A 55,032-nucleotide genomic window follows, 5' to 3' on the forward strand; every position below is an offset into this window, starting at 1 on the left:
CAAAAAGACATTTTAACAAAACTTTCATTGTTATTTTTAAGTCTTTATTTAAAGTGTCTAGAGTGACTCGGGTTGAAACCCACAAATCCCTCGACGCTCAGCCTGATTTGGTTTTGTTTAATCCTTGTTTATCACAAGAAAGTATTTTATCTTCTGGTTCTTCTGGAAATGATTTCATAAGGACTTTATTTTTGACTTTATATCATAGAAATAATATGTATATTGAATATACAATAAGTCCCCTACATATGAACATTCAAGTTACGAACTTTCAAAGATATGAACCTGCATTTGCACATGTTTAATCACAGAAGTTGGACCACATGTCCGCTGTACACGTGACATGTTATTTAGCTTTTGCAATTGAACTGCATCTTCGAAAGTGCATCCTCTGTACTTTAAGTACAGTAGAAGCCCAGAATGTCTGGAAGCAAGCGCAGAAGCAGTGGCGATGATGCTGGTACTGCTACAAAACGCCAAGCGATAACGATAGACAAAAAGGTGAAAATAAGGCAGACATCGCTCGTTATTTTATCATTCATGAATCATCCAACCATCCTAAGAACATTGTATGTTAGAAAACATGTTGCGAATTAACCACTTATATAAAATATTTAATATATTTAATTTTTACTTTGTGATTTATGTCACAGTGCTTTGGGTTTTCAAATATTGATTTGTTTAGATAAAACAGCTAAATTTGCATGCCTTAAATTATAATAATCATAATTTAATAATGCAATATTTTAAACATCTTTTAATGCAATGTTCAAAAGTTTTGTGAAAAAAGGGCTAATACACTTTCTAACTCCCTGATCGTTGCTGATTTTTATTTCTCTCTACACTGTAAAGGAATGCTGAAGGCGTGCAAAATACACAATAATCTCCTTTGAACAGTTGATATTGAGATATGTCTGCTACTTATAAACTGTAAAGCCTTTCTAAAGCCTTTGATCTGAGGTGCTGTTTGTTATTTAGTGATTTCTAGAATAGAATCTAGTGACCATAATTCAATCTGAATGCCAAAAAGTGCCTTCACTTAATGTACAGAGGTTGGTGTTGTAATTCCAACTTCCCACCTTCAAAATATTGTCCTAATCTTTTTTTTTTTTTTTCAAAATAAATTTCAAGTTTATACTCAAATTAGCGTATAAAAATCAGATCCCACAGCATTTGGAGATGGAGCCACTTGGAATACAGTCAGAGTAATGTATGTTATTTACACACAGGCTGTGAAAGAAAAAAAATTCTAAGAACATTTAAACCTCTCACTCTCTCATAAACCCGGCTGCCATGGAAACAAACATAAAAAAACACGTGTAATTAACATCATCTGCACCGATAAATGAATAGGAGATGAAGTCAGAAGTGTTCACAGAGGCGTACACACATTCACATATATATCATTTAGATTCTCTCGAATCCTTTTGACAGAAATGAAACGACTGCAAACAATATAATTCCATGTTTTATTTTTCAGCGATGGGAAAATATGGAAATCAGGCACTACTCATTGAGATATAACATCCATCATCATCATCATCATTATGTGGATTACTCTAACTGTACTGATTGATATGTTAGGGCTTTCTTTCCTATAATATAGGGTGTATGTGTATATATATATATATATATATATATACATTGGTCTGACATGTTAATAATATCAATAGCAATATAATTAATATTCACATTCTTTGGAATTTTTAATGTCTTAAAAATTTAAGTTCATTTACAGGTTTAACTGTGATATGAACAACAGGAAGGGCAAAGTAAATCAGTTTCTGATTTGTTGTAAAAATTTAAGTGTTCCTTGCTTTTAACATCTTTATATATATATGCAAAAATATTCGAGAACGTACATTCATCAGTGCTTTTAATTAAGATGCTGTGTTTTAGCAGTTGACTGGTTACCTACTAGGTAAATATATTTAAATGGGTAGCAATAGACAGACATTTGACTTGGGCATCATAACAACTGCACAGTTGTAGAAAAACTCAACAAGGAAAAAAACAACAACATTAGACTTTGCACAAACACGAAAGAATTTAAAATCAGCTGGAGTGAAAGCTGCAACTCGGTTGGACGATTTTGGAAACATATTTTGTGTCCTGCAAAACCAAACATTTTAGGAATTCTGATCGGTGGCAAGATGAAGAGCAAAATGACTTTGCAGCGGCTTTTAAATGCAAAGTTTCAGATTTTGTAATAAAATTTCATAAACCTCTTGTCTCAGCAGTCAAAGCTAAAAAGGACAGAGTGAGTACAGAGTCACTAAAGTGATATAATAAACAGTGGACTTCACTGGAATTTAATTACAACTTAATTCTTACACTTTAACATGTGACGGTGTATTTTTGTCAAATGAAATAAAACATTAATAATATATTGTTTTAAAAAACCTTTTTTTTTTTATCAAGTTTCCCACTTTTTCAATTTTAACATTATGGGTTAATTTGTGTATTAGTCCATTAGTCCAAATTGTATTCCAGGTTATAACATTACAAAAAAAAAAAAAAAAAGTGTTTAAGTGGGGTGGTAATATTTCTATAAGGTTTTAGAGTGTTAGACACATACAGTAAGACACATCTCTCTCTTGAAGTGACAACATAAAGAATAGCTTTAAGCTCGAGGTTTTGATACTGGAGACTCCTTCCATAAACAAGCATTAAACATTTCTGTACAGAAAACTTCACTGTAGCAAATATTATGCATTTCATAAATAAATAAATAAATAAATAAATAAATTTAGCCTTGAAGTATGCGAGCGTTTAAATTTTCTTAGAGGTATAGCACGTTGTGACTATAGAAGTTTTTCAAACGAGCGCTTTTTGATGTGATTTGCGCTACATCTGGCAACCAGAATGAAAAACTCAACAGTGCTGCGTTAATGTAGAAATAAAGAGTTAAACTGATTTAAAGCACAAAAACAGATTTTTTTTTTGTTGTATAAAAATATTTAAATGAAAATACAGAAACCTTATGGGGCTTTATTACAATAAAAATATTGCTTATATATATTAATGTCATTTCTTTTAAACTTTCGAGAAATCTAAATAATTTTTTTATTTTTTGTCTAATTTTTTATTAATATCACTCAAACACCAATCAAACATATGAATGGCATCATAATAATTATAATAAGTAAATAAATAAATCATTTTTATATCTAGGATATTTATAATTTGTCCGTGTGTACTGTTCACGGTTGTTTTGCCCAACAGGACAGACCACATAATGGATTAAAAGATGCTAATCGAAGGGGATACAGAAATTTGTGCATGTCAGTATTCAGAATATCTCTGAATTGATGCGTCTGAGTAATTTGGCCCTGGAGCTTAAGTTAAAATTTCTCATGCTATCTCTGCATAAACATCTCCCTCTCCTGCCTGACTGCTTGATGTGATCATAATCCAGTGTAATATTTTACCCCGGGGAATATAAATAGACAGAAAGGCTACAGAATGGTATATTAAGGGGCGATATTAAAAACATGAAATTAATATTCATATGACTCATCACTCACTGCAGGAGATTACATCCTATCAAGTGAAAATATTTGTAATATAGTTGTGTTTATAGTCTAATTATTATTATATTTATTATATCACATTTTATAATCTAACATGAGCATTTCGAAACATACCTATATTTAAAATATTTTAACTTAATACAAAGCTGAACCAGGGTCCTTTTTTGGGCCTGTGTGGTGCAGGGTCTGAAATCACATCCTTACTCACTCATTCACTGTTCACTACCAACACTGTTTTATACACCAACCCACCTATAGTATCTAATACTGTGTAGATCCCACTTGTGCCACCAAAACAGCACTAAATCAATATAGCATGGACTCTCCAAGTCCTGTGGAATCTGGCACCAAGACAGATCGTTTAAGTTCTGTAAGCTGTGAGGTGGGGCCTTCATGCAACAGATGCTCAATTGGATTGAGGCTCGAACGTGGTACTGTGTTCCTCAAACAGTTCTTGAACAGTTCTGCAGTGTGGCAGGACGCATTACCCTGGGGAAAGAGGCAACTGCCATTACAGAAACACAGTTTCCATGAAGGGGTGTACTTGGTCAGCAGTAATGTTTAGGTAGGTAGTACGTGTCAAAGTAACATCCAGATGAATGGCAGGACTGAAGGTTTTCCAGCAGAACATTGCCCAGTGCATCACACTGCCTCCACCTCCAGCCATCCACATGACGTAAATGAAAACTAATTCCTCACACCAGGTCACCTTCAGTACTTCTAATAATCATGGTCCAGTTTTGATGGTTATGTTCCCATTGTAGGCACTTTTGGTGATGGACACGGGTCAACATGGGCAGTCTGACTGGTCTGCAGCTGCGCAGCCCCATATTTAACAAATGCGATGCACGGTGTCTTCTGACTCCTTTCCATCAGAACCAGCATTAACATTTTCATCAATTTGAGCTGCGGTAACTCTCCATGACAGCCAGCTCACACATTAATGAGCCTTGGCTGCCCATTACCCTGTAACCAGTTCACTGGTTCTCTTTCCTTCGACCACATCTCAACAAAACCAGATGAAATACCCAAGTTGTCTAGATTAACAGAGTGTGTCCAGGACATAAAAGATTGGATGACCAATAACTTTCTTTTACTAAATTCAGATAAGACAGAGATATTGCTCATCGGCCCAAAAACCAGCACACAACAGCTTTCACAATTCAGCCTGCGTTTAGAAGGATGTACTGTTACTACTAGCTCAACAGTAAAAGACCTGGGCGTAATATTAGACAGTAACTTGTCTTTTGAAAATCATATTTCCAATATCACAAAAACAGCCTTTTTCCATCTTAGAAATATTGCCAAACTTAGGAGTATCCTATCCGTATCTGATGCAGAAAAGCTAGTTCATGCATTCATGACCTCCAGACTGGACTATTGTAATGCACTACTAGGTGGTTGTCCTGCATCCTCAATAAACAAGCTACAGTTAGTCCAAAATGCAGCCGCCAGGGTTCTCACTAGATCCAGAAAATATGATCATATAACACCTATATTATCATCCCTGCACTGGCTACCTGTTCAATTTAGAATTAATTACAAAATAGTACTACTTACATACAAGGCTTTAAATGGTTTAGCTCCCACATACCTAACCAGTCTTCTGATACGCTATAATCCACCACGTCCCTTAAGATCACAAAACTCCGGACTTCTGGTAATTCCCAGAATTTTAAAATCTACAAAAGGGGGCAGGGCATTTTCATATTTGGCTCCAAAGCTTTGGAATAGCCTTCCAGACACTGTTCGGGGAGCAGACACGGTTTCCCAATTCAAAAGTAGACTCAAGACGCATCTCTTTAATCTGGCATACGCGTAACTCATCCCATAACCTCATACTCCAGTACACCTATCCTGAATGGCAACTACGCTAATTCTCTCCATCTTTTCTGTATTTTTCTACCCATCCTGAGACATCTGGAGATTGTGCCAGCTTCAGTAGACAAAGGCCAACCCTGCGAGGTTTCTAAAGCATCTTGAGAAGGACCTGCTCCAGCTAGATTCTGCTTTATGATGGCTGGAGCTACACATCCTGCTCCTGTGCTTCCAGTGATCTGACCCCATCTGCCCTCTGCACCTACTGCTGAACTGAATCTACACAACTTCTGATATATTGAACTTTCACCTCCACAACACACTTGATGTTATTTCTATCTGTTATCACCCAGATGAGGATGGGTTCCCTGTTGAGTCTGGTTCCTCTCAAGGTTTCTTCCTATTGCCATCTCAGGGAGTTTTTCCTTGCCACTGTCGCCGTCACCCTTGGCTTGCTCATCAGAGACATTTCATTCATCATTCATTCATTTAATTATTATCTAGACACATTTTTCTCACACATACACACTTCCAAATATTTTCTTTTCTTAAAAAAAAAAAAAATCTTTAATTTTTTTTTGTGAAGCTGCTTTGGGACAATGACCATTGTTAAAAGCGCTATATAAATAAAATTGAATTGAATTGAATTGAACTTACAGTATGCTAGGTCCTGACCACTGCAGACAGGGACCATCATACAAGAGCGGCTGTTTTGCAAAGGCTCTGACCCAGTCATTTGGCCCGTGTCAGAGTTACTCAGATCCTTACACTTGACTTTTTTTCCTGCTTCAAACACATCACCTTTAAAAACTGACAGTTCACTTGCTGCCTAATGTATAGCACCAATGGACAGGTGCCCCCGTAATGAAATGATCAATGCTTTTCATGTCACCTTTCAGCGGGTTTAATGTTATGGCTGATTGTGTGGCTACAAACAAAGTTAATAGTGTCCCCCTTACTTTTGCTAGATACACCAATTATTTTGTGGACAAATGTTCCCTCATGAGAAATTAAAAAGAGTGTAGGTCTAGACTTGAGTCCAAGTTGTTGAATTCGCAGCTGGGAAAACAGGGGGACCTTGCAAAACAAATAGATGGCATTCGTTAAATATTTTTAATATAATCAAACTAAAATCTGATAGTCTACACATTGTTTTGACATGTACCACCTACAGTACAACTGTTACAGACCAAATCCACCCCTTCATGGAAACTGTAGCCCCTGATGGCTGTGGCCTCTTTCAGCAGGATGATGCGCCCTGACAGACTGCAAGAAAATACTTTAAGAATGGTTTGAGGAACACAACTATGAATTCGAGGGTCAATTTAATTCAGCCCTCTAATTCCCCAGATCTCAAGCCATTTGAGTTTGAGAGGGATGTGCTGGGAAAACAGGTTCATTCCATGAAGATCCCACCTTGTAACTTACAGAACTTGAAGGATACACCATATACTCACTCACTTATCTTCCATACCGCTTTATCCTGTATTCAGGGTCGCGGGGGTCATGGAGTGTATCCCAGGAGGCTTAGGGCACGAGGCAGGGTACACTCTGGACAGGGTGCCAATCCATTGCAGGGCACACACATACACAGTACACACACTACGGGCAATTTGAGAACGCTAATTAGCCTAATCTGCATGTCTTAGGACTGTGGGAGGAAATAGGAGTACCCGGAGGAAAGCCACCAAGCATAGGGAGAACATGCAAACTCCATGCACACAGAGACGGGAATCGAGCCTGGCCAGGTATCAAACCCGGATTTTGGAGGTGCAAGACGATAGTGCTGCCAAGGATACACCAATTAGTCATAACTAACACCTCACACTATCAGGTGAAGTGGACAACATTGATTATCTCTGTACAGTGACACCTGTCAAAAAACAGATTGTTTTAAGCAGCGATGGAACAGTCAGTTTTTGAAGAAGATGAACAAATGGTGACGTTTAAGTATATGCGCAAGTCTGACAAGGGCCAAATTGTGATGGATTTTGTGGAATCTTGTGGGATGCTCCTGGTATGCAGTAGTCAGGACCTACCAAAAATGACCCAAGGAAGGGCAACCGGTGAACTGGTAACCAGTGTTGGGGGACGTTACTTTTTAAACTAGTTACATTACAAAATTATTGTCTTTAAAAAGTAATCAGTTACATTACAGCGTTACTTTCTGATAAAAGTAACTAGTTTGAGTACTTTTCTACTGCAGAAAATAAAAACTCCTTTGTGATTCCTCATGCATGTTTTGTTCTAGTCAAGACCTTTATAATTATTCTACCATCATCACTTAGAGAAATTTGGCCCATAATCTGTTAACTACTAATACCCCTATCGCACCTACGCGGTTTCGCACAGTAGCCTTGAGTACGGTTCATCATGATTCACCGCGGGTTTTGGTGCTGTGATTAGGTTTCCAAATTTCTGCGCATCGGCCCTCGCATAGTTAAACCGCATAGGTGAGATAGGGGTATAACAGCAGGAATAACAGAGGGAGGCGGGTTATCGGGGGCGGGGCTTGTAGGACGATTTTCACTTAAATGGCGGACCTAACGAGTTAGATTACTCGATAGGTTTTGCCAAAAAAGTCAATCAAAAAAGTAATCCAAGTACTCTAACAAAGCCAAGTATACCTACTGACCAAGTATACCTCTTCATGAAAGCAGGGTTCCCTGATGGCTGTGGCCTTTTTCAGCAGTATAATGTGCCCTGATACACTGCAAAATCAGTAAGGAATTGTTTGCGGAACATGGCAAAGAGTTTAAGGTGTAGACGTGGCCTTCAAATCCCCCAGATCTCAATCCGATCGGGCATCCGAAGGATTGCTGGACTAACATATTTCATCCAGGGAGACCCCATCTTTCAATTTTTAGGACTTAAGCTTCTGCTGTTAATATCGTTGTGTGAGATACAACAGCACACCTTGAGAGGTCTTGTAGAATCTTGTACAGCTGTAGATCTGTTCATTAATTTGTGTATTATCCACTTTCATACAAGCATTCATTATTTTCACTGGATAAATTAATGCAAAATGTAGAAACAAATGATCTTTATTGATGCAAAAGATGTTATATAGACCTTTAATTAAAGTAAAATGTGCATGTAAAACAGCGGGACAGGAAACTTTCTGAACTGGTGGCTACTATAAAATCCACACTTTGTGGTTTTGGGGTCAAAACATATACTGCAAATATATATAGCCTTATAAAAATGACATATTGTTATTTTCACTAAGCTGGGATCTCAGTAGCAGCACTGTATACTGTATACTATTTATACTAATAAGTAGGTTTTGCGCTGAAAGAAATTGGCTGTACACTTGAATTTACAATGCACCATGGGTAATAATATTGCGAACTAGCGAGGGAATGCAACTGAGGCTATGCATATCTTTTGGACTAAAGTTACCAGCGATAATCTCAGGCTCGGAGTATGACGTAAGTATTTTAAACGACTCGTAAACAATTCATGTTTTAGACACTGATGTTTTAAACGACATTAATAAATAAGAAATTTGAGTTACAATACCTCATGTGTGGTGGGCACAAGGCAGAATTCAATAAACAACCAACAACATACAGTACAGTATGTAGCATCACCACATGTCAAAGTGTATCATGAGTTAAAGCGGTGAGTCTTACACTTGCATGAGTTGCTAACGCTAAGTTATGCGACATGAAAAAAAGTTTAAATTAAGGAATGTTTAATGGCGTATTTGCCAGTGAAGGAGACGGACATAGAAGAGGTAGTAAAAGGTGCCCAAATACATAGCTACTTAATAGACAATGTTTCATTTCTTGCTACATTAGCAAATGCTACTTAAAGCATCATTACCATGCTACTCATAGCTTACTGATAGTCTTGTAGAAACTTAAACAGGCACAGATCACACAGATGGACGTAGTACGGCGAGACAAGCACAGAAGTGGAATGAACACAGATCACTGTTACACCAGAGCAACTGAGGAAGAACAACACAGTTGCTTTGTGTAGCCTACGTCTTGTCTATATGGCTTAAATAGACATAACCACAAATACCACTTAAGAACAGCATTTTAGTTTCATCGGATCAGTCCCACACACCTACGACAAACAAAAGCCAACAAGCTTTGCGTGGGGGGGAGTTGGGGGGGGGGGGGACTTCTACTCCTATGAAAATAGTCGATTGTCCTCAGCTAGGCCTAAGGAATCTGGACTTACTGTACCAGAGCACTGACACCGGAACGGCCCAAACTTTCCCGGGCTTTTAGCCCCACACAGAACATACCGGGGGTTTAGCTATCGATGCTCCACAGCTTAGCAAGCGGTGTGCAGGCGCACCTCAGAAGCCAAATAAATGTCTTTCAGTCCACAGTGGTTCTTAGGAGAACTTCCGCTTTTGAATGGCCTCGGCTCGTACGGCCAAACTGCGAGCGCAGACCGTAAGGAGCACGATGAGCGTCCCGACCAGCAGACTCAGCATCGGCCACAGCACGCAGTGCAAAAACACGCTGGCATCATGGGAACGTTGCCAAAGCACGTCGTCTGGCCTGCAGGGGGAGATAGAGAGCGGAGTGCGAAATTATTTGGCATACGTAAACGCTTTCAATAAAAATGCTTGCAGAATATTTCACTCTTGTCATTTATATGTAGCAAATTAAGGTCAGTCAAGTTACCATCCCAATTCCGAATGGTCCTTACTAATTCCATGCTGAAAGCGCCTAAAATATACAATAATCTCCTTTTGAACATAATCTCCTTTGATATTGAGATGCACCTGACTTATGCTCTGTAAATCCTTTATAATAGCTCTAATTTGAGCTGCTGTTTGTCAATTGGTGTTTTTTGAGGCTGGTAACTCTAACTGAACTCAGTTTTGGTCTCGCTTTCATGTGAAGGTCTTCATGAGAGCCAGTTTCATTATGGTGCTTTATGGGTTTCGCAAATGCACTTGACAATAATACTGTTCTTTGCAAGAATTATTCCAGAACAGCTGACCTTCATGTCTTAAATAAATTGACTGACTTTGTTGTTAAAACCGAATTCCATATGTGTTATTTCATAGTTTTTAAAAAATCCAGTATTTTTAGAATACTGAGAATGTAGAAAATAAATCACAAGACAAAAAACAGTGAATTAAAAGTTGTGTCAAAACTTTTTACTCGTTCCCAAATGGTAACATTGTTGCTAGTCTGTCTAGGTTAATAATTTTTTAAAAGTTAATTAACTTAAAGGCACATATTTATTTTAACATACAAATGTGCAAAATGCAAAAATCCAGATGTTGTTCTTCTCCCGATTAAAGGTTAAAAAATTATTTAAATGAATGTTTTTTTAATTATTTTAAAAAAGCATATATAATTGAATAAAAAGTAAGTACTGCTAGTAAACATAAAAAAAAAAAAAAGTAAAATAGCAATACATTGTGGTACAGTTTTATGTGAAATTCAGCTTGTACAGGGATCTCCAGTTCCCCCCATAGCCTTGATATTTCTGTTGTTGTTGTTGTTGTTGTTGTTGTTGTTTTTTGCATTAAAACCTAAAAAGTGGTCTACATGAGTGGTCTTATTTAACTTACAAACAACTTTTTCAGAAACTTATGACATATGATTTTTTTTTTTACATTAATAATTGGGGTGCGTGAGACTTCACAGCACTGAACATACAGTAAACGATAAGAAGTAACAGCTACCAGAACATTTAAAGGCAAATCTCAGCATCTTTCAAAGATACTAATCTGTTCTGTTCTGCCTTGTTGAATAGAGCTGATTACTCTGGGACACAGCAGGACAAAAAAAAAAATCTATACACCACACATGAAAGAAGGAGTTTGCTGCATGAGTGTAAACAATACAACCTGATGAAGGATCATTCAGCCACAGCACGTAGGCTCTGGATTTAAACCCAACAGCCCGGTCTGAACAAAAGTGTTTAATGCACAGACGCCATAACGGTGCTGTTCACTCGTGTTTACTTTTTATTGGCTGAAGCCAATCAAAAAGTTAAGGAGTTAAGTTTACTTTCTGTCTGTTAGGATCCGGGTTCGAGCCACAGCCCATCCTACGCAGCTACTGCATGCACTGCTGGTGCCGGATAGAAAATGGGAGAGTTGTGTCAGGAAGGGCATCGGGAATAAAACCCGTGCCAAAGTGTGTGCGGATTGGATGGTCCGCTGTGCCGACTCCTTGATGGGAGTAGCCAAAAAAAAAAGTTTTGTTTGATTGACATCAGAACAGAAAGAATCATGGCTGATAGTGTACAGTAGATCTGACTGCGATGCAAGAAGGGAAGTTAGAAATTTAAACCCATATCATCATGGGGACTATGGAAGTCACATGCTTGCATCATCAATTAAAGATAAAAAAAAATTAAACATCTCATGTTTTACAATTTCTTTAACACACACACACATATATATATATATATATATATTCCGCGACTCAACTTTGGATGACTATATCTATATCTATTTATCTATATCTATATATATATATATATATATATATATATATATATATATACATACACACTGTGGCCAGTGGTAGCTCATTGGTTAAGGCTTAACCCTTAATAAGATGAGATAAAAATGTAAGTCGCTTTGGATAAGAGCGTCTGCCAAATGCTTCAATGTACATAAAATCTATACAGAAGATTTGTATCACCAGCTGAGCATCGATATACAGTACCCCAGTTTCCTCCCACAGTCTAAAGACATGCACATTAGTCTAACTGGTGTTCCCATATCGCCATTTGATGGTCCTCTGGCGTAGGAAATGGCAACCCACTCCAGTATCCTTGATAAGAAAACCCTCTGGACAGCATCTAGGAAGACCTGGAGTGCTTTGGTCCATAAGGTCACAAAGAGTCGGCCATGACTGAATAATTAACCAGAACAAAATCACCATCTGCCTCCACGGTCCCTAGTTGGACTACAGAGGTTCCTAAAGGGATTTTATTTATATGCACAAAAGTGTAACTGTGTGTGTGTGTGTGTATGTGTGTGTGGGTGAGAAAGACCGAGAAAGAGAGAAGAGACAGTATATGCAAGACTGCAGTGACAAACAAAGCAAAAAATTTAATGCTATGGATTAGTAGGTAACGTTGCACCAGAAAACGTGAAAAAACAAATATCGCATGCTTACTGTATGCATACTCACCGTAAAAAACAGGGAAGCATGCACATTTTCCCAGATCTATAGAACGTGTTTAATGTTTTTTTGTGTTTATGTTAGAAATGCAAATATGCACGGATTTGGCACATGAGCATGTTGGATGTTTGCTCTCAGTGAGGACGTCTATGATTTTGTATCCAAAAACACTTATTGTGGTATGTTTTTTGGTTATGATTTTAGAGATACTGTATGTAAATGGGGTCGCCGGTGCTCCTGCAGGTTTTAAGGGGTTAATAGGCACAGAATTGAAAATAAATAAATCAATGAATAAATACAATGAAATAAAGAGATTCCCTCATAAGACTTTAGATTCACAATTATGCACATGAGCATGACGCCGCAGGCAGAGTGCTCCTGGTCGAAAATGAGATGTGACTGAATGTGAAACTTCTGAAAGCTATAGAAGTCCATCTGCATGCTGAGATTTTCCTTTTTCATATGAGGCTCTAAGTGTACTCGTATTAAATGCAGGCACACATGCCTTAGTAAGAATATTAAACAGAAAGTAGGACAAAGCTACTATGCTGAAAAGTTTCGCAGCAGCTCTGAAAAATGAGGGACGACTCTCTAATCTAGGACATCACTCGGAAAATAGTTTCGGAAATAAAGACTGTGCAAATTTGTATTCTCGGCTTCCTGTCACACAACGTCTGATCGAATAAATCTAATGAAAAGCTCGAGCGCTTTAAGATGTTTCTTTATTAGTCATTATGGCTGATTAATCTGTTTCATTTAAAGATATTGCCAACAATATGAAGCGGCGAGAAACCCTTCCCACGGGTCAAACGGACAACACGACCGGATAATCCGAGAGGCGTGACCACGAAAAGCGAATGGTATTTAAGCAAAGGTCTACAGATATTGCTGGAGCAACTATGAGATTGCTTTTTGTTTGCCAGTGAATACGGAACGAGCAAATCGAAGCAAATATAAAACTCGAAGCTCAGGTTCCACAAGCTGCTCCGCCCAGGGGGTCTGCGGTGTTGATAAGTGGCGTTTATGATGCTGCTGCGCAGACCGCTCTGCACAGGGAAGCCCAGTGGGCAGATAGGAGCCGTAAAGGTGCCAGACACAGTAATAAAACACACCTGATGCCTCAGTACAGGACAAGTCTATATCAGTCCTTCTACAAAAATCTACTGAATTTTTTTTTTTTTTGTGGAAATATTTATTGAGCAATATAGAAATAGGCAATTTATGAAATCAATACATCAAACTGTGATTTCCAATTCAATCAAATCCTCCTCTTCTATATAATATACTGTACTTATACCTATATGTAATATAGGGCAGCAGAGTGACATTTAAATACTGAATAATATTTGACTTACATGTTACATTGATTTTTAGTGGCAGGCGTAATCAGCTAATGTTATATATATATATATATATATATATATATATATATATATATAATAGGGCTGGAAGTCAGTCACCTCTTGATACAAGATTATCACAATAGCGATTCAATTAAAACTTTAGTCCTATAAGTATCACGTTTTATTAATATCCCGATCCGATATTTTATTTCCCCCGAATTTTTTACAATTTTGTTTGTTACAAAAATCAATGAGTATTAAAATGTAGCCCGATCCTCATAACATAAGTTTTCTCACTTAAAAACAAGGTGCAGCATTTAAACAATACAAACTAACTGCAAATACAAGAGTTTAACATTTAACTTCAAATTAAATAAAACAAACAAAAAAACATTTTAAGTTTACTGAGAAGCACGTATCCGCTTCTGTCATCCGCTATAATTATTATTGTATTTTTAAGCAAACTGCGCAAATAATTCACTCTTACCACACGGGACGTAGATGGGTAAATAGTTCAGAGTGTATCGCCTGATTATTATAAAACGATGACGTTTTATCACCTCAAATGCTCCAAAGTCTCAAAAAACAACCTGACAGTGGGTTAAGTGGCTGCAAGCTTGGGTGCGTGAGGCTTCTAACGTGAGCATGCGGGGCTTCTAACACACTGGACTTTAAATTAGTTTGTGCTCGTGGTGTTTTGAGACTGGTGTAAGCATGCGTAATGAGTGGGTTTGTTACTAACAAAGTTTGGAGAAAAAGGCAGATCGAATGCAATTTTTGATAATGCAATGCCATAAAAATGTGTTTCTGGGGTTAACCCAAGTACTGAAGAACAGATATATCCTAAGTAACTGTAGGTGCCAGAACATAAAAAAGGCCGCAGCTGGAATTTCCACAAACGCCAGAACTTAAACAGGGGATAACTCACTCACTGTCTATACCGCTTTATCCTGTGTTCAGGGTTGCGGGGCGCCTGGAGACTATCCTATCAGACTTAGGGCACAAGGTGCAAATCTATCACAGGGCACACACAACCACACTCACATAGAGATGGGAATCGAGCCTGGCCGGGAATCGAACCTGGACCCTGGAGGTGCAAGGCGACAGTGCTAAAGCCCAAAACTGGTCGGATAACTCAAAACACTAAAATATCAACATTGGCATTGGCACACAATGTCTGGCCCCATATAGTGTACATTCAGGGTCCCTTCAATTTCTAACAAATTTTAATAGTTAAGACTTACAGTAATTATTTGTCGAATAAATTGTAAATTGTCTAGCATTCTTTGAGTTGTGGATTTATTCTTGGGGGATCTTGCTTTTATGTCGGACCCAGATATGCAGTACCACAGTAAAGTCCTACAGTAGAATGGATTGAACACTTTAGAGGTCATACGAGCCCAACTGGCCCAAATAAACATTACTCACTCTGTGTAGGGTGTTGATTCAACACTGGACTTTTTGCTGGGTATATGTGCATTAACTTGCCTTAGAAGCAGGATCCATGGTTAACCAGCGGTAAAGCACTTACAGTAGCACTCTCGGCATGGAGACGTTTCTAAAAGGTCTGAAAGAGTGACTGACTCTTGGAAAGGCGGCGATCCACTCCTGCTGTGGCTCCAGCCACTCAATCCTTAAAAATCTTTCTGGTTCTGATTTATTTTTTATAGATTGCAAATGTGGCTTTTAACCGTGTGAATTTTAAATGGAAAGAAGCTGACAAAAACTTCTCAAACTTAGTGGTTTAACTGCGGTGGTGGGAGGAGACATTTTCCACGTATCTGAACTTTACTTAAAAGTAACTTTATTAAATACTACTTTTTATTTTTACTTCACTCAAAAGTACAGCGAATGTCTACATTTCGGCATGTCACTGCATTAACAGTAACAATTGTGGCATTTGGTATTTGATGTGAAAATTTTGCCCAGCTGACTATTAAGGGGTAACTGCATGACTTAAAAGTAAAAGTTATTTTAAATCAGAAGCGGAGCTGGTTGCAGCCAGCGGTGAAAACAATTCTTTCACATTTAGGAACCAGAAAGGGAGGATACTGTGGGTTAATACAGGTACAAGCTCTGTACTTTTGATGTGATTGGACATTTGGCTGCTTCTATTGAGGGGTCACTACAGTGGACCATCCTGTCCACACACAACTTGGCACAGGTTTTACGCAGAATGCCCTTCCTGACGCAACCCTCTAATTTTTTCCAGGCTTGGGACCGGCACTGCATCTCGTGGCTGGAGTTTTGGGAGTATTGGGTTTGGGTAGGACTTGAACCTAAGCCTTCCACATGGCAGGCAAGAAACCTACTGTACCAATGAGCCACCAGTGCCCAAGAAACTGCTGTACCTTTACTTAGATAAAGTAAATGGGGGACCTCTCCTTTTACTTAAGTAATATTTTCCCTAGGGATCTACCCAAATATATCAGATAAGTTGTTGAGCACAAGGGGAAATCTGATCATCACATGGGACGGGGTATACTGGTCAAAAAATATATTGGAATTTAGAACTATTGTGGCTCTGCCACAAGCAGCTGGTGGAGATCTCCTACAAAAAGCACCTCAGGTCTTTTAAGTGGTTGAAGACAAAGAAAGACAGTAGTGGGCATTAGTAGGTATGGGACTCCACCAGTATTTGTTTCTCAAGGTTCGTACAGGATGACCTGAGGCATGAGTGGGATGATGGATCTCGTTTTTAAAGCAGTTTTGATAAGCTTAACCAATCATCAGTCTTCTAGTCGATAGCATGGGTTTGCATTTGGCTTGGTGGATTCTGGTTATAAGTTCTAAATTATCCCTGTAGTACATGGTGGCCTTTACACATGCCTAGTGCCCTAAGAGATCTTTCGTTTCAAAATCAGGTTGTCCAGACAAATGGCCAGCTTCATAAGGAAGTTAAGATCGGTGAACTCATAAACACAAGCAGATGCAGTGATTATGTCTGAAAGAAGCCCGCCTCTAAACGCAAAATGAATGCAGCCGTTGCCTTTATTCCAACTCCTGCTAGCAGTATAAGTGTAGAAGTCTAGTGAATGTAAGAAAAATGTATTTAAAGCTCTACTCCAGCAGTCATTTGGTTTGATGAGTGAGGTCTTCTATAGCGGCTGTGAGAGTAGAGAGTTGCTGAGTAGTCTCGCCTGAAGCACCTCAACCTCAGTGAGTAATTCAGAACCTGCTGTTTCCATGTGTTAACCAAGGGACAAATGCAGATGAAGGGAAACTTAGAAGTAAAACAGGCTGAAGAAAACTGCTACGTATACTGTAGGCAAAATCCAGGAAAACCCCGAAAAATACACGTTCCTTATGTAGGACCAGCAAGAGCATAAAAAAAAACAGCAACATATACCATTTGAGTTCATTCATCTGGTAGTCTATAATCTGACAAAAGCCACCAAGTTTCTACTGAAAGAGAAAGCATTCTGAGTAGAACCCTTTGTTCTATTACACCCGTGCCTAAAGGGAACTCATGAGTCACAGTGACAAACCTGAAAGGGCTTAATATTGATGGATCCCAGTTTGGGGAACTGACATTTTTACCCCTGACACACTGTCATCTGAACTTACTGCATCTGGACTGCAGGAATGTATTCATTGCAGAACAGGCAATGTTTTTGGCTGTAATGCAACATGTTTAAATTCATGAACGCCTAGAAAACGCCTAAGGGAATGATTTTCTATTTTGCTGGAGAATGGACGTTCCATCTGGCCATGCTCTTTTCTGGTCTCTAGCCCCGAAAGGCGCATAAGGCACATCATTTAAACATGTCTGGAGATGCAGATGATGCCAATCATACATACATGCATAAGCCAGGAAGCAGCATCATGTTAAGTGCTTTGTACACGACGCCATCAAAAAGTCGCGTAATCGCTTCTATGGGCTTCATGTTAGCATCTAGTCCAATTGAGGCGTGGCCAGATGCAAGAATTTTGGGAGTTAGGTTTTATGTCAAGGGCAGGAGCCCAGGTTAAAAAGTGCTCTCACCTCTGGTTTGATACATTATGTATCAGAAATTGTAAAAAAAAAAAAAAATGGAGTTAGCAAAGGATGGCGTCAGCTATCAGCTACGAAGGTTAGAAGGAGTCTGAGAGAAGAAGCAGGTAATAAGTGATTGTTTACACCACTGCATTGTTAATGTTAATGGCAGGCTTCCTAATTTCAATGGCTTTTCTCAGCAGGCTGCCCATAACCAGAGAAAGAGGGTGAGATGAGCAAGGGGGGAAAAAAAAGCTTTTTTGTTCTTTTTTAATGAGTGGCACTGAAATGACAGTTACATTTAAGCGAATGTCTGCTTTTCATACCAGCCAGAGTGCGACATCTTTTAAAAAATGCTATTTTGGACCTGGGTTTTATAATGGGTTTGGATAGAGTTTAATCTGAAAATCTGAAAAGAAATTTAATTGGTGGTGTGTTTGAATGTGTCTTACAGAGTTGGAGTGGAATCAAATTCAGGACACAAGCTTATTGCAAATAACAGATGCTACATGAAAGCTTTCCCATTTAGTAGCCAGAGACGAGTTTTGTTTTTATTTGTTACAGATAAAATGTGTAAGTCTTTGTATTTAGTTTAAGTACAGGTACAGCCACAAAACTGGGCTTTCAACAATGGTGCAGGTTTAGAGCACTAGTATTCAGTGCACTTGAAGTGTCTGGTGTGGGTGGTAAGACGCTGGACGAAAAAACAAAAAACAAGTGGCAACCTCAGGTTTTAAAAACGAGTCCAACTTGGAAGTGCCGAAACTTGCATTACCTTGAATGACCACTAGGCCCAAAATCTGGCTCCAGTACTGAGTCACACCCCATATACCTCATTTCCACTACACTGGTGCTGGTGCCAGGTGCCGCATTTACACTAGACAGGATAGTAGCACCAAACTAGTATGAAAATGTATTTCAGTATCCAAAAGCAGCTTATTTGACGTGTTATAACCGCTGAAAGTCTTTCTTCAGTTTTTTTTAGCTTAGACACTATTTGGTCGGTTGTTGGTGTGAAGCCTGTGACTATTAGTTCCTCTCTTATTTCCTTATACACTTTTTTTTTCTTAAAGCACTTTCCAATTTCTGCTGAATCTCGGCGAATGTCCAAAATGCCGAAAAAATGCTTTTGTTTCGTCCGCGCTCCACATTAACGGACTTTGGGTCTCTGCCATTTTTTTTTTACGCTCCCTATAACTCCGCCCACAGCTCGTGACGTCACAGGTTCTCGTAACTAGACCAGCAGAGTTTAGGGGCCGGTTCGGTGCTTATTTTAGGGCACCGGCACCAATTTTTTTCTTTGGAAAAGCGCGGCACTGGTTCCTAAATTGGGAACCGGCACGGGAACCAGAGCAGTGAAAAAGGGGAAAGGGAAAAAACAGACTGCCATGTTAACGTGCCCTACTTTAGCATGGTATTAAAAGCAGTTTTAATTATAAATTAAGTTGGGTTCTGCTATGAAGGCAAAGACCAGAGCTCCCACAACCGAAGGCAATACCTATGGGTGACGCCATGGAGAATTTCTCCAGTTATATACGGCGCATGACCGAAATACAAATATAAGGCCATGAAAATAGCGACAAAAGCAGATAGAAATGAAAGCAACACATCAGTTCTAACCAGCGCTTGTTTCAGCACAATCCGATGGCATCCCGCATAGAGATTCGGATTCCCCTGAAGAGCAATTACTCTCCTGTTTTTTCTTGCATATCTCACTAATACACGCGCAACAGTCATCAAACACGGACTTTCAACCTCAGTTTCAAATCCTATTTGCTGATTTTTCCTGTGAATTGAAATGCAGGGATCTGTCACAATGAATCCGAACACGGTGAACACGAATACTCGCTACTGCAGTGACTGCTTTTGGCATTTATATAAATAAAAGAAAGGTTTTTTTCCGTACGTTGTTTAGAACTCACGCTGTCAATTATATCTTTACATTTCATACTGTACATTGAAGGGCCTGAAAACATTTCTGTCTGATTGTCTGCCCAGACAGATTTAGTTAGTCATTAGTATGTGGGCTTCAACCTGAAATAATAATATCACCTGATCATCTTTAACTTTTTAACTATTTCTATAAACTCTTTTCCCGTCAATGACGGCTATTTACACTAGTAATGAATATTCTGTTAAATGACAGAACGAACAATTAATCAATCAGTCAGTTAGTGCACAACCTGATGGAATGTTACAGTACAAATGGATGACAGCTTTATTTAATGCTGCTTTACACAAACACAGTAAATTGAAGCCAAGAACTCAGATTTTGTCCTCAAAATTGCTGAATAGAACAAGGTTTTAAACAGATATCTGAACTATTACTAACACTAGTGTAGAACACCTGGTATACAGTAAATCCTTCGAGCTTCAGTTTAATTCCTCGTCTCTGCCAGCACTGGAAGGATTTTTATTACACTATTTACACTGAGCTGTTTCACTGTGTGCGGAGTCAGAGAACGAGAAGTGTGTGAAGAGAATGTGGTACCTCCTCTGAGGATTGAAGAAGCAGGTGAAGGACTGGTTGCTACCCTCTTCACTCCAGTAGTGCTGTAACCTTAGGATGTCTTCTCGCATCTTCTGGTTATCTCGCTCACATTTGGGAACATAAGAACACTAGAGAGAGAAAAAAAAGCATGATGAAGAATGAATCTTTACTGTACTGTCCTTGAAGGTTTTATTAATACATGCAGGTGGCGTTCCCAAATTGCCCATAGTGTGTGCCCTGCTATGGATTGGAACCCTGTACAGTGTGTACCCCACCTCATGTCCTAAGTCTCATGGGAAAGGCTCCAAGCCCCGCTGTGACCCCCAGGATAAAGCAGTATAAAATATGAGAGTGAGAGAGCGGGTAGATACAGACAGGGAAATATTACAGTCTAACTTGCAACAGGAAAACAACGCCAAACACTCACGATCCACTTTTTCAATAAGGACAAATCAAAGGTTTATGTGTCTAGACATTAGAACCTTAATGTGTCCTATTCTTTGGTGTCAGGTTGTGAAGTGTCTGCTTAGGGTTTAAAAAAAAAAAAAGATGCACATATCAATTTTCACATATGCACATATGTTGCACATGCATGCATTATTATCTTAATTAGTTTTTTTTTCCATTAGTATGCATACACGAAGATAAATGTGTGAAAATATAGAATTAGAAAAAAAGAGATACAGTTACTATGCTGGAATACTGGTCTACTATCTCACTCTGCATTTTAAAGATCAGGGCCCTTGGGCTGGGGAAAAAAAAAAAAGCATACAGATATCTGATTGAATTTGCTTCACCAGGGCAACCAGGTTACCATGGAAATGTGAAGATAGGGGCAGTGTGTGAGAACGTAATGGGTGCAAGGTGCGGCCTGGGATCACCGAGACTTTTTCAGCTCTTGAAAAGTCATAACAGACACGACTGTACGATTAGACATGGTGGATTAAACAGTGTTTTTATTAATTATACCTGTTCAGGTGAGATTTATCTGGCACATGTCCCAATAATATTGCCATGATACTGTGTGATTGTATTCGTTCTACTCTTCTATCCAGGATAATGGAAAGAAAAGTGTTCATACAGTACATCTTCTCATTGTGTATAAATGTGAGTATGTGCTCATTGACGTGTTTATCGATCGACCACCTGGCTCTATTTGAAATGTCTGCACTTCATAGCAGCGGGGATTTTTAAGCTTTGAACACTGTGGTGCGTCTACAAAGAGATTATGCACATAACAATATACTGAAATAATGATATTATGTTAGCTCCTAAGCGACTTGGTTGTCAACTCACACCTCCAGGGTTGGTAGGTTTGAATCTTGCCTCTGCTTTGTGCGTGTGGAGTTTTCATGTTCTCCCAGTGATTGGTGGGTTTCCTCCAGTTTCTTCCTAAAGACATGCAGTGTAGGACGATTAGAGTTTCCAAATTGCCCACATTGTATAAATGAGCATGATGGACTCAATCCCTACTGATTCCCATCCCTAAAAAGTACCCATACATCTTTTTTCTTTCTTTTTTCTGAACATCCATTAATTGTTATATTTATATATGTTCTGCAGTGGCTCTGATCTTCTTTCCCTAATTTCTTCTTCTTTGTCTTTCGGCTGTTCCCTTTCAGGGGTCGTCACAGCAAATCATCTGCCTCCATCTAACCCTATCCTCTGCATCCTCTTCTCTCACACCAACTAACTTCATGTCCTCTCTCACTGCATCCATAAATCTCCTCTTTGGTCTTCCTCTAGACCTCCTGCCTGGCAGTTCCAACCTCAGCATCCTTCTACCGATATATTCACAATCTCTCCTCTGAACATGTCCAAACCACCTCAATCTGGCCTCTCTGACTTTATCTCCAAAACATCTAATGTGGGTTGTCCCTCTAATGAACTCATTCTTGATCCTATCCATCCTAGTCACTTCCAAAGAGAACCTCAACATCTTCAGCTCTGCTACCTCCAACTCTGCCTCCTGTCTTTTCTTCAGCGTCGCTGTCTCTAAACCGTAGAGCATCGCTGGTCTCACCACTGTCCTTTTACTCTCGATGATACTCCTTAGTCAGATAACACATCTGACACTTTTCTTCATCCATTCCAACCTGCCTGTACCCGCCTCTTCATCTCCTTTCGACAATCTACTTTCACTCATTTCAAAGCTTCAAAATGGGTTGCTTCTGTCTCATAGACATCTCTCTGGTCTTCATGTTAGTTTATCTTTTTTTTTTCAAATTTAAAAACAGATATCTAAAACTATGAACTATTTAAACAGGGCAGACCTGGGCAGCAAGGAGCTCCAGTCACGCACATGTTCCAATATTTTTGAGCACTCATAAACAGGTAGTTTCAAACAAGAGTGTCCTGGGAATGGAATTCAACTCAACCCTGTACTTACATGTTGTTAGTCTTTTGGCTGCCTTCCTGATGCAACCCTCCCATCTTATCCAGGCTGGGTAGTATGGGGTGTGGTAACCCACCAACAGCAGGGCTTAAGCCAACAACCTAGAGCTGGCTGAGCTACCACTTACAGTACATACAGTACCAGACCAAAAAGGCTTTTGTTCGCTAAAAGTGGTGGCTAACTGGTAGGTCTCTTGCCTACCATGTGGAAGGCATGAGTTCAAGTCCCAAACCCCAGCCACTGCATCATCAAGCCTGAATAAAATGAGCGGGCTGCATCAGGAAAGATATCCGGCATGAAGCCTACAGTATGTAAAGTTGTGTCCGGATTGGGGACCCCTTGATGGGAGCAGCAGACAACAACTTATATACAGTACCAGACCCGCTCATGGTGGGGTGTGGGTGATCTCCTCAAAAACATTGTCGGCCACTTGAGGATGTTGAGGCACAATTTTAATGGATTTTTTTTTTTTTTTTTACATTTGGAGGATTTTTTCTCAAATGCCTGCTTCCTTTTCTCTCAGATTTTTAGCCTGTGATTAGCCAGTGAGCCCGGTCCCGAAACACACACTCGGCACACTCTCATGTGCACCCCATATAACAACCACACACAATCGGGCCTTTAGAGAGACTCTTCAATCATTCTGGATTTGCTTTATTCGATTTGTCCCAGTGTTCCCGACGTCTAGAACACCCCTGGTTTTAATGAAAACGGAGCATGTCCAAAATAGTTGCTTTTTTGTACCATTAAGTGTAAAATTGTGTGTGTCTACAGGTGTTCCTAAAAAAAGTCTAGATAAGAATAAAGTACAATTGGAAACTCTGAGCGCTAGCGAAAAACTCAAGTTACAGGCTAGCAAAACTGTCCAGGTTGCTTTGCTATAAAAGACCGGATTTTATTCAGTCTCTCTGTTTTTTTCCTCCCCAGGGGCTTTCTCAGTAGATTAGCAGTGACCATCAATCCCGCTGCAGCTGCTGACACTCTGATGACGGCTGTTTCTTTTTGAATCGTGAAGATGAGCTACATCACTCAACACCGATTGTCATCTGGTAGCCGTCGCGAGAGGCCACTAAAGCAATACATATGAAGATGAAGATAGATGGCCGCGAGTGAACCACGGGACTAAAGGTCCTTCTGAGTGAAACCGATAGAAAACAATACAATATGTACAGATGAGTGTGTGCAGGACAAGCCTTGTATCTATCCGACAGGACTTTAATCTGGATCTATACTTCGTGGTACCTTTGTGTTGTCTGATAAACGCTGATTGCTCAGTAGGCAGTAGAAAAACGCCTGACATAATGGGGTTATTTTATATGATGTTAGTAAAGTATCAGCATGAATCCAGCAGACGTGCGAAAAGCTTTCAGCAACGGTCGATATAGAACAGTAACAATGACGAGTAAATCAATATTACTTGATTTTTTTTGGCAAGCTAAGTTTGCGGGTACAAACAGAAACCACATGCAAACCTTTTCTGCACAATTTCCTACACGGTGTATAGTATACCACTGAGGAATGAGCATTTGGTCTTTAGCACCATTTTATAACTGACTATATTTTAAGTAGTGCGGTCAATTGATTGGAAAATTTAATCTAGTTAATCACAGTTCCACCTCTGGATTTAGGAGGTTTGGAGCAGTATGTTAAACCTACAGCGTCGAATCTAGGGGTTATTTTTTTTAAAATATATATATTTTTTTTTCTCCAATTTTCTCCCTAATTTAGTCAAGGCCAATTCCTCCCCGTCACTAGGGGGCTCCCACATTAAGGCTACTACTACCATTCAGCCGGGAGGGCCAAAGACTATCACGTGTTTCCTCCAAACCGCGTGACGTCAGCCGACCGCATCTTTTCGAACTGCTTGCTCACGCACCGTTAGGGGCGGAGTAACACACTCAGAGGAAAGCGCTAGCCACTCCTTCCGTGTGCGCGAGCTCACAGACGCCCCTGATTGGCTGTAGAGTCGTAATTAATGTGGGAGCGCAAGTACCTCTCATCCCTCCCCCCTGAGAGAGCTCGGCCAATCAGCTCTCTCTGTGCCTCCGGCTGTGAGAGGAAAACAGCATTACCCGGGGTTCGAACCAGCGATCTCCAGATGATAGGGCGAGCACTTTCCTACTGCGCCACTCGGAGGCCTTAGGGGTTGTTTTTGATCATGGCCTTAAATTTGAGAACCAGATTAGTGCTGTGGTTCGGTCCAGTTTCTTTCAGTTCAGGCAACTGGCAAAACTTGAACCTGTTTTGTCCTTTAGGCTGTTCGAAATAGCCATCCACGCCTTCATCACCACTCACATTGATTATTGTAATGCTCTGTATCTTGGGGTTTCTCAGACAGCATTACATCGGCTACAGCTGATCCAAAACTCTGCCATGGTACCCAAGACCAAATGCAAGCTCAGGGGTGATCGGGCGTTCTCTGTGGAATGATTTACCATTGACCATTTGTGAGGCCACATCATTGGGGGTGTTTAAGTCCCTTCTTAAAACTCACATGTTTTCCCTGGCATTTAAACCAACATGACATGTTGATTTTACATATTGTTTTACAATTTATTACAAAAAATCTTTTATTTTTGTATTATTTTATTTTATTTTTATTCATTTTATTATTATTATTATTATTATTATTATTATTTTATTAGATTACAATGTTATTTTATTATTTATGTGAAGCACTTTGGGGCATTGATGTTGTTAAAGTGCTATACAAATAAAGATGAGTTGATTTGAAAGTTGAGTCACAGTTATTAACTATACAATTTTAACATACTCGGATTTACTTGTATTATAAACGAGTAATGTTGGAAAAAAAGAAATGCATGACAAACTGGTTAGAGGAAACAGATTATGCGTTTCCTCTATATTTTAATTTAACGTAATTTATACGTTAAATTAAAACCTCTCAAGTGGGACTGGCACGGCATGCAGTGGCTGGGTAGCGTGGGGGACAAACCCACAGATAGTGGGGGTCTAATCCACATCGTACAATTTACACCATAGCCACTTGAGCCACCGCTCCCACATCTTCCATGTAATGTATTCTTGTAAAAATAGTTTGCCTTAAAAGATTTTTTCCAAACTTCCATGTAGAAATTTTTTATATTGAAACTTGTGGTTCAGCACACCTGGTGCTATTATCACACACAGCCGGGTACCCGCACTGCGTTTATGGGAAGCCATTAGGGTCAAACTTGGTCATATGATTAATTTATGTAAAAAAAAATAATAATGCGTTAAAATTTCTAGCTTAATCACATGTGGTAACGTGTTAATATTGACCGCTGACTGGTGTACAGTTTATGCACAAACATATACAGTAATAATATACACAAAAAGGATTGAGCTTAATGAGCTAAGCTATTTATTATTTTTTTAATTAGGTAATAAAAAATGTGAAAAGGAATAAAGGAATAAAACCCTAAACATGAACGAGTGACAATCAAAGTACTGCGGAAAAAAAAGACTTAAACCTGGATCCTTAAAATCTCCTTCTCTGTTTTCCCCCCCTCTCTTACCACTAATGCCTACTTACCACTTGTTAGCGTTGTTTTTTTTTTTAACACAAAGCCTGGCTTCTATGGAAACTGAGCCAAGACTTATTCGTTTAATTCCACAGACACTAGCTTTCATGTTTCACTGATGCCACTAAATTGAATGTAAAATATAAATGGCCTTATTCCCGAGAATTTCGCTCTTCCCCGCTCCAGTGCATACAGTACATGTGCTGAGAATTAAAAATCATCCCATTAATGTTGCTCACAAGCAAACACAGGCACAGGAAGCACCTTCACAGAAACCGAAAGAGCAACTAATATTAATGTCTTCAACATGCAAACTCTATTCGTCACGGATGTCATAATAATCAGAAGGAACCGTAAGGCAAAATATTAGGATCGATGAATAGAAGCAGCACAAAGGCTTCGTCTGTAGGTGGAAATGTGGCCGAGATAAGATCACAGTTCAGCATTTTAATGTGCAAATGTGACTGAGGATCCATTGTGATCATGTCTAAGGAGGGGAAATGGGGAATATAGGCATTGGGTTATAAATGAAGGTCTTTTTTTAAGAAAAAACATTTCAGGGCTAATGTAAGCAATAGTAATAGCACATAGCGTATTTATAAAATGATATCTGCTGATGAGGTCATCATCATCTGAGGCATTATCTTCTACTTTTAAAGAGAGAGAGAGTTTGATAAACAAGTTCGTCCTACATTAATGCAGCCTCAGTCAGGAGAAAATTCCCGCATAGTCAGCGATACAGCAGCACGAAACCATGATCTGATTCTTTCATTCATTCAACTGTGCAAGCTTGCAGTAAAACAGCCTTTAAGTATTTCTGTCTCGGCGGTGATCATATGAAGGAGCTTAATCACACCCCCTCCAAGTGACACTTCTATCGTCCTCTCATTATCATTTGTAATATATCAGTTAATATTTCCTCGACTGAGATGGCCCAGTAGGAATGTCTGATTGTCTAAAATGTTGTTTACGACGTTAATTTGCCAACGTGACGGAAGTTGGGACAATGTTGGTATTAGATCACTTAGCATTACTTTGATGAAACGACATCGGAACAACGTTGACTACATGACTATAGGATGCCTTTGAACAAATGTCCTAACATAATGTTGCACAAACATCAAAACAATATTTGAATATTTTATTATTAACCCCACATGCAGCATGGTGGTGTAGTGGTTAACACGGGCTCCTTTCCTCTCAAGGTAATGGGTTCGATTCTTGTCTGTGGGGCTGTGCACATGGAGTTTGCATGTTCTCCCTGTGCTTGGTGGATTTCCTCTGGTTACTCCCACAGTCTAAAGACAGATTAAGCTAATTGACGTTACCAAACTTCCCATAGTGTGTGAATAAGTATGTGTGTACAGTATATGAGTGCCCTGTGCGTCGGGAACAACATCATATATAGATAAAGAACTGGATGTTACTTAAGTTCATATGCATGTAGGGGAGTGAATACTTTTGGCAGTATAGTGTATATAAGTTTCCCACAAACGTAATAACTTTATTTTAAACTTTACTTGATTTTTATAGGATCCTTGATTTACTCCAGTGGTGTATTTTATTTTGAAGGGTTTAGGATAGACACTTTGGAAAACAATCAATGCAAACAGTGTATGCAGTTGCTGACCATTGAATTTTGTGTATGTGCCAAAATACGCTTTATAGCAAACATAAAAAAGGGTCACAAAATATACTGTATACACAACTGTTACTACTGCAGCAGCAACTGTCATTATGATTAGAGTCTTTGTGTAAAGACATCATTATGTCAAATCTGATAACTCTTCATTACGCGTTCGAAGCCATTATGCTGGGGATAATATTTCATCATGCTTGTTTTCCTGTAGCTCACAGCCCAAACATCTTGTTCATTCACATTAACAGCTGACATCTGGAACTCATCAATAAGCAGTCCGCTGAGATATGTTCATCCCGATATGGTTTACTTTATTCCTGATTAGATGGAGACTCTTGGTGAACATTAATTTGCATGTCTTGCCGCAGATTCCCAGTGGGCATGAGGTCTGATTCGAACACCTGCCCCAATCTTGAATCTCATCCAGACTGGAACAAGCTTTCTTTCAGGATTGTATCCTAATAGTCACCATCTACTGTATACAGTGGTGTGCAAAGTAATCACATTCATAACTTGGGTAGAAATATAGATACTAGGGTTTAAAAAGACTTCTTTAGAAATTGAAGTATCAACTCAAGCTTTTTACTCAAGTAAAAGTGTAAAAGTACTGGTTTCAAAACTACTTAAAGTATAAAAGTAAAAGTAACGTGAGGGGGGAAAAGCATTAAGGATAAAAGCTTAGGCTGTGCCGAGTCTCTATCACGGACATCTTCGTCTACTTATTTTATTCAAACGTCCTTGCTGGAGTGTGTGACGTGACGTCATGTGCAGGTGTGATGGATCGCGTACCAACCAATAGGGTGTCGGAATGGTATGTTTATACTTCTCATCCAACCACAATCAAATTCGCTCCATCCGGATGGCACAATTTATCCGGATGTTTTTGTTTGTTTGTTTTTTGAATGACAAGCTGAAATAAAATAGAGGCTATTTTTAAAATGTAAGTAAGTATTTGTACTTCACTACTTGACACCTCTGACTGTACTGTATGTCATCTTCAAGCATGGCCGACCACCGAAACCTGCTGATGAAACATTACTACAACATGGTGCTACCACCACAATGCTTCATTGTGGCTACTCTGTTGCATTAAAAGTTACATCAGACCAGAAAAAACTTTTTGATCTTTCTTACATGCTTGCTCAGATTCTAAATTTTTTCTGCAAACTTATATGACCCTGCCATCTTTACATTATTAACAATGGATATAACAATACACCTTAATGTGATCAAAGACTTGGACCCTAACTCATTTGCCAGTTTTGCAGCAATGGGGGTAAATACTAAGCAATCACACATTAAGTTTATTTGTAAATCATTTTATAGAATCTATTGATTCCACCATTCTTAGTTCTTAGTATCATGGGCTATTTTATGCTATAAAGACCATTTCAGTTAAACTTTCACTAAAGTACAAGTATGAAACATAATATAGTATAGCAAATAATATAGTATTAAAGTACGCACTTTAAAAGACCTGATAATTTTGGAATCATAATACATGTTTGAAAGGTGGTGTGCGTATTTTATCACAACATATAATTTAGATAATGCGACAAAAAATGTATCTTACTGTATGTTCCTAAAAAACCTTGCCTTAAAACATTTATATTCTTACCTTTGACTTGTCGATCATACACTAAGACTGCTTCAAATCATTTTAAACAAATGTCCACCCACAGAAAAACCATTACATGCTCAATTACAAATTCTGTTTATCCATACAGTTCTCTAAATGTGCTGTTCTAGTAAAAACAGTAACATGAGCAGAAGTGCACTAATGTAACCTAGCAGGATTTTTATTTTTCTTGGTAAAGTGTTATGGTGAGGTTAATTTGGCAGAGTTAGAGATGTTGGGATGACGCTAGAATCAGCTCGTTAGATACGATGTCAGAACTTAATCACAGCGCATCCAACTGAGAAAAAGAGAGCAAGAGAAACTTTCTTTCATTATGGGTAATGTATCAGTTATTATACCATCAGTGGCGATGGCACAGCAGGAATGGCTGGTTGTCAAAAACACTGTGGTGATGTTAATTTGGCAACATTATGGAAGTTGGGACAACGTTGGTTATAATTACTTGGGGTGGCACCGTGGCTTAGTGGTTAGCCCTGTTACCTTGCCTTGGTTCGATTCCCATCTAAGATCTGTTTGCATGTTCTCTCCAAGCTTGGTGGGTTTTCTCTGGGTACTCTGGTTTCCTTCCACAGTTCAAAGACATGCGGACCCGTAGTGTGAGTGTATGGAACATGGGACTACTAGGAAACTCTCAGTGCTAGTAAATGCACATAAGAATGAGCACCACAAGCACCATATTTCAGAAGAGTAATTTGGAAACAAAGTTGCACCTCAGGTAATATTTCTGAAAAAAAAGGTTGCATTGAGATACACTCGCTGTGTGTGGAAAGCTGTTGTGTCCATCCCAAACTTTGATCAGAATTCCAAAGCACTTTAGACATGTAAGAGACCATGGATGACCTCAGATGTTGTGTTAATACAGTAGATGCTAATCTTCATGAATTTACCAAATAAAGGTTTCAATTTTGTTGTTTTGAGGTTGTAATTTCAATGTAAGCTCAATGTCAATTTATTATTGTGTCTTTTGAATACAGTGAAACCTTGGATTACGAGTAACTTGGTTTACGAGTGTTTAGCAAGACGAGCAAAGATTTTTAATCAATTTTGACTTGGAAAACAAGCATTATCTTGGTTTACGAGCATCGAGTATCATGTATGCGCTTCTTGATTTGATACCGAGCATCACGTGATCACAACTAAGCCAACGGTTTTTCTCTCACTTGCGCTGCGGGAATCATCTTTCCTGCTGGGTCTTAGTGCTCGTCTCTTACTGGTGTAATTATAATCTGTGTGTGCGTGTGTGTGTGTGTGTGTGTGTGTGTGTGTGAAACAAAGAGGGAGTGCTTTACTCACACACAACTGGCACGGTGTCAAATTACACACAGCGCCTGTGCGCATAAATGGAAACACTTATCTGTCAAAATTTATTTATTTTTTTAAGGTAACGTGCAGGTTAATTTGTTTCATTTTTACTTTATATTTTGTGCTAATTATTTTTATGTATTTATTTTTTTGGACCGTGGAACAAATTATTTTAATTTCCATTATTTCTTATGGGAAAATGTGCTTTGATTTACGAGTGTTTTGGAATACGAGCCTGATTCCGAAAGGAGTTATGCTCATAATCCGAGGTTCCACTGTACAGGTTTGTCCTGATAGTGGAGGTCATCGCAACATTGATATATATTAATATATTACACATTTATACAATGTTAGGGTTCCTGCTGGGTGGACATCAGACTTATTCTAACATCAAAAAACAATATCATCCCTACAGCAGACACCATCGCAATGCCTTTACAACAATATTACAACATTTATCCAAAATTAGAGGGATCTTGCTGGAAAACCTGTGACTCGCCTCGCAGCCAACTTCCGCCCAAGACATGCTCGCCACCTGCCCAATCAGGTTTAAGAATTTAACAATGTTGTCTAATAATAGAATATAATTAATGGTTCTGAATGCCTTGATTAGATTAATTGATGAAGAATTTGAATTCATATTGAGTCCAGTATGTACACGCTGTGTAAGCCGTAAAGGCTGGTGAAAGAAACAACTCTGCACTTTTACTTTCAGACCTGTTTAATTATCACACTATTTAAATTGAAGTAGGAGACCCTTTAGATTCCTTTTATACTTCTATTGTGTAACGACAAGGACTCGGCAGGTGGACGTGGATTCATGTGCAGCTGATTTAATTATGAAAAAATAGACATTTTCTGATGTAATGCTGGAAATTTTGTGTTGAAGGGCCCTGAAGTGACACAGTGATTATTAAAAATCCAAGCAAATGAACAAACATTCACCTTTGGGCAGGATAATTACATAAAACAAATGTACTTAAGTGGCTCAGCCAAAGCCTGACCTTTAACCCCTGTGGAGAGACATGAAACTGGTTGGTCACAAAGTTTTCCCATCCAGTATGATTGAGCTTGAGAGAATCTAAGAACTTACAATCAATTATCTGTCACAAGTATGCTACAAAACAGTAAAATTTGTATTTAACTATTCAATTGTTTTGCATTTCCTAGGTAGGAAATTGGAGTCAGTGGGTAGGTCAGCCAGAATACAGCACCTCTGGAGTACACAGGGTACTAACAGGGAAACAACTCACAGATGTTTTTGAATATCTGCTAACAAAATGCACCAATACTCTAAGGAAGATGAAAGTTTCTTAAAAAGAATCATTACTGGTGGCCAGACATGGATTCATCACTACGAGACTGAAAGTAAAAGGCAGATTATGGACCAAGAAAAAGTTCAACAATCAACAAGTCAGCCATCAGCTGGAAAATCCATCCAGTGTATTTATTTTTCCCTAAATTAAAGTCTACCAGCAGAGTGCGGATAATTTTTGACCCACCCAACTACACATCTCTTTCTTTTATTCCTGTCAAAAAAATGTGCCACACTCACAGTTTGCTTTATATTTCAAACCAAACGACCTTTTGGCTGCCAACCAGCATAAATACGAAGCCACGCATTCAGCTGAAACTGCCCTTCTTGCAGTTCGTGAAGCTCCACAGAATGCCAGAGAAACGAAACACCCTCTGCAGTCAATCTTCTCAACATGTCAGCAGCTTTTAGTATAATGAATAACCAGACTCTCGTCTTTGGCAGACTTTTGGCAGCACTAAGCCGGCGTTCATGTATCGTCAACACGTCCTGTTCCATCACCTGACAAACTTAATGCTGGAGTTTGATCCAGGCTCAGATCTTGGTCAACATTTCTTTGCTCAGATCTAGATCTAGATCGCTGCTGCATTACATCACACCCATACTGTATGTAATTTTTTCCCCAAACTGTTACCACAAGGGTAAAAGCACACACTTGTCTCGAATGTCTTTGCATTACAGTTCACCTTTACTGGAACTAAGAGGCCTGAACCTGTTCCAGAATAAAAAAAGACCTTGTGTGCAAAGCCAGCTCCATTAAGAGACGGCTTGCCAAGTTTGGAGAGTTATAGCCTGAGTGTCCTGCACAGAGCTCTGATCTCAAACCCACTGAACACCTTCGGCCGAATGAGCAGAACTGCAACTTTCAACTTTTTCGAATTGGCATGTTCAATAAGTATACAATATATATACAAGTTTTCGAATTATGTTTTTTTTAAGGGGGAAAAAAGGTGTCCAAACCTGAGTGGGCCTATGTGAAAAAGTAATTGCCCTCTTATAACTGATTCTGCCACTCTTGGAGGCAACAACTGCAATCAACCATTCTCGATAACTTGCAACGAGTCTTTCACATCCCTCAGAAGGAATCTTGGCCCACTCTTCTTTGCAGAGTTTTTTTTTTTTTTTTTATTTAGCCACATTGGTAGGTTTTCGAACAGCCTGTTTAAGGATCTCAATCGGACTTTGTCAAGTCCAGACTTGGGATTTAAAAGAGGACTGACCGGAGTGTTTTGGATCATTGTCCTGCAGTATGGTCCAAGTGCGCTTGAACTTGAGGTCATGCCCTGAGTGGTGCAGTTGTACAGTGCAGTGCTTACCCCATCATCCGGAGATCACTAGTCCGATTCCGGGGGGGTGCGGTAGCCTCCCGCTGCTAGCGGCCTAGACAGAGCTGATTGGCCGAGCTCTCTCTGAGGGGTGAGATGGGAGACACTTAGTGCTCTCACATCAATCATAGCTCTACAGCCAATAATAGCTGTCTGTGAGCTCACGCAAGCGGAAGGATTGGATAGTGCTGTCCCCCGAGTGTGTTACACCCACAACAGTCCGTGAGAGAACAATTCAAAAAGATGCGGCCATCCAGCTCCTAAAGTAATCCAGGTCCAAGACTATCACACTACCCCCACCATCTTTGACTGTTGGTATGATGTTCTTTTTATGAAATGATGTTGTAGTTTTATGCCAGATGTAATGGGACACACAAAAAGTTCCAAAAAGTTATTTTTCACAGGGCCAGGTAGGTTTGGACAGCTTTTTTTCTCTCAATTAATTACTGCCTTGTTATCTTCCGTTATGTTTTTTTTTTTTTTTTTGTACTGTAATATTAAAAAGTAATTTATGTGTGATAAATATGGGAAAAATCAGAAAGGGGCAAATACTTTTATAGAACTGTATACAGATGTGATGGACAGGTTGCACAAATTTTAGCCATATAATGTATGTTAATGATGCACAACTTAATCCATCCATCGCCACATCTCTCAGAAAATAGTGCTGCCTTTCTGCCTTACATTATTTGCACAAAACACATTTTTCAGGTTATGCATGGCTGCAGACTTTTGTGCCTAAAACTGTTTGCGTATGAGGTGCTCTGGGTGCGCTCATGACCAAATGATGATGTAATCGTATCACATCAAGCAGGTTCACGGTGTTATGCTGTCCTTTCTAGATTATGATCTGGAATGAATCTCATTTGGTTGTAATCGGTGCATTACAGCAACGTGTGAAATGAGGCGAATCACTAGTTGATAATTTGTCTCAGATAAGAAGCCGTGACGTATCCCATCTGGCAAAATAGTCAATATGGCTGTTAATCTCTGCAGTAGAGCAGACAACCTAAGAGCAGACATAAATAAATGTAACTTCAATGTGTAACACAATCCTCTTAACATTTTGTTTTCTAACAATATTAACATGTTTCTATCCACATATTGTTTTACCCATCGCTCATCACCTATGAACCTTATCTATGCATTCTCAAAAGTTGCACATGTTAAAAAGCTAAAAAAAAAAAAAAAAAAGCTTTGGACTTTTTTCCCCAAACTCTAAGGGTGAATTAACACTTAACACCACAAACGCTAATTAGGCTCGAAACACGCGCGTTAGAAGCCTGGTGTGCCTGCATGAGAAAGCGGCGTGCACCCGCCACATGCTCGCAACTGCTCAACAATGTTTCTTTATAATCCCACAGGTGGTGCACTCTGAACTCTGAACTATTCACACATTGGCATCCTGTGTGGTAGAAGGGAAATTATTTGCTAAATTTGTTTACAAAACATAATTATGGCAGATGAAAGAGATACATGCTGTTCAGTAACAATGTAGCTTTTTGTTCCATTTAATTGGAAGTTAAATGTTAAACGTTTTAGTTATTTTGTATTATTTATCAAGCCGAGAAAACTAAAGTTATAAGGAACAGGGTACACTTAATTACTCGTGTTCAAATGAGTTGTGAAGCTGCTGAATAAAGCTAATAAATTTCAAACAAAATTGAAAACAATGTAATATTGGATTGGGAAAGTTATAACATCGTAATACTTACAGAATCTGCACCTCTCTATAGGGACATGGGAGTGCAGACTGGGAGATCTAGGCTTAAGGCTCTTATGCTATATACTGTACATCACCGTACTGCCCACTAAACCCTCTCATCTCTTACATAGCTTCAGGATCTGTTAACTTGTGTATGTATACGCTTAGACCTGTAACCTGTCATTTTCATTGAAGTCACTTCGTCAAAGACAATTGCATCTCGATCCGCACTGTATTTCACTTATTTTATGACATTCCTATAGTTTAATATTGCATTAGCAACTTTGGTCTTTAATCTCTACTGTGTGCAATCTGCCTTTGTGTTACTGTCCTCATTGCTACTGGATGTCTGAAATTTCCTTCAGGATAAATAAAGCGTCTACCTGTCTGTTTGTTTGTCTGTCTGTCTGTCTGTCTGTCTGTATATCTATGTATCGCCATCCTGAGTTATTCCCTGCCAGAGGTTTGTCTCAATCGTCCAAAAAAATAAAAAGCATGTTTGAACTTTCTAAAATTACCCTGTTTACATCACATCTCCGGGACGAGCTGAACAATTCATTGTGTCAGCAAATTTCCTTCTCCTCTTAATCCCTGGAGGTTTCTTATGCTAAGAGAGCCGTGAGTCAGAGACTCCCAGAGACTCCCAGTCCAAACCCTAAAGGACTTGCATAAGAGTTTGGAGCTCTAAATGTTCACACTCATCAGAGCCTAACAGCATGCCGTTGAGAGGTGGAGAAACCCACCTGGAAGAAATCAAAATCATTGCCTTATGATTCATGAAACTTTCTGGCATGGTTAAAAGCCATCAATAGCTCAGAGTCGTGTGTTAGATGGATTTGTATTGACGCAGTGCACAGGCTGTTGTACTGTAGGTCAAGCGGTTACGGCTCTGCATTACTGATCAGAAGGAGGTTCGAGCCCTAACACTGCCGAGCTGCCCCTGTTGGACCCTTGAGCAAAGCTCCCGGGCTGCATCATGGCTGTTCCTGTGCTCTGACCTCGGCTTTCTAACAAGCTGGCATATAAAAAGAAAAGAATTTCTCTGTGCTGTAAAACGTGTGACAAATAAAGGTGTCTTCTTCTAGTTTTCTATTCCTACCATTGATTCACTGTCCTCCAAGGTTCTATATTGGGGTCTGTCTTTTTTTTCCCCACTGGTGATGGCTCGCTCCGTCTGAGAAAATGTCATTCTCAGTGTTATGCCAGACAGAAACCAGACTGCTCCGTCTACCTTTAAATTTCAACGAACTCAGGTGATTTCAACATCTTGACACATTCACTCACGGCGTTAAGATCCGGAAGCTTTTTAATTCTGTCAAATCATTGACCGCTGACACAGTTTGATTAGAAAACTGTACTGTATGTTTAAAAAATGTATCATCCAATTAGATCCAAAAATAAAAATTTCTAAAAGCACCCAGCAGGAACCCTAACGCTGGATGAGTCTTGTAATATACTGGGACCAACGTTACGATGAAGTCCACCAAATTTAAATGACTTTTGAGACCATTTTGAGGACGTTGAATGAACGGCCCAAAAACTATGTTGCAAATACAACATCAAAACAACTAAATTTGAACCTTTATTTGGAACACTTATGGTGATAATCATCCATGACCACATTCATGTTTCCAAATGATCGGAGATGGGACAAACACAAAAGCGTCTCATATCACGCTTCTCTTGGTGTTGTATTGTTAACTTTCTGTTTTAATTACCTTCTAAAATATTACCAAGAGGTGCATCCTAGCACCCAAACCCAGGGTGCCAATCCATTGCAGGACACACACATACACACCTACACATACACACCTGCTCATTGTTCCCAAATTACTCTATTGTAATATGGTACTTGCACAGCGTCCAACCCACAAGACGTCTGCTTTGAAAGAACATATCTTATGTGTTTTGTTTGTATTTCTGTACATTCCTGTTGCCCTTTAAATTTGTGTTGCACTTGTTATGAGCGTATATTTACGCATCAACAGTGGTCCAGTGGCTCTCACCAAAGCAACCAGAATTTGAGTTTGGCTCACATCATCAGTTTGGTATTAATATTGTTTAGAAGACGATTTTGAAACATTATGTTAGGGGCACTTGTTCAGTCGTCAGATGGTCAACATTGTTCCGACATCATTTCATTAAAGTAATTCAAAAACAACCCAATGCTGCTCCAACATTCAAATTGTTGCCAAACTAACCTCACCACAACATTCTGATGAGCAAAGTTTTTCCAAACAGTAAAGTATTGAGTGGTTCACATTTACCTCTTTTCACCAAAGCCGGTTCAGGAACTAGTTGGGAGCCAGTTCTTTGTTTTTAGATGGACAAAGCACCGGCCCTCAGACAGAAGTTAAAGATTCCAGGGAGGCACTAACACTCTGCTGGGGTAGAACAACGAATCGCTAACGTCAGGGGCTGAGGGCTTAAGATTGCCACTACTACAGTTACTGAAACTTTGTTACCGCCATGCTGATAAAGCCAGGAAAAGTGCTTGCAACACCATGTTGAATTTCGCCATTGGTGTTGTTGTGCTTGCCGCTAGTATTGTTTTGCTGCTAGCCACTAACATTGCTGCGAAAGTAGAGAACCGCTCTGAACCAACACTAGCACCTGGTACACTTTGGTTCTCTTTGTGTAACACTCAATCAGAAAAGCAGCAAGACTACAAACCATATTTATCGCTAGTATTACCATGCCTGATCTTGTGGCATTCTGCCAGCGTGGCGCTCATCTGTTTGCCCAGCTGAAAAAGTAATGAATTTTATCTACACGTAAACGACTTAAGAGCATATCATGATTCACCATAATAGGCAGATAAATCACTGCGAGTCATCTTTATGAAGACAGGAACATCTTTAAATTAAAGGCACAAACAATCCTGAGCGTTCATCATTCCGGTTTCGAACGACTACTTTTCAATCTTTGTCTCATTAATGTGTATATTAATTACAGCTATATTAATGAGCTGTTTCTCTATTTTGTTTAGACATAATCATTTCTTAATGATTTCCTTATACAACACAAGCGAGTCATACACAAAGTTGTGTTATTGTGAATCATTTATTAATGAACATGTCCTAATTCCTGTAATGCTCTTCGTGCATTAGAAAGGTTCGCAGAGGTTCGGCTAATACAAATAACGCTGCTTTGTTATGTCTAGACAATCCTCCTTTCTTTTGTTGCAATCTATTTTCCGTTGTGCATCAGTCCCTTTTTCGGAATAAACACCTCCGCAACACGATGCTGCCGCCCCCACGCTTCAGAGCGAGTCGGGATAGTATTCTTCAAATTAAAGCTCTCGCTTTTTGTCCTCCACACTGCACTAATCAATATGAGTCAATAAGAGAAAAATATTATTAATAATAATAATACTATTTGTATTTCATTTCACCACGAAACAGTTCAGGCTGGTGATCAGTCTGGCTTTTCCATGCCGGTCTCTCTTTCTCTCTCTCTCTCACACACACACACTTTTATATTCAACTCATTTTTTTGATTTTCATTCCAAATCATAGCTCAGTGATTACCCCATTCATGTTGGTACTTGATCCCAGCCAGAAACTCCTGTGCACTGGGCAGACTACAGTACCAGCTTTAACGTCTACATCTTTTAATCCGTCAGCTATAAAATTTCTCAATAAATATTAACTAAATAACATTATATTATGTATTAATTCCCTTTATATTACTAACATGTTGCATGATGCGTGCATCATTTCATGTGTTCTTTCCTTCTTACCCAGCCACGCCCATCACTCTGGTATAGAGTCAATCTGGACTCATCAGACTACATGAGCAAGGCATTGGACTACGGTTCGAAAGATCCCAGGTTCAAACCCCACAACCACCAAGTTGCCACTGTTGGGCCCTTGAGCAAGACCCTTAACCCTCAACTGCTCAGATGTATAATGAGATAAAAATGTAAGTCGCTCTGGATAAGAGCATCTGCCAAATGCGTAAATGTAAATGAGCTTATTTTTTTTAATCCAAAGTCCAATCTTTATGATCCCTAGCGAATGTAAGTGTTTTTTTTTCTAATAACTCTCACTAACAGGTGGTTTTCATATGGACACACAGCTGTTTAATCACAAGTGTGTATGGAAATCACTATTAAACATAGCTTTGGTTTTTACTCTAATGCACCTTTATTAAGTAGGTGTGATAGTGATAGCCATGATTTTTTTTTTTTTCTGACCAAAAGGTGATGGATCGGCTCTATCCCTCCTTAATGATGTGTTGAAGAATCCTTAACCCAATTTCAGTCATTTAAAATCTCCTTAGCTGCTTTCAGTACTTGATGCAGACCAATAATTTGACCTTTCAGAGCTGGAGACTTTTTTTATGGCAATGACGCATAATTTATGAATTGATTTTAATTGCACACTCTTGAACACCTTCAAAATCACCGGCAGTAAGACAAGAGCGGGACTGTCTCTTGATATCTCTTCCTGCATCTTTCCTGTGTTGGGATCACTTGTAGAAAGATATCAATGCCAACGTTAATTTGACGTTAATCCGAATTTTAGCATTAGGTTGATTTTGAAAGTAAGAATTACTTCTTACTATATAACATTGAAAAAGACATCCAGGAAAGACGTTGCGTTCGTACGTCTGTATTCTAACATCTGCTAGACACTTAAGGGACCGCGGAGGTAATGTTGTGTGAACAGAGAGGTATAAATGCTGTAACTAATGGATGATATTTATTCAAAGTTATTCCAATGTCACTTCATCAAACTCATTCTAACTTTGAAAGTTATTCCAACTTGTCCCAATGTTGTGGTTTGGAAGGACAGCGTTAAAAACTAATTACACTTATATGACAACGTCATGCTTCATTGGGGTTCCTGCTGCAGAGTTTAAAACAATCATCGCAAACCATTTTAGATAGGGGTGTCATTACTTTACAAAGTCACTCTATAATACAGTATTACCTCCTAAAAACTGATAATGTCTTATAAACTGATAAAAAACTTATTTTTAAGCGTGATCAAATAAAAATGAGCTATTTGTAGCAGAGACTAGACTTCATTTTAGATGAAATAAGGAAACAGGGATAGATTTAAACCATAGTGCTATCTCAATTATGCAACAGTTAATAACTCATAAGGCGTGGCACGGTGGTGTAGTGGTTCTGTGGCCTTGCACCTCCAGGGGCGAGGGTTCGATTCCCACCTCAGGGTTTGTGTGTGAGGAGTTTGCATGTTCTCCCCATGGTGGGTTTCTTCCAGATGCTCCGGTTTCCTCCAACAGTCCAAGGTAGACTTCCAAATAGCTGACAGTGTGTTCGTGTTCTCTGCGATGGATTGGCACCCTGTCCAGGATGTACCCCACCTCACGCCTAATGGTATGCACATACGAGAAACGCAGAGATCAATCCCACCGAGATGTAGTTTCCACCAAGCCAGCTTAGCCGTCCTGAGGAGTGTGTGTGCACAGCACGGCTGTGTTTGCTGGCAGGGTTAGCGAGGGATCCTCCTGAAGCACGACTCATCCCATGTAAAAATAGAACATGACTGGCCTGAGCAGCATGCTACTTCAACACTCAATTAAAGCATGCCGCTTCTGCGTGACCTCGTAACCATAGAGACAAGAGAAGGAGTGCCACAAAAAAAGCCAACACAGAGAGGTGCACGTTGGGAGTGTGTGTGCGATGCCATGTGAATCAAAATGGAGTTATTTAGAAAGGTGTGACAGAAGGAAAGATTATCAGCCAATAAACAGCTCTGCTCAGTCATACACACGTTTAACTACGGGAGAAGCTAAAACTGCACCAAAGCCATGCATTAAAGATAAAGGATAGTGTTCATTAAATAATGATCGGAGGATAAATGTTTGAGTCTCCGGTACAGAAACTGGGACTTTCATACACACTTAGTAAGAGTGTTAGACTTGCTGGTGATCTCAACATCAAAGTATCACAGTAAATAAGTTCATCATGCACAATAAGGATCTCCATCTATTCAAGGTGCGGATGTGAGACCTAATAATAACATTATTACATTTTTGCAGGAATGCATAATTAATTTACAAATTTTTTTACAGCACGTTTCTGTTAACGTTTATACGACTGATATTTTTATCATTGATCCTGCTCACAAAGTTTAAAAAAAACAAAAAAAACCATTATATTAAATTGTCTTCTAATTATCATCAGCATGGACGTTATTTATAACATATAAGTGTAACTGTACTATATATATAGCTGACCTGTTTAAAAATGATGGTTAAAATTGTCCTCTGTTTTCTTTTCCAAGCTGCTGTCAAGGCAAAGCAGCCAATTTTTATCATTTTCAGGCTAAAACATTTCATCCAATTTGGAAAGAAATTTGCCTCGGCATACAGTACAAAGCCTTTTGGCACAAGAGTGAACGAACCCAGTCGAAATGAACACCATTTGCATTAGTGGAAAGCCAAGCAAAACAACTTTTTATACTGTTTTTATATGCAAATATATGCTTATATTGTTAGAAACAGGTAATTTTGGTAATATTTTTTGGGTGGCGGATTATCTGCATTCATATTATTTCCTAAGGCCTTTTGCAAAACGAAACGGTTTCTATTCGTATGCCAAGGTACCGCTGTATAATAAGCTGATTTTGACCTTCGAACTTCATGGTTGTTCCTGATTTTTCTTTCTTTCTACACTATAAAACAATACTAAAGGCGCCCAAAATATACAATAATCTCCTTTAAACAGTTGATATTGAGATGTTTCTGCTACTTTTGCCCAGTAAAGCTTCTGAGATGCTGTTTGATAATTGGTGATTTTTGAGGTTGGTAAATCTAAATGAACTTCTCCTCTGCAGCAGAGGTAAATCTTGGTCTTGCTTTCCTGGGAAGGTCTTCATGAGAGACAGTTTCATCATGGTGCTTGATGGGTTTTGCTAATGCACTTGACAATAATGTTTTCTGGCAGGAACTGATCCAGATGACCTTAGATATAAAGGCGGCCCACAGTACTGAATGAGCCCTATTGAGAGTGTTAAATGACATCTTTTTAGCTTTTAGACTTAGCAGCTGCCTTCGACACTATCAATATCAACCAGAGTCTTGGGTGGGTCTCTCTGGCATAGTTTTAAAGTGTTTTCAGTCATTTTTATCTGATAGGAAATATGTGGTTCGGCTAGGCGACTTCTCCTCGTCGACATCGTCTTTCCCTTGTGGTCTCCCACAAGGCTCGGTGTTGGCTCCCACTCTCTTTTCACTGTACATGTTACCTCTAGGCTCCATTTTTAGGAAACATGGGGTATCATTTAATTTTTACGCTGATAACACGCAAATCTATTTACCTTTTATGAAAAATTATCCCTTGGTTATCTCAAAACTTCTTATCTCTAAATGAAAAGAAAACTGAGGTGATAGTTTTTCAGCATATGAAGGCCCCTGATTTTGACCTGGGTCCGCTATCAGTTTTTAGGCCCTTACAGGTTCGGAATCTGGGTGTCCTGTTAGATGACACTTTAAAATTGATAAACAAATCTCTACTGTGTTCGGATCTAGCTTCTATCAGCTCCGTACGCTTGCAAAAATTAAACCTCTTCTCACTGATGAGACCCTGGAGATGACCGTTCATGCTTTTATAACATCTCGTCTCGACTATTGCAATTCTCTTTATTATGGCATCTCTAAATCCCAAATTGCCCGTCTTTAATTGGTCCAGAACGCCGCTGCTCAATTTCTCTTAAAAAAGTAAAAAAGGAATCAGTTGACTCCACTTTTAAAGGCCCTTTATTGGTTGCCTGTTCAATTCAGAATACATTTTAAAATTGTATTATTTGTTATTAAATCGTTACACCAACAAACCCATCCATTTATCTGAATTGCTGCACCAATACTCCCCCCGAGAAGTTTGAGATCTGGTGACCAGAACCTCCTCCTAATTCCACATTCCAGACTCAAGCGTAGAGGTGACCATGCTTTTTCGGTATTCGGGCCTCGTCTTTGGAATGACTTGCCAGTTGAAATCCGATTGGCTCCTAGTCTGACTATTTTTAAATCTCTTTTAAAAACCCATCTGTTTTCACTGGCCTATTAGGTTTTACTTTGCCTATCAAATATATATATTTTTTTCTTTTTATGTGTTTCTGTTTTGTCTCTTTTCTTTGAGCCTGTAATCGTGTACTTTTATTTTATGATGATGTTTCTAAATGTACAGCACTTTGGTCAGTCTCATGGCTGTTGTAAATGTGCGATAAACTAAACTAATAAACTAAACTTAAACTCAAACATGACCTTCAGCTAACATTGGTGTCTTAAAATGACAACTGACTGTGGTTGTTATGTAATCACCTAATGCCATATGTCTTATTTCATAGTTCTGACAAAATACCAGTATTGTTCCAAATAGAAGAAAATAATATATCTAAACTTTTAACTGGTACTGTGTACTAATTTCATGTTAGTTAAGTATAAAAAAAGACAGTAGTTCAGCTACCTGAACCTTAGTACTTAATTAGTTTTTGTTTGATTGTTTGTTTCTTTGTATTTTTTTTATATATATCAGCCAAAAATCTGGTACAAGGTTCTATGGCCTTCCAGTCACAACCGTCCTAATTTGGCTGGGTTGTACAGTCATGGGACGAATTGTTAAGGTTCTTGGCCAAGGCAACCCAAGGACCCAACAGCGGTGACCCAGCGGTGGCAGGGCTCCAACCCCTGACCCTCGAAGAGCCTTACCCGCCTGAGTCACAACAACCCCTAGTATTTCATTAGTAATGGGAAATCATAGGTCAAACACCTCAGTTGGACCTATCAGGTTTGATGGGAATGAATTTTCAACGAAATGAGAGGGTGCTGTAACACTTCAATAATCTTTATAATAGATTTAAGCCCGTGAAACGATAGTTTCTCTCTTGTTGGAATGGGTATATTCTTTCTGATCATGTTTGCCCCACGTTGGGGTAACATTATGTGACGTGACGAGATTCCCAGGGAGGAAATTTTGCTTCTGATTTGATAAAATACTTCAAACTTTCATCCACTGAGTCTCTGGCTGAGAACGGAGCACTGACTGGCTCATGTTAAGTATAAAAGCCTTTTACACTTGCGTGAGCTTACTCATAAATGTTGCTGTGACTGGACTCCCAGCTACAGTTGGCTGTGGCATCATTTGGGAATCGAACCTGCAATGTCCAGACGATGTGCACGCATATTATCGCATCAGCGTCCGTGTAAACAGTTAAACTACAGGGAGGGCAAAAAGTAACTAGGTGTTAAAAATTGGTAATAAGTCCATATTTCTAATGCAAATTTATTGAAACTAATCGTACATCTACTTTATTATATAGGAAAATGAAAGCAAATCATAAACTTTCAGAATCCTAATCTAATTTTTCTATATAGCAGATGTTTTCATATGACACGACCTACAAGTTATTTATCCAGGGTAGTGACGCAGAGATGGAATTTCTTTTTCAAGCAACCACAGTTTTTCAACCATATTACAACTTTGAGACATGAAAAGTAACATTTAGAATAAGATGAGGGTTACGATCTTGTTAGAAGGAACCGTGCAGGTTTTGAAATCACAGCCTTCCAGGCACAAGCACAGAACACCGAGCGCTGCATCTACCTGCCCATTTATTAATAGAGCTGGGCCGTCATTACCGCACCGTGATAATGTCATGTCAGTCACATCCCACAGGTGGTTTAATCAAGTCATTAGCCACCGCTGCTTACAGAGACCCGAGCGCTCATTACCTCACATTCTGAAAGGTCAGTGCTCCCGTGATGGGTTCATACGCACACCCGCACTCGCACGCGGGAGACCACGAACGTCTGTTTCCATCATCCATGTAATCGATCTTTCACCAAAGAAAAAGAGCTGATAAGATTCTCGCTGTCCCTCGTCACGATCATCATCATCATCATCATCATCCTTACTCTCCTAAAGTGTGTACCAAATCAACAGCAACCATCAATGTTTTAAATAAGATAGATAAATATGCATGTCTGATACAAAAACAGGGCAGCAGCATCAGTGGTAAGGACATTAAAGGTATAGAAGAATTTACTTACTCACTTACTTATCATCTATACCACTTATCCTGGGGGGCCTAGAGGCTATCCCAGGAGACTTTATGTACGAGGTGGTGTACATCCTGGATGGGTGCCAATCCATCACACACTACAGGAAATTTGGGAACATCCATTATCCTAATCTGCATGTTTTTGGACTGTGGGAGGAAACCAGAGTACCCAAAAGAAACCCATTAAACACGAGGAAAACTCCATGGAATCGAACCTGGGCCCTGGAAGTGCAAAGCGGAAGTCCTAATGACTAAGCCACCGTGACGTCTATAGAAGAACTGACATACCTTGAAAGTCATTTAACCAAAAATGGAGATGCTGAAGTAGACGGTAACATCATCGAAGCCTTTACTATGTTTTAAACCATGGGAAAGATCCAGTTGGTATTTTACATAAGCACTCTACGGAGTTTGGGAAAAAAAAAAAGAGCAAACTTTTACAACAAGCGTCTCAGCGGACTTACCCCGAATAGCACAAGATGTGATCAAATCTTTTGGCAGAGATCAATAAATAGAGAAAGTAGAAATGCCACCAAAACTTATCACACCTTGCAGTGTACCATGTTCCCTTTGATCCTCCAGCACTGCTTGACTTGTCCTACCACCTGGACTGTTTTTTTGTCCTGGCTCTTAGGTGATGGAATGATCTTTCTCTAGATGACTAAAGACCTAATTGTTTCTTTGGTTAAAAAAAAATTCTTCCCAAGAATGTTTGGTAGTTATACAGTAGGTAGTAACCTAGTGATGATGGAAACTTCAAAGCACTTATGCAAGTCGCTCTGGATAAGAGCGTCTGCCAAAAGCATGAATGTAAATGTAAACTGATGTACCACTGAACACGGCTCTCCAGACAGCAAGTGAAAACATGGCCTAGAAATATGTAGAGGTGAGAGCGTGCATCTTGACCTGGGGAACATGGACCAGGCAGAGGGCAATTGAGGGCTCTTGTGGATGCCTTCAAAGCATGAAGAGGATACTTCTGACTAGTGTAATTGTGTGTGCCGGTGCTACAAGTGGATCAGATGTAATACTGTACCACTGGGGCTTGGGGTTGAAGTACCGTGTGATGACTGAGACCTTGAACTACTCGCCCACTCACCCCAAGGGTAAAGAAGTAAACTACTGTGAAAATCCTATTTCGGCTTATAAAGAACCGTTCCGATTCAATTTGTCCACATTTTTTTTCCCCAAAGAAAAGAAATGTTTATGAATTATCATGCCTGGGAGTCTATGAAAACATAATCAGTCATGCTCTCTGGCTGGCGGGAATGGTGTTACTGTCTCCCTGGTTGATTGGTGCGACAACGAGCAATCGTGGTGCCTGTGAGCTCATGAGTGCTCATGCTTATTATTTATCTTCATTCACATTCTGATCCAGAGTCGGAGTCAATCCTGGAAACAGCTGGCATGACAAAGGAACACACCCTGACTGGCGTGTCACTCCATCGTCCATCACAGAGCACGTTTCACACGCTGAGGCAGGAACGCTACCCGCTGTGCCACAGTGCACCATCATCACTTATTATGAAGCAGATAATCCTGTCTTTTCATGAGAGTACAATAAACTGGAGCTCTAATGGCCACGCTAATGAACTCCAGACCATTTACTCGATATGACAAGAGAGGCTTTGTTTAACAGGAACTGAATTTATTACCACTTTTAATTTCCAAGTTGCATTTCGTCTTTAGAGAGCTCCGCGCATGGTTGACCATTAGCACCATTTCACAACACAGCTTGTGCCTTACCTCACACAGGCAGCATTTAGAAGCTGCTCTCAAACACACTGCGCATGAAGAGCTGAAGCTTTTAGCCTCAATCGCTCATTAACGTCTGACGTATTTCAGGTTTTATTTAGTGCTGTCGTTTCCCAAACATGAACATCCTATTACTTATAGGATCCTCAACCTTATTTATCTGGTTTCTACTAGAGTGAGTCAACAATTATCCGCACTTTGGATGTGGAATATTTTGTAAATCACTTTTTTTTAAAAAAGACCAATATATTATTTTTGACATAAAATCTTTGATTTTTTTATAAACTTTGTCCATCTTGTCTGTCAACTAGCTTTTGTATTCCTCTATTAAAAAAAAAAAAAGTTTTAGGCTGAAATGCGAGCCACGAATGCACAGCTGTCTTCGCATCTCCATCAGAAGTGAATCTTTGTTCTCGTAGGGCTGCGGAAAGTCTGATGGAGTGAGATCAGGACTATAGTGAGGATGGTTTCACACCACAAATTAAAGTTTTTGCAAAAGGTCGACAGTGTATGCAAAAGAATTCAGACATGCACCGTCACGCGAGATCACGACGCCCTTGGACAGCAGTCCTCTGCATTTAATGCGGAGTTTAGGCTTTAGCTTTTTAATAAGCATCTTATTGTAGTGAGCACTGTTGATGTTTAAAAAGAATCTTTTTCCTGATACCGTTCCAATACTTCTGGCCCTTGAGAATCCTCGGAAAACTGCGATGCTGTTAATGTTATGGCTGATCGGTGTAAGTCATTTTCAGGGATTTGGATATTAATCTAGTTACAAGCCGCACCGCGATTGCTTGGGATCAGCAAGGCTTTGGAGAGAGAAGAGGCATCGGAATACAGGGGAAGAAACAATCAGACAGAAATAGCAACCTGAGACAGAAAACGCTGAGAAGGGCCCAAGCACCACAGTCGGCTCGGTCAGGAAGCCAGACGAAAAGTTTATACATTTATACACGCCCGAGATCGAGGTGCGATGACTTCTGAGCAAAGGGTCTGAAAAACACACACCTACAGTAATGCAAATAAAAAAAAAAAGATGTTGTAGTATGTTTATCTGTAATTGTGCCCAGGCTTAAGATCTTAAGATCACGTGTCTGACTTGTGATTTCTGTATAAAAGTGTTAAATAGACACATGCCATAGAGAAACGAAGAGACAATGACTCACAGCAAAATCCCTAAATTACTGTTTATCTAACAACCTCAGCAGTGACCTCATTTCCCCTCTCGTCTGTTCCAACCACTCAGCATTCAGCATCAGCAGTATACTAATCACCTGTCTGATCATCTGCACCAGTTTGCCACTGGTTCATGCCTTAAGTTAGATGCTTTTCATGCTTGAATGATTGATGAGCACTGAGTGGCTTAACAAACAAAAAACACTCGTAAGAAACTGCTCAGGTACAACGGCAGCGTGTGGCCTAGTGGTTAACACTGCTTCGATGGATTGGATATGAGGCATGGTACCTTAGTCTCCTGGGATGGGCTCCAGGCCCCCCGGGACCCTGTATATAGGATCAAGTGGTATAGAAGATGAGTGAGTGGGTGGGTGGGTGAGTGGGTGGGTGAGTGGGTGGGTGAGTGAGTGAGTGAGTGAGTGAGTGGGTGAGTGAGTGGGTGAGTGAGTGAGTGGGTGAGTGAGTGGGTGGGTGAGTGAGTGGGTGAGTAAGTGAGTGGGTGAGTGGGTGAGTGAGTGAGTGGGTGAGTGAGTGAGTGAGTGAGTGAGTAAGTGAGTGAGTGGGTGAGTGAGTGGGTGGGTGAGTGGGTGAGTGAGTGGGTGAGTGAGTGGGTGGGTGAGTGAGTGGGTGGGTGAGTGGGTGGGTGAGTGAGTGGGTGGGTGAGTGGGTGGGTGAGTGGGTGAGTGAGTGAGTGAGTGAGTGAGTGAGTAAGTGAGTGAGTGAGTAAGTGAGTGAGTAAGTGAGTGAGTGAGTGGGTGGGTGAGTGGGTGGGTGAGTGGGTGAGTGAGTGAGAGAGTGGGTGGGTGGGTGAGTGGGTGAGTGGGTGAGTGGGTGCCATATCTTTTTAGGTAATGAAATCAAATATTTTTTTCCAGCATCAGATTTCCCTTTTAAGGTATAATCTGTCCAATCTGATGTGAAATAATCACAGTTACTACAGCAACAGTGTAAAAGATGAATGCGATCAGTTGAATGCAGAGACGATGATAAGGTTCATTTTTAAACGTTGCAAATGACTTACTGTAAGCCACGGCCTTATGTAGATGATAATGATGATCAGAGTAAACACATACTTTCTACGGTAAACTTTTAATAGACAGTTAAACATTAATGTGGATTAGTCCTGTGGGCTCAGATAAAAGTCCAGCGATTTGACAAATTTAAGATCATTAAAAGTGAAAGTGAACTGAACAAGCTAATTTTACAAAGTGCTATTGATCCGTTTACACAATTTAGAAGTTTTGAGCTTAAAATAATGTGATAATGAGATTATCATAAAAAGGTGTGATTAAGTTTAACCAAGCTTGCAAGAAAAGGTCTTGCATTAATATAAAAGAATTTTTTTTTTTAAATACATATTTTAACACTCTTTCGTGTCTCTATACAAATACTAAGGAGTTCCCTGCAATGTTGCCATGGAAACCAGGTGAGGCTTAGTGAAGCTGAAGCTAAAGTCCTACAGCGTTACCATGGCACTCGTATGTCCATGTGGCATGACTACAGAAGAGGGAAGAAGCAGTGTCAAAGTTTCAGCAGAAATAAAAAATGCGAACATAATATACAAATATACGTAATAAAAAACAATAATAATAATAATAAGAAGAAGAAGAATCTCACCTTGCCAAAAACTAGACTTGCATCATATTCTGACATGACGTTTACTTTCCCTTTATAGAATCTCCCTTTTTTACTTCGAGACTTTTTAGGTTTTTGAGCTGAGGTTCACTAGAGTGTATTTCAGGTCATCAGCATGTATTCCTAGGATTATCCTCTCATACTGTACACGTGAGGGACGACTTTAAAAATCCCATCTGATCCTTTAATCCACGCTCATAGACATTGACCTAAATGATTATTATTATTTTTTTTATAAATGTGACTCAAAATCTGATTCTGATTTAAGCTTCTGAGTTTAAAGAGATCTAGATCTGCATTTACATCTGATGCGTGGGCGTTCAGTCTTAGCGAAAAATACACACTGGGAACAATCATTAATAGTAATAACCCTTAACATAGATGATTTTATATACACTATATATATATATATATATATATATATATATATATATATATATATATATGCACTCGTAGCTATATCTTTTAATTCATGATTCTTGTTTTTCACCATGTTTTGGACTTTTACTTTTTGAGTTATGCAGCAATATACTGTAAATATACATAAATCTGCTAAGAGAAACAAAATATAAGACTCAGTATGATGGAACAAGCTGCACTTTAGGGGGTTTTGCATTAAAGACTAAAAGCCAATACAGTCTGAATTATTCATTTTCACAAAGTTTTTTTTTTAGTCAGTGTTCCTTCATGGCATTAAAGCCTAATGTGATACCAAGTCGAGTAATTCATTAATAGCATCAATTACTTTTTCCACTTGGCTTCAGTAAACTAAAATTTAATCAATAATTTGATTAATGTTTTCAACTGTATGCAAGTGCTGGCTCCGGGGTTTGACTTGTATTTTACTTGATTTTAACAGCAAACCAGTAAAAAGTAAATAGATTTTCCTTCTAACTTGCTTTCAGGGAGCGTAGAGAGCTTGGAGGACATTGTATTACTTAGGGATAATGTACTAGTGCAGTGTAACTATAAGCAAAATTATAAGCAAAAATATAAACAATTCTATAGAATATCTTTGTGTTCTAATGTTAAATGTTTTCCAGCTTTACTGGAACTAAGAGTCCCGGACTTCCTCCAGCATGATGATGATCGTCTGTATAAACTCTGCACAAGCTCCATAAGGAGAAGGTGTGTTAAGGTTGGAGTGGAAGAACCCGACAGTCCTGACCTCCACCCTCCCTGAACACCTCCTCCTCGACATCCCGACATCAGTACCTGATCTCAGGGACACCCTTGTAGCTAAGGTTAAAAAACCCAATGCCTGACCTTGCTACTGCAACACCTGCAGTCCTTATGCTACGCTGCCTGGACGGAATAAATTCAACAGTTCAGAAGGTACAAAGTATTGGGCTGCATCAAGCAAAGAAAACAACTTTTGTTGGAAAAAAAGATGAATGAGATCACTTGTAGTAAAAATCAACAGTAAAAACCAGAGCTATGTTTAATCGTTTGAAGTAAAAGCATTTCCATACACATACACAATGTGATGAGAACTCACAGGATTGGGATTAAACCATAAGAAAAGCACTTGTCAGTAAGACCAATCAGAAGAAACACACTTGATTGCAATTTAGGGAAATTAGGCAGCATAAAGATTGGACTTTAAAGCAATCGACAAAGGTCAGGGGTCATGACCCAGACTGATGTGTGTGTCAGAGTAACAAGTGAAGCGCATGACGCGATCATGCATAGTGTCCACTGTCCAAGCCTCTGGAGACAGTGTTATGACCTGGGGTTGCTTCAAATGCTCAGGTCTAGACTCAGCAACGTTATGGGGGAATAAAAAAAGGTCAGCTGACGACCTGAATGTACTGAATGACCAGGTTATCACATCTATGGAGTTTTTCTTCCTTGATAGTTCAAGAGTATTCCAGGACTTACAGTGTGGACGAGTGGTCCTGAGAGCATGAGGAGTCATTTCCAAACATGGACTGACCACCACATTGTGTTCTGTAATCAAAGCTAATCAAAATGACTTAGTGAATTCTTAGAGTGGGCGCATTTTTTTTCTTCTTTTAATTTTTTTTGTCTAGGCAGAGTATAAAGCTTCCATTTAATATACTGGTTATGAACTGAATAGCGGTGTTGTCTCAGAGGTCCTCTGAGCTCGTCTGTCGAGATTCACATATTCTCCTGTTCCTGGGAGTTTCTTTAAAAAAAATCCTCCTACTGTACATCACTAATAAATGGTGGAAATTGGAGTAGCTGTACTTAAAGTTGATCTTGTGCATAAATGAGTTTGTGCGTATGTACAATATGTGTGTGTGTACAGTATGTACGAGTTTGTCCTGTGATATGAAGAATGAAGTGGTTAATGAAAATGAATTAATCTAGACTGTTGTGTTCAGATAATAACAGCATGTCCAAGAGGTTAAGAACCAACAGGAATATGTTAAGAAAAAAAAAAAAAAAAAAAAAAAAACACAGGTTAAAACAGTTAACACAATATTACATTGCTTGAATTTTTTCCTGACTTTGGATACTATATACTGGAACACAAATCTTCATCACAGTTTAAGTAGTCTTGTTTTTTAGATCATTCACTCACTCACTCATCGTCTATACTGCTTTACTCCGTATTCAGGGTCGTGGAGGGCATGGAGCCCATCCCAGGAGACTTAGGGCACAAGGTGGGGTACACCCTGCAAGGCACACACACTCATTTACACACTACAGGCAATTTGGAAATGCCAGTTACCTTAATCTGCATGTCTTTGGTCTGTGGGAGAAACTGGAGCACCTGCAGGAAACCCACCAAGCACAGGGAGAACATACAAACGCCACACACACAGATTCCCAAGGCGGGAATCGAACCCGTACCCTGGAGGTCAAAGGCAACAATTCTAATTCTAAGCCACCCGATTGGTTAGATTAGCAGAAGGGAAAGTAGTGTAAATGTGCAGGATTGAAAAGCTGGACACTACTGTTTTACAGGTTCTCAGCCCTGGTCATGGAGAAAACACCCCCTTCTCTAATTACAACTCAAATAGAGCTGTTGGTTAGTTGAATCAACTATGATTATGCTAAACTAAGTTTGAAAATCTGAGTAGTGTGAAATGGTGTTAATGCTTTCAGGCAGATGAGATGACAGATTTCTAATCCTGGTCCTGGAGAACACATTCCCTGCTCAATACATTCATCTTAATTCAACTAACTAATCAACTAACTAGCAACTCGAAGTGAGTGTATCAAACCCAGACTGTGGAGGTGCAACCACTAACCCACCGTGTGCAATCCAATGTGCAGGATTGGAAAGCTGGACACTACCGTTCTACAGGTTCTCATCCAGGAGAACCCCCCGCTCTAATACACTCACTTTAATGCAGAAATAATTGTTAGTTAATTAGTTAGTTGAATCAGTTATGACTGTGTTAAGCCAGGTTTGGAAATCTGTATAATACTGTGAAATGGTTTTAGGTTCCTAATTCTGGTCCTGGATAGATAGGTCCTGCTCTAATAGATTACCATATTCATAGTTGATTCGAACCCAGACCCTGGAGGTGTGAGGTGACGGTGCTAACCACTTAACCACGCGTCACTGGGTTGGTGAGATTATTAGAAGAAAGAGCAGAGTGAACCATCAAGAGAAAGGTTCTCAGCCCTGATCCTGGAGAACCACCTGCTCTGATACACTCACTTTGATTCAGAAATGATTGTTAGTTAGTTCGTTATGATGGTGTTAAGGTGGGTTTGGAATTCTGTATAAAAGTGTGAAATGGTTTTTAATGGTTTTTCGGGTTCCTGCTCCTGCTCCTGGAGAACACACCCCCAGCTCTAACTTTACCCAGCATGCAGTGTTAGTTCGCTGATGAGGTGCGTGTGTTTGGAGCAGATGTCCAGGACGGGACAGGACAGGACAGGACGGGACAGGACAGGGGTCTCTCTCCCAGGACCAGGTTTGTGAAGATCCAGATGTTTCAGCGTTACCTTGGGGTTGAGCAGCAGCTGTTGCTCGTCGTAGTGCAGCAGCGCGGCGGCTCCGGACGCCGAGTTGTTGACGAAGATCTGCAGGCAGGGGTAGAGCGACGTGCCGCGACAGTCCGCCCCGCACGTGAACACGCACTCGAAGCGCTCGTCCAGGCGCCGCACGCTCAGCACCGTGCAGTTGGCCGGGCGGCTGCGGAGACTCTGCAGCGCGGGACTCAGCCAGCACAGGCACAGGATGAAGAGAGACAGCACGCCGCTGGCGATCAGGAACAGGCCGAGCCGGATACTGCGGTCCTCCGCCTCCGAGTACTCGTACGAGACCCGGATCTTAGCCATGGCTCGGCTCGGCTCGGCTGCTGAGAAGGTCCATAAACAGCGGCGCGGTGCGCGTGCGCCAGGAACTGAACTCTCCTCTCTTCTCCTCTGTCTCTCTATCTCTACACCTAAACTCCTCCTGTCAATGTGTGTGTGTGTGTGTGTGTGGGAGAGTGTGTGTGATTCGCCAAAGCCGACCCTTTGCTCCTCCCTTTTACGCCTGAACATCTCGATTCATGATTTGGTTTCTACCAGGTGTGTGTGTGTGTGTGTGTGTGTGATGGAGCTGAGATTTCATCACGCAAACCTGGGATTACAAGCCTGATTTTGTCCTCAACGCTGCATCATGGTGTCTCTTTTCACCTTAAAAAAAAAACAAACAAAAAAAAACACACACAGTTGAATGGACAAAAAAGTTTCATCTGCTGTAGATGGACAAGTGATTTTTTTTTTTAAGATAGGATCATATAACATAATTTTTATTATAATAATTAATGTTTCTTTCGACCCATGCTTTGTTTTTCTAATACATTTATATTTTTATCAGATGAGAAGAAACATTTGCGAAATACAGTTTTATGCAGTCTGTGTCTGTAGTGTCTGTAACTTTCTTCAGATCTTCGTTCAAATTCAAATTTTAATTGTCACATACACAGTCATACACAGTACGATATGCAGTGAAATGCGTTCAGATGAAACTTGGCCAATTTAGGTTACATAAACCTGAAAAAGTGTGTTATTCCAAAATGCAAAATTAAGACATTGCAACATGAATTTGACATGGTTACGGACACTACGGATTTTTCCTTTTTTTTTTTTTAGCTTTCACCAAAAACCATCTCTCATGCAAAGCACAGAGGTAACCCTGGAATTTTAATGGTATATGTGTTAACAATAATTATTAAGCAAAATGCTATTTTAATTTTAAATAAACTGTGCACTGGTGACCATGTTGGAACTGGTTTGGGGTTGTTTTTTAGGAGTTGGGCCCCTTACTTCCAGTGAAAGAAAATCTTAGTGCTTCAGCATACCAAGACATTTTGGACAATTTCATGCTCCCAACT

At 39.6% G+C, this 55,032-nt stretch overlaps 1 protein-coding gene across 1 annotated transcript; it reads right to left on the bottom strand.

The window, feature by feature from the left end:
- Window positions 1-8,277: 8,277 nt before the first annotated feature.
- LOC128534428 (calcium-activated potassium channel subunit beta-4-like) lies at window positions 8,278-54,067 on the bottom strand. The gene is made up of 3 exons (XM_053508853.1): window positions 53,654-54,067; window positions 20,283-20,410; window positions 8,278-9,874 (listed from the first exon to the last, which is right to left on the bottom strand). The coding sequence occupies exons 1-3, from the start codon at window positions 53,987-53,989 to the stop codon at window positions 9,706-9,708; spliced, it is 633 nt and encodes a 210-aa protein (XP_053364828.1). The 5' UTR covers window positions 53,990-54,067; the 3' UTR covers window positions 8,278-9,705.
- Window positions 54,068-55,032: the final 965 nt, after the last annotated feature.

The sequence above is a fragment of the Clarias gariepinus genome, chromosome 12 (assembly GCF_024256425.1).
Source record: "Clarias gariepinus isolate MV-2021 ecotype Netherlands chromosome 12, CGAR_prim_01v2, whole genome shotgun sequence".
Lineage (NCBI taxonomy): Eukaryota > Metazoa > Chordata > Actinopteri > Siluriformes > Clariidae > Clarias > Clarias gariepinus.

Coding starts and splice junctions, on each gene's coding strand:
- LOC128534428 (XM_053508853.1), bottom strand. CDS start 53,989: ATGGCTAAGATCCGGGTCTCGTACGAGTACTCGGAGGCGGAGGACCGC. Junction 20,411..53,653: donor AGCTGCTGCTCAACCCCAAG/GTAACGCTGAAA, acceptor TTCTCTCTCTAG/TGTTCTTATGTTCCCAAATG. Junction 9,875..20,282: donor TTCTTCAATCCTCAGAGGAG/GTACCACATTCT, acceptor CTCCCCCTGCAG/GCCAGACGACGTGCTTTGGC.